Source organism: Choloepus didactylus, chromosome 9, assembly GCF_015220235.1.
Source record: "Choloepus didactylus isolate mChoDid1 chromosome 9, mChoDid1.pri, whole genome shotgun sequence".
NCBI lineage: Eukaryota > Metazoa > Chordata > Mammalia > Pilosa > Megalonychidae > Choloepus > Choloepus didactylus.
Window position 1 is genome coordinate 7,576,638 of NC_051315.1, and position 71,670 is coordinate 7,648,307.

General features: G+C 47.8%; 1 protein-coding gene across 1 annotated transcript; it reads right to left on the reverse strand.

The window, feature by feature from the left end:
* Positions 1–16,128: 16,128 nt before the first annotated feature.
* On the reverse strand, positions 16,129–54,377 carry GYPC (glycophorin C (Gerbich blood group)). Its single transcript, XM_037849913.1, has 3 exons — positions 54,186–54,377; positions 17,401–17,451; positions 16,129–16,772 (listed from the first exon to the last, which is right to left on the reverse strand). Exons 1-3 carry the CDS (start codon positions 54,220–54,222, stop codon positions 16,594–16,596), a joined length of 267 nt encoding a protein of 88 aa, XP_037705841.1. The 5' UTR covers positions 54,223–54,377; the 3' UTR covers positions 16,129–16,593.
* Positions 54,378–71,670: the final 17,293 nt, after the last annotated feature.

Below are 71,670 nucleotides of genomic sequence, written 5' to 3' on the forward strand. Positions count from 1 at the left end.
AAGCATCAAATTAGCATTCCATTCCATTTTGATTTGCAGTCTTTTATTATCTTTCAGTTATAAATATTTTCTAATTTCCATTATATTTTTTTCTTTGACTCATGAGTTATTCAGAATTTTGCCATTGAATTCACATACATGTAGAAATTATCTATATATATTTATCTACCTTAATTACATTTTGGTCAGAGAATATAGTGTGTAAGATATCAGGATATCAATCTTTGTAAGTAGTTGAGATTTTTTTTAGTGGGGAGGGTTATGTTTCAGCATGTGGACAATTTTTGTAAATATTTTATGTGCTTTTGAAGGGAATTTGTTCTTCTGTATTCTTGGAGGCTGTGATTCTCCACCCCCCCACCCCGACCTCTCTCTGGCTATCTAGCTATCTAGTTAATCTATCTATCTCTATATATATCCTCTATCTCCATTGTATCAAGATCATTGTGTTTTTCAAATCTTTAATATATCTTATTTTTTACCCAGAGATTTGTGTCAGTGTTTCCCAAAATATTTGTGGATTTGTCTATTCTATTTCTCCTTGCAGTTCTGTCCCTTTTTACTTCATATCGTTTGAGACCCTGTTTTTGGATGCATGTAAATATAAAACTGTTAGCTTTGGGGGAAATTACTACTTGCCTCATGTATTTTTTTCACTGTTTCACTTTACCTTTTCTGAGTCTATATATTTTAGACCTGTTCCTTGTAAACATTATCTGCTTTACTTTTCTGTTATAACAATCCTTTCTTTTCAATTGAGAATTTAGTAAATTTACCCTGATTGTATTTCTGATACGATTGGATTATCTCCAATAACTTACTTTGTACCTTCTGCCCATTCTTTTCTACATTTACTTTTTGTTTTCTTTTGACTTGAGTGAATATTTTTTCTCATTTCATTTTTGCCTCTAGTTCGGAATTTATCCTTTTTTTTTCTATTTTGTTTAACATACATGTTTAACTTACCAAAGTCAAAATTTAAACAATATCTTTGTCATCTTCACAAATAATACAAGACCCAAAGCATTTTAAATTTATTCCCTTTTCTAACTGTTGTTGATGTCAAATATTTTCATTTTAACCACATTTCTAACCTCATGAGACATTATTATTGCTGTTTCATAAGGACGATATTTTTTAGATTTACTATATATTTACTGCATTTTTTTGCTTAACATTTTTTTTTTTTTTCTTTCATATTGCATCTCAGACATTTCATCCAGGATTAATTTCCTCTCCTTGAATTATTTTACAATTTCCTTTAGAGAAGGTGTCTTGTTTGTCTGAAAATGTCTTTATTTCATCATGTTTTTGAAAGCTAGTTTTGATAAGGTAACAATTCTAGATTGATGGCATTCTCTCAGCACTTTGAAATATTCTTTCAGTGTCTTATGGCTTCTTTTGTTTGCTGCTGAGAATCAGACTAATTGCTTTTCTTTTTTGATTTCATCTAAATTTTCTCTTGTTACTTTTAATATATTCTCCTTGTCTTTGCTGTTAAACAATTTTACTATGATGTGTGCAGGTGTGGATTTCTTTTGTATTTATTCTGATTGGGCATCTTTGGGTTTCCTATATTCTGAAGATTGGTGTCTTTTGTTAATTCTGGAAAATCTCCAGCTATGTATCACTTCAAGTATTGCCTCTCTCCTTTCTCTCCCACCCTTCTGGAAATCTGATTGGATGTATATTAGACTTCCTTGCTCAGAACTCTGTATATCTTTCATCTCTTAATGTCTCTTTCCCTCTTTTTGCATCTATTTGCCCATTTATGAGTAATTTTCACTCAGTACTTTTTACTATTATTATTTCACAGTAATCCATTGTCTTCTGATTTCTTTTGCAGCTAAGAATTCATCTAATTGCCCAATTGTTATCCCTTTTGATGTAATCTCTCATTCCCCTTATTTTTCTGTGGTTTCACAGGGTACTTCTAATTGTGAACTTTATTTTACTCCTCCTTGGTGTGCAGAGGGCCTGCCTTTTCTGAACTCTGGGTCTCCCTTCCAGAAGAATATTTTTCCTTCCTGTTAGCCAGCCAGATCCTCTTCTGAGTCAGCAAGCCTGTGCTTCTTTGCTTTTCAATTCACTTTCTAACTTCGCAGACACATCTTTCTGTCTTTTGGGGATGGTTTTTCTCTTTTTGTACCTTCTCTCTAATTGCCATATGTTTAGAAAAGAGATGATGCATCTCATCAGTGAATTTACTTGGCTATCCTGATCGAAGCCACTACTTCTTTAATAAAAAAAACAATGGTATTAAAAATAAATGACCTGTATGTTGCTGCATGATCTTTGGGCCCAGTTTTGCTTTGTGACCCAGGATCATGTGTGGTGGGCATTATATGGTTGGTGGGTGCTAATGTATTATTAGGTGAGTGTTGGGCATTTGTGAGAAACCCAGCGTCTTAGTTTGCCATGCTGCTATGACAAATATCACACAATGGGTTTGGGCTTAAACAGCAAGAATTTATTGGCTCATGTTTTAGAGGTCAGAAGTTCCAAGTCAAGGCATTGACAAACCGTGCTTTCTCTTGGCATCGGTAGTGTCCTGGTGATGGTGTCGTCTCACAGGGGATGTCCTTGGATTCTTCCTGTGAGTTTTATCTGATTCATTGCATCCAAATTCCTCCTGTTTATAAAGGCCTCCAGTAATACAGATTAAGGCCCAGCCTGATTCAGTTGGGCCACACCTAAACAGTGTCTTAGAAGATCCTAGTCACAAATGAGTCCACATCCTAACTGATAATTCATCTTCAAAGTGGTCCTATTTACAAATGGCTTCACATCCATAGGAATGCAGATTATGATTAAGAATATGCCTTTTTGTTGGACTACAGAATTCTGTCACACCCAGGGATCATACTTGCATATTGTTAACTTCCCTTACAGTGATGATGTAATCTTCTAAATTAGGGATTTTAAAAAGTAGTGTGGATTTCCTTCATTTTTGCCTGTGCTGAGGGAGTATTCCCTGGAGCCCATCCCCTAGTCAGACAGTAGAAGTGCCATTTCTAAGTAGCAATTTTGATCTTGCCTCTCCCTGCTCAGAAGGCTCCAGTGAGTCCCACGGATTACAGAGCAAAATGGAAAGTTTGCAGCTCGACTCTGGATGCCAGTAGTGAGCAGCCACCTGTTCACTTCTCTAGGCTGGATTTCTGCCACCTTTCCTGACCATTCCAATCATCCACTTTCTCATAGGACGCTGGACGTTAACATCTATTCCTGCCTGCTCTCCCACCTCTATCTGAAATTCTCCATTTGTTCTTGGGTATCTCATGAATTCCTACTTCTCCTTCCAGACCTGCAGATAGAATTACTTTCTCCAAGAAACTTTGCCTGACCAGCCTTCTCTCTCCTTCCCTTTCCTTCTCCTCTGTGATGATTAGGTTCATGTGTCAACTTGGCCAGGTGATGGTGTCCAGGTGTCTGGTCAAGCAAGCACTGGCCTAACCATTACTAAAAGAACATTTGTGGCTGGTTAATAAACCAGAAGGCTGGTTTATTAAATCATCAGTCAATTGACTGCAGCTGTGACTGATCACATCAACGAAGGGTGTGTCTTCCACAATGAGAGAATACAATCAGCTGGATTTAATCCAATCAGTTGAAGACTTTTAAGCGAGGCAGTTAGAGGACCTTTGCTTCTCCTTCGGCTGACCAGTGAAGCGTTTCCTGAGGAGTTCATCAGAGTTGCCAGTTTGTTTCCTGAGGAGTTCATCAAACATCTTCATTGGAGTTGCCACTTTGCTGCCTGCCCTACGGAATCTGGACTTGTGCATCCCCATAGTTGTGTGAGACACTTTTATAAATCTTATATTTATAGATCTCTCTTGTTGATTCTGTTTCCCTAGAGAACCCTAACTAATACACCCTCCCTTCTCTCTTCTCCATCCCACCCTTTTATGGTTGTGCGTGGAGTGGTTCCATCTATCCTTGCACTTGACAAGCCATGTTGACATTTTCTGTAGACAGGTATCCCCTGCTGCTGCACCTGTCCCCTGACCTTTTTGAAGGCAGATACCCCTCTCTGCAGTGACAGGGTATAGTCCACTGCCCAGCATGTGGTGGAATCTCAGCTCATGTTTGTTGATTTGGAATGAAGGTGGCCTATAGGTGGTGCTCTGCCTTCTCAGGGACCTGAAGCCCTGCTCTGCCTTGGCCCGTGATGGAGCTCCAGGCATGACCCCTGGGCAGCCTTAGTGCTGTGCTATTTGCTGAGAACTGAGGGTCTGTTTCAATGTCAGAACTTTTCTGGAAGGAAGTATGTCCCCCTTCCCCTCCCCTCCCTGGCAAAGCAGGAAATCCTGAATGAACAGAGACCTTGTTGGGTGTCTCTGAGCTTGCACCTGCCCTAGCCTTTGGGGTTTGCTTGGGAAACCACTTCATATAGGGGTACTTGCTGAGCCAGGGTTGCAGAGGAGTGTACTCACCTTTCACCGGACAAGATTGGTACCTGGGAACCCTTTGAGCAGTTCTCCTGCAGACCCACACACCCCAGGATCCCAGATATTCAGTGTAGCTCTTCTGTTTCAGAAACAGCCATTTTTAAAACGTTGCATAGAGATTAAGCACATGGGTATAAACCTGGTTACAAATCCTGCTTCTGCCACTTTGCACTAGGCAAGCGGTATACATTTCTTAATGTGTCTGTTTCTCAGTGGACAGAAAATAATAGCACCAACTTTTAGGATTGTTGTAAGGATTGGACACCTTAACAGGTGATACCTGGTATATGGTAAATGCTCAATGAACTTAGCAATGTTAGCCATAGCTCATGCTAAAACATCATGCAACATTGGAGAAGCCCTTATCCATCCCTCCGAGAGAGGTGGGCTATCTGACCTCTTCCATGCCACCCAGCAGCTGGGGCTCTCTGGCTCTCTCCCATCCACATGCTATCAGTCCCAATTCCACCCAGCTTCTGAACACAGAGGGTATGTTTACAGAGCAGTCCTTAGGGTAATAATCACAATGATCTACTCTTTCTCTTTCTGACCTTCAAGATTACCCCGTCAGTCATAGGCAGACAGACTTTTCTAAAGGAATCCACATGGGGATTCACAGCCCCAGGGCTGTGGGTGGGGGTGAGGGTGGGGTATTTGCTAGTCCTCTCGTCTCAATGCTGGTCAGTGACTTTGAGCCAAGCACCACCCCTCCCCAAGGCTGCAAATCCCAAGGACCACACTGAATGCAGCTAGCACGTCTGTTCCTGGGTATGCCAATTTGAAACTGTTATGCACCCCAGAAAAGCCATGCTCTTTTAATCCAACCTTGTGGGGGCACACCTATTGTGGGTGGGACCTTTTGATTAGGTTGTTTCCATGGAGATGTGACCCCACCCACATGGTGGGTGGGACTTTTGATTAGATTATTGCCATGGAGATGTGAACCCACCCATTTAAGGTGGGTCCTTAATTAGTTTACTGGAGTCTTTAAGAGATCTCAGAGAGAGACAGATCAGAGCTAACACAGACCAAGACACTTAGAGAGAAAATGCTCAGTGACATTTTGGAGACAGCCATTGAAATCAGAACCAGGAGAGAAGCTAAGAGAGGAAATCCATAGTTTGCCCCAGAAAAGCCAAGAGAGGACCCCCAGACACTTAGAAAGAAATGCCCTGGGAGAAACAAACAAGGACATGTAGGAGCTGAGAGAGAGAAGCTAAGACAGAAGCCCAGAGACATTTTGGAGAAAGCAACAGAAGCCAGAAGCTAACCCCAGAAGCGGCCCAGCAGACCTGGCCATGTGCCTTCCCATGTGAGAGAGGAACCTAGGATGCCATTGGCCTTTCTTCAGTGAAGGTATCATCATGTTGATGACTTAAATGGGACACTTTTATGGACTTAGAACTGTAAGTTTGTAACCTAATAAACCCCCTTTATAAAAGCCAATCTATTTCTGATATTTTGCATTCCAGCAGCTTTAGCAAACTGGTCTTCTCTTAGAGTCATAGGAAAGGGAGAAGGAGTTATTTGCGTTTTCTTTTCAATGGAGAGCTTGAGCTTCTCCTAGAAACCAGTGGTGGGGGCAGCCTGGCAAGACCCAGTAACCTATGTCCTATTCTTTTCCCAACCCCAGTTCTCCAGTCTTGCCTCAGTTTGTGATATCTCTGTGCCTTAGTACCTTCCCATTATAATTAGTAGGATATGCTCCCAGGAGACTGGGGATCAAATCTTCAGTCAGTCCCTTTCTTTCCACCCCTGGCTGACCTATCACCTTGCAGCCCATTGTTGGATGCTGTGGATACTTCCACTGGGGCTAACCAATTCTTCCTCTTCCTGTGTTTTCCCAAATCTCTAACTTATTTACAATTTCCTGAGTCTACTCCTTCCAACTTATGCACATGGAAAGAAGTCCACATCTATGCTTTCTATATGCACGAGAGGAAACATCACATTCACAGGTGACTGCAAAGCTTGGGGAAGCTTGCTTGGCTCACTTGGGATGAAGTTTTGGATTCAACCCCCTGAATGCGAGGTGGGGCGGTTGAGGGAAATGCATTTTGTAAGCTCTGATTTAGAGAAAGCAGTTATTTTTCCCCAAAGTCTCTTTGCATATGCCACTGAGTCTCTGTTACGCTGGTTCAGTGGCCAAGCCCCTCCAAGCTTTGCTTTCCTCACCCTTATGCAGGCTTCTGTGGGATTGCAGAAGGTGATGCGGGGACATTCCTGGCACGAGGCTTGCACAAAGGACACACTGCCCTGTGGTCCTGCCCCTCCTCTCTGCCGAACTCAGTTGGGGACCTCACTCCTCCAAATACTATTCCCATGGGAGACAGCATAAGTGCACTGATAGCGGATGGAAAGCATTTTACAAACTTTGCTATGCGTTTTAGCATTATAGCTGCTTCCGATGAGGGACGGGTGAGATGGTTCAGGAGCTCGAGGAGCCCTGGGTCATTTGCTCCCAACCCAAGCACCGTCTACTAAAGTGTCCAGTCAGAACATGGCACATCCCCACTTCTCAGCAGAGGAGAGCCTCGCTGCCCTAGCAACTAAGACTCCCCCAGACCCCTAGTCTTCTCAGGACCAGCTACCGGGGTTGGTGGGGGCAGGTCTCTGGGAAGGGGCACCTGGGGCACCCCATCCAAAGCAATGAAGCACCAACCTCTGGGGGATGACATCTGCTCTGCATTTACGACAGTGCGAACTCTTGGTGGGCTCGTTGAATTTATACTGCTTTTTTTTTTTTTCTGATCATATATTTTTGGTAGAAGATTTGGAAAAGTACTTGAGAGGAAGAAAGTATTGGAAAACAATCACTCATCATCTATCTGCCTGGCCTTCTGCAGGCCAAATGGAGCAAAGGCGGAGGCATCCTGGTTTGCAGAATCTTAGGAGGATTTTTGGACCAGTGGAGGTAGCTAGCAGGGTGAGGGATCCCATAGAGAGGTCTAATCTTGGGGGTCAAAGAGGGAAGATGTGTGCTCTGAAGCTCTTTGCCTCAGCCTCCAAAGGGAAGGTGCTCAGAAAAGCTTTCTTTGTTCTAGTAGAAGCTTCTCTCAATGAGCTTAGCATCCTGAGGAGCAACTGTTAATGTGCAGGTGGGTTTCCCCAATCTTTACTGTGACTTTTTAACATATTTGAGTTTACACTAGATACATTGTGTATTTTAATGTTTTTCATTTAACATTAGGTCACAAGCATTTTCCCAGCTTATGAAAAATTCTTTGCCACCTCATTTTCTTTGCTGCAGAATATCTGGTCGTTAAGCCTGCATCATAATTCTCGTAACATTCCCCTAATGACAAATACTTAAACAGTTCTATATTTTCCCTTCTGTAAATGGAGCCATTATGAGCATTTTTAAAAACTGAAATCTTGGTCTGTATTTTAGCATATTTTCTCAGGATAGATTTCTAGAGGTTGAATTTCTGGATCAAAAAAGATGTGGACAGTTACAAGCGTCTTGGCACACGGCCAAATGCACTGCCAGAAAGGAAATTCCAGAGGCCACGCTCCCCAGGGTGGGACTGGCTTCGGGTAGGCTTCTTTTTAAATAATCTCTGTTTAATTAAATGATTAAAATGGTATATATATATATAAAATTTAGATATATGATTTGCATCTATCTATATGACTATATATCAATTTGTATTAATTTTTGTATTTCTTTAGTTAGTAGCACAGCTGCACATTTTTTCCTATTAGAATCATTTTTCAGCAGTGGGCAGGTGATTGATATGTGGGTGGAATAAACAACTTAGAGAACTTCCTTCTTCCTCCCCAGGGGGTAGCTGCAGTTAGCTGCCAGGAATTCCAAATGCAGCTTGGCTGTTTAAAATCTCCAGACTTCTTTTTTTGTTTTTAAATCAAACATGTCTGCCAGGCAGGGATGGGGGTGGGGGTGGAGGACCCTCATATAAATAGCCAAAAAAAAAAAAACTTTTTGATGGTTAATTCAACAGAATATTGAAAGAATGGAAAAATACTAGAGGTAAAATGCTCTCAGAGCCCCTCTGAGTCTGGATGCACTGGCTGGTTCTCACGGTTCCACGAGGCAGGGAGAAGAAATCCGGCTCAATGAGGAGAGGCTCCCACCCTGCCGCCTGTGACCTCCCGAGAACCAGCTAGTGCTCCCCAAGAGGAGACAATCAACGGCAAGTGCTGCAAGTTAATCTCAAGTGTCAGCCCCATTTGGCTGGCAGAGGTGTCTGGAAGGGGTCTGGGAGGATGGCGAAGCCCAGCGTGGCTGCAGTGGGAGAAGGTGGTGATTGCATGCAAGGCCTGCCAGGGACACAGAGAGTGGGGATAGGTCAGTTGGTGCCCAGTGTTTCCCAAGTGTCCAGTGTTGCCCAGGTGCCCAGGTGCTCAGTATTTATGACAGCCATGGAGATTGTCCCCTCTGGAGTCTCCAAGGCTCCCTTTCTTTGTTTCCCAGAGAAATGAGAATTTTGGCCACGAATACCCATGTTGCTTTGGGTGGACTTTTCTGGACATTCTGGCTATTTGGCCTGCCTTCAGTCATGGCCTCTGCACTGTACTGTTCCCACGTGGGGCAGGAGGGTGCAGTGAGAGGGTGTCAGAGCTGAGCATCCTGCAGTACTGAAAGGTTCACTTCCTGAGCCCTTCTCTCTCCCTTTCCCCTGCACCCCACCAATAGGCCCGGCACCCCATCCTGCTCTCCCTTCCCTGGGGCTCTGGCTGCCTTGATTTTCTCTGGGCATCACCATTCCCCACTCTGTTCTCCATGCTCCATGGAAGAGCATGCAGAAACAGAGGGCTTTGCAATCCTTCATCCTAAGGAATGAAACCTGGATTATGGAGTTTCTTGTTTAATTGGGGTTGAAAGTTTGGGTAGAGTGGCCTTCCCTGACCATCTCCAAAGCCACCTAAGGGCTGGCCTTAAGGACAGCCCTTCTGGATCCTTTGCTTCTCTTTCCACTTGGGTTTCTTTTGTCCCAGAGTATCTGCAATCGTTGACTATAGGCTGCTGCAGAAGTTGGCTCATTCCATGAAGACTTTAGTTACAAAGGCAGATGAGCGGGTTTCATCCACAAACCCTGGACGTACATGTTGGACCTTTCTCCTGGGGCTGTAGTGTTCTGTACATGTGGGGCCCCAGAGCCAAGGCAGTGTCAGGTGCAGTCACATGGTGCAGAAGAGGATTTTGCCTCCATCCTGAGAGATTTCTTAGGAGGTGCTTTTCCCTCTTCAGGTCTGAATAGCCTCTACGCTGCCTTCCTCCTGGACTACACCTTCCAATTCATCTTCAGCATCAGCGGCCAAAGCCATCTGCAAACCTGGCCACGTTTGCACCGCAGTCCCTCCTTAAGTGCCCCCCAAGGGCCCTCCACCACCTCCAAGGCAACACCCAGGCCCTACAGCCCAGTCTTGAGATCCCTTATTACCTGGTTCTTTGCCGTCTCCAGGTCCAGCCTCATCCTGGCCACCTCCCGGCGTGCACATGCTCCAGAAAAACAACACACTTGCAGGTTCTGAGCTTGTCTTGCTTTCTGTGCATTCCCCACCCTTCCCCTGTCTAATTCCTCCAGAAACTGGCTGTCTCAGTTTGCCAGGGCTGCTGTAAGAAAGCACTACACAAGAGTTGGGTTAAACAAGAGGAATTTATTGTCAGACAGTTTCAAAGGTCAGAAGTTCAAAACCGAGGTGCTGGCTGGGCTACTTGTCATCTGAAGTCCTAGGGCTGTGGTGACGGCTTGCTGGCAGGCCACGGCATTCTCCTGCTTGTAGCCTAACTCACTCTCTGCCTCCAGCCCACGACCATCTCTCTCTCCCTCTGTCCAAATTTCCTCTACTTGTAAGTACACCAGTCCTATTGGATTAGGACACACTGATCCAGTTTGGCTTCATCATAACTAATAATGTCTTCAATGATCCTGTTTCCAAATAGGGTCACACCAGCTGGACAGTGGGCTGGGGCCTGAACCTGTCTTTCTGGGGGATGTGGTTCAATCCATAACATGTCCTCTTCTCAGAATCCTTCCCTGACCTCCCTCCAGATCCCTTCTTCACCACAGATCCCCAATAAACTGAGGTATTAGAACACGTTTCCTATTGTGACGAGTGCTCTCTGGGGCAGTGCCTGGGCCTCATTCATGTACGTCTCAGGCTTTGTGCCTGCCACATCATATGAAATCAGAAAACACTTGTGGAATGAGTGCAGCAATGAACAAATGTGTGTCACTGCCTGGCTGCTGAGTCAGATGCTCACAATCATTTTGTCCTAATATCTCCACTTGTCATCTCAAGAAGATGATGTCTGATGGGCCACAGCTGTGAACTGAACGGTCCTTTCCCAGAGGAAGGCACAGCCTTGCCTGCCTTGGGCATCTCAGCAGGCCCATAGAATGCCTTATCTCAAGAGGGCTGAATATAGACGTTTCTCTTAAGTCTTTCTTGCCTTGAAAAGAAATAGAATAATAAGTTTGTTTGAAAAATAAAAGTCAGCCAATGTATTTGGTTAACAGTTGGAGACTGGGAGGTTTGTGATGTTGGCAAGAGAGAGATCTCTTGATCACAGGGTGACCTTAGAAATAGTTTAGCAAATTCCTCTGCACTTCTCTGCCAGGGCTCTGGATTTATGAATCCAGCCCTGAACTAAGGCATTCCCACCGTTGTATGCCTCTTTTTATCCAGTGATAGCAACCTAATAAAAACAACCAAACTGGCAAACCTGGCCCATCTCTCTCCTACCAGCAAAAGGGGATGGAGAAAAGCATTCTGCTTTAAACTCCCAGATGTACCTTAAGAAGCAGAAAATGCATTTATACTTGCTGGTGAGAAGGCTGAGATACTGTAAAGTATCCTACATGGCTAGAGTTTAGTTTAAGGGCTCATTCATTCAATAAGCACTTATCAAGCATGCAATGGGTAGTGGGCACTGTGCTAGGTAGTGCCTACCTCATTGGAAAACAATTGTGTATGGGCCTCAGGTGTTTCTCACATCTTGAGGGTAAGGCACTAACTGCCCTTTGTTCTGGACTATCTTTCTAAGGTTGTTTGCATGGCAGAGCAAAGGGCAGGCATGACTACTGCTCAGTATAAGAGGTTCTGGCTCCCTTAGCTCAGTACTCCTCTTTGTAACTCAACCCACTGTGTTTGCAGGCAACCATGGGAGACCATCCACCTTGCCCCAGGAGTCTTTGGCAGGGGGTGCAGAGAGACTGATGCAGATATGCTGATGCCCATGATGATCGCTGGGTGGTGAGTAACAGAGTCCTTTGTCTCTGACCCAGGAGTCTCGCGTCTCCTGCCAACATTGACAAAACTGTCCCAGGCTAATGTGTTTGCTTGAAAGTGGGGCAAAACCTCAGCCCCTTCACATTTCTTGACATATCTCTCCAAGCTTATTTCCTTGTTTACTTTAATCTTTAAAACACCCTAACACCCAAATACTTTTAGTTCTAATTTTGTTGATGAGAAGACTGAAGCATAGGAAAGTTAAGTAACTCTTCCTAAGTCTCTGAGTCAGTGCTAGAGGTGAGATTTTCGTCCAACTCTCTCTGATTCCAGAACCACTCTCTTTCCACACCATCGTGTTGACATGTTAAATTACAAGCGCTAAAATGCCCGTGGTTCTATTTGTGGCACTGGCCAGTTAAAATCATACCCGTTGCTAGGATGATACATAAACATCCAGGCGAGGAATGGAAAACAATTCAGCAGCCTTTCCTCCAAAGGAACATAAACAAGATAAAATCTTCAGGAGTTCCTTCCATTAAAAAAAAAAAGAGGAAGAAAAATTTTTCTGTAATATTTACATAACAGTTGGCTTGGAGCCCTGACCCATTGCCCTTCTGCTGAATGGATGAGCTCCATTTCCCACCAGGCAGGATGGGTTGAGTTATATGGAATCCAGACTAAACAACTGGGTAGCCGGGGTGATGGGTGTGCCCCAGGATGTGGAGGTGTCTCCAGCCCCTTGATTAGAGTTCAGAGCTTTACAAGCCTTTAGAAGCCCCCTCTACAATTTCCACAGTGTTTCTTCATCTTGTGTCTCATGTATTTGATTATTGCAGTGCCTTTGTGATAGAGATGGACCTGTCCCTTTGGTTGGTCCCCATTGCCCATGGGATAAAGGCCAGATTTCTAAGCATGGGACCCAAAACCCTGTATGGTCCAGCCCTAGCTCCTGTGACTCACTCAAGGCACCCTTCCTCTCTGAAGCCTTTCCTAAGCCCACTTCTTTGCCTAGGTAGAACCCATCCCTCCCTCCTAGGGCTCCACATTTACCTGCATCACTTCTTTCACAACATCTTTGCAGCCATTATACATTTACCTGCTTGTCATCTCCATGAGGCTGCAAACGCCTAAGGCAGGGACTGTTATATTCAGCTGTGTCATCCCCATGCTCACATAGGTGCTTAATAAATATTTGTGGGTTGTAACTATGAACTCAGACACGTACACAGAGATATTCTCACCTGATGGCGAATTTCATCATTGAATACTCTTAGGTTGGAGTTGAACACTTCTTGAAAGCACAAATCATCAAACAGGATTAGGCTGGGTGTTCTGGCATGATTTAATCTGGCTATTTTCCTTTTTGATAAAGTGACTTACATGGCAAGGTTCTTGGATGCTTGAAGTGTGGGTGAGCTAAGCAAAAGGGGATGGAGAAAAGCATTCTGCTTTAAACTCCCAGATGTACCTTAAGAAGCAGAAAATGCATTTGCATTTGCTGGCGAGAAGGCTGAGATACTGTATAGTATCCCACATGGCTAGAGTTTAGTGTAAGGTTCATTCATTCAACAAGCACTTATTAAGCAAGCAATGGGTGGTGTCTTTACCTTCCCAAGCATCAAGCCCATCTCCTCCCACCCCGTGGAGCTGCCTCTCATACCAGGGCTGCTTTCACCAGGGATGGGGATGCTGGTTGAGGATCCCAGGTCGTGACTGGCCAAGAGGGCTGGATGGTGGACTCTTGACCTGGGATGCTCTGATCCCAGCACTGATGAGTCATGGTGGCCCCTGCTGTGAACCTCCACCTGCTGGAGGCAGGAGCGTCCTCTCTCAGAAGGCTGGAGTCCACATGCTCTTTCTGCCATTGCAACCTGTGTGACCTGCAGCAAGACCTTCAACCCTTCCAAGCCTCCGTTTCCACTGGCCTAAAGGGAGGGTGAGGATATCCCCTGGCCAGGGTTACCATGAGGACTGAGGGGCCATGGGCAAAGAACCAGGACCCAGCACAGAGCGTGCTCTGCACATGGCTTCCCTTCCCTGCCCTCCTCTTCCAGCCCTTTCTTTCCTCACCCTTTCCTCTCTTAATACTCCCCTCTCTCCCTTTCCTCTCCTCTTCCCTTCTTCCTCCTTCCACAGTTTTCTGAGACTTTGTCATGCTCATAGTTGTGTCTATTTGCCCCAAACAACATTTGTTATGGGTATGCTACTTAATGACTCCAGTGCATTGTTGAGGAGGGCTCATGGGTGAAGAAGGCGTGCTCCTTGGCCTGAGAGGGAATTGTTTGTTTGCACATGGTGGTGTATCTGATGAGTGTGCACATGTATGCTTGTGTGTGTGCATGTGTGTGTATGTGTGTGTGCACACGTGCATCATTTCATCACATTGCGGAGCTCCTTGGCATGGCAGACGTGCCTCTGCAGTGAGCCCAGGAAAGTGTTTTTTCTGGGTACACCCTTGGCCTGACACAGACTGGGGGCAGGGAGGGCTCCCTGCTGACCCAGTGGAGCACATCAGCCCCACTGCCTTCCCAGTGTGTGTGAAGGGACAGCTCTCTGCTCAATGGCATCTGGACTGAGCCATATCGGAAGACCCAGTCCCATCACTTTCATGTCACCTGCTGCTGCTGCTGCTGTGTCCATCTGGAGCCCAGGGACTGGCGGGTGGGGACCAGGACAGTTTCCCAGGACACTGGGTAGGCAAGGAGGCCAGGATGGGGGAGGGGAGGGTCTGGGGAGCAGGAGGCCCATCTGCAGTATTTAGTACAGACGGAGCTCCGGGGGCCTCCGAATGGAGGTGACCCACATTCTTTCTCCACACGCAGGCACAAGCCCCAGGTCACCCAGCCAGCTTGGGCCCCTCCTGTCCCGGGGGGCTCTGTCAAAGCCAGGCATGTCTTTATGTGGGTTTTGGTCACTTTGGGGGACTGGGTGCCTCCTCTGAGGGACACTGATTTGTGCCAAGCCATAAGGCCACACAATCTCAGAAATGCTGAAGCAATCTCAGGGCCAGAAGGGATGTGGAAAGTCATCTGGTTCAGTGTTTCCTGCTGTATCCTGAGGAACGCTTGGTCCACATGTTTGCAACAGGTATTCTGTGAAGAAATGGAGTGTCTGGTCAAGCATGGGTTTTCTGGCCAAAGACATTTGGAAAATGCTTCAGACACACTAGAATAGTGAAGGCACTGAGAAGCCTGAAACTGGCTTAATGCAATCAATTTCCTAACTTATCTGCACATGGAAGACCTTTATCTTCGGTGGACCATTTATCATTATTTTGCCAAGCAGGTATTCTATAATCCACAGTGTGGCACAGATGGATAGGGGTTTTGCAGATGAGGATATGGGGGGCCAGCCAGGGTGGACCCCAAAGGGCAATGTCCACCTTCTGACTGGCGCCTTCCCTCTACCAGAGTCCAGCGAGTTCTCCCACTTCTCACCCCCATCTCAGTGCCTCGATTTCCATCTTCCTTGGCTGGTGGTCATTCCCAACTGAGCTTGGATCTTTTATCATCTCCTGGGAGAATAATGGGAACTTTTTGCTGACTCCCCGGTGGAGATGGAGCAGCCCCCAGAAACCTGAGCCTGAGGGAGTTCCTGGGGCTCCCCTGACACCCAGAGGTCCAGCCTTTAATCTCGGAGCTGCAAGTCTCTGAGCAATGGCTGAGCCATTGGGAGTCTTAGAAAGATTTGTGTGAAGGGGTTGGCTAATGGCTTCACCTTAGCTCTTTATTTTTGATTTTAAATTGTGGCTACTCCTCCAGAAGCATTTAGAAATGGTGGCAATGAGTAATTTTTGTTAAGCAATACAAATAGGCTCTCTATTCAACACTCATCATTGGCATGGATCTAGTTAACACTGAGCTCTTTATACATTTGTTCCTGCCATTGACTCAGTGATTTAGGCACCAGTAGAAGCATCATCATCATCATCATCATCATCATCATCATCATCATCATCATCATCATCATCATCATCATCATCATCATCATCTCTGTTTCAGAGATGAGAGCACTGAGGCCAGGGAGATCAAGCAAGTTGCCCAAGGTCCTGGAACCAGGAAAGGGTGGTGTCAGGACCCAAACCCAGGGAGTGTGGCCCTTGAGTTCCTGCTCGCCACCACTGGTACCTCCATCGATAACTGTTGTGATGGGTTTGTTTTGCTACTGTCAGTTTATAGCAGGAGGGATATGATTCACTCAGGTTTGCTGAACATGCCCATTTTATCCAACACTATGTGTTGGAAGATCAGCACTTCAACCAGTGCCTTGGCTGCCTGGACAGCCCATTTCTAGAAGGACATTTCATCCTTACATTTGTTTCATGAAGCTGGCAAAGCATGCTGGCACTGGAAGCCTGACTCCCCTTCCCAGCCCTGTCAATATTTAGAGAACACAAAATCTCACTGGTCAAAAGAAACCTCTGAGTGGCATTTTTTGCTTTCCCCAGACCACTGAAGTAATGCTGTTTGATTCTGAAGGCTCGGTTACAATTCAAATTTATTTCCAATCATTTGGAGCTGGACCAATGGGAGACAAAGGTACCTTTGCACTCCAGCACCTGCTGCTGCCCCCAAATGTCAAGAACTGACATTTGATGTCATCATCCCCAGTCGGCTAATCAGTGACTCACTCCCCTGAGTGCCCTGGTCTCCAGGCCTCCCACCCGCTCATGTCCAGCGAGGAGCCTCATGTTGGCAGTGGTAGCCAGGACTGCCTGGGCCCTCAGGGCCTGGCAGGGCACGAGAAAGTCCCATGTGGTCCCTGGGAGAGGCCCCGGTGGCAGCTCCAGCCTCTCAGGCGGGCGCCTGCTCTTCCAGGCTGCATCTTGGGCAGATGTGGGGGCTCCTGTGGGTGGCCTGGTGGTGCAGGTGCCGGTGGGGTGGTGGGTGCTGCACTTTCTCCCGAGGGCTTGGAGGAGGAGCTGGGGAGTTGAGGCCCAGCACTCTCAGATAAAGTACTCCTTCTTGCTGCTGTCAGCCTCCAGGGCCAGGGCCACGTCCACGGTCTCTGCAAACTCCGTGCCCTTGTCCTCGTTGGTGTAGTACGTGCCCTTGTGCCGGCACTGGTAGTGCAGCAGGACAAAGAGGAGGCAGATCAGGATGAGGGCTACGGCCGAGACCACGCCTGCAGGTGGGGAGAGAGCAGGGTCTGTCGGGCGCAGGCACCCCGGGCTCTGGGCTGGGGGTGGGGTCAGGACCCTCAGAGGTTCTGCCAAGGATAGGCACGCAGTGATAACAAATACCAGCAGCAAACACGCTGCTGCAGCCCTCCTCACCTCCTCTCTGCCAGGAGTATCCTCTCCCCTCCTCTGAGACTATCCACCCAAGATTACCCCTTATCTCCCTTTCTCTCTCCCCCTCTTCTCTCCATCCTTCCCTTCCTTTCTCCATCTCCCCCTCCTCCCTTCCTCACTCTCTCACTCCCTTTCTTCCTTCCTCCCTTCCCTCCCTGCTCTTCTTCCAGGAAATATTCTGCAGAGAGGCTAGAGCAGCCTCCCAGCGTGGACCCTTGCCAGCAGGCCCACACAGTCTACTGGGGCAGCACGGGGACTAGTACAGCGTGCACATGCTTTGCAAAGTGCAAGTATGTAGGCTTGCCCAGGACTGAGGGGGTTCCCAGGACCCAGAACTGTCAGTTTTAAAACCAGGACATCCCCAACTGAGGCAGGGAAGACACTGGCCAAAGGTCATGCATTCATCCTGGGCACTTCCTGCATCCTCCTTCCTAACACCCTCCGGCAGGCACAGCTCACCTGCAATGATGGCGATGTCTGTCACGGTGTAGGCTATCCCCGGGTCGGACTCTGTGGACAGAACAGAGTGGCCCGGGTGAGGACGGGGAGGCTCAGCTGCCTGCCACCCACTGTGTACATGGGGCTGGGGTGCAGTGTGGGCAGCTCTGACACCCAGCGGGGTGCAGGGCCAGTCCTCCAATGAGGTGTGGGCCACCCGGACTGCAGGCTCTGCTTGGCCACTGGCCGGGGCGGGGGGGGGGGGGCGCTGTGTGAACCCTGAATGATCATTGCAATACCCCGGAAGGTGTGGGCTGTGGGAGGAACACGTTCCCTGCTGCATCTGCGCCCATGCAGCACCTGAACTGGAAGATGCTCTCTCCCTACCCGGGTGAGTATGGGTGAATGCATTCTTGCTGCATTTACTGGTCAGAGCAGCATCTCTTGTAACAATAGTGAAAGCTCAAGTGGACAATGTAATTGCAAATTACCTCCCAGGTGTTGTGGCATGTGATTTGCCCGGCAACCCTGCAACAAGGCAGATGGAGTTATGCACCCATTGCATGAGTGGGGAGACTGAGGCTCTGGGCATGAGGGCCCAGTCACAAGCTCACCCAGAGCCGGGCCAGGACCAGCCCTCGCTCTCACCTCACCTCTGGGGGGCCCTTTCTCTCTGGTTTCTGCTGACCCCACCCTAGGACTTTGCATGGGCTCTCCTGCAGGCAGGGCCACCCAGGGCCATCATCCAGTCCATGGAGCGTGTTTTCCTGAAGTTCCACACTCTGGCCAGGGAGCGGGGACCCCAAGGGGAGCGGAACCTGCGCCCTGACCTCCAGCTGCTGCCCAAACATCCCCTCCCTCCTCTGACAGAGCAGAGAGAAGAAAGATTTACTAGACCGCGGAAACATCAGCATTAACATGGAAATCCCGTGTTCCCATGACCATGGTGACACACACTAAAACAGAGAAGGCTGCTTCTTAACAATCATTTCCGCTCAGAAAATCACTTTAATTATAGTGCTGTGAGGTCACTGTCCCCAGGGCAGCTGCCAGATGCCCCTTCCTGATAAGAAGCCTGGCTGTGGGGGCAAGATGGGCTGTGGGGGGCTGGAGGGGAGTAGGGGACAGGAATGCAGAGCAGCCAAACAGAGGCCAGGGGAGGAGAGCCAGGCTCGGGGCCAGGAGATGGGGGGAGGCTGGAAGCAGACAGTAGAGTCAGGAAAGAGTCACAGCAGCCCCCACCAGGAGTCAGGGACAGGGGAAAACGGTGTCGGGGCAGGGAGGGGAGCTCCAAAGGCTTCACAAAGGTAAGCCCTGAAGCAGGAGGAAGCAGAGGTTCAAGGGGACGCAGTAGCCTGAAATATGTGGGTAGAACAAGACTCTGCCTGTGGTTTAGTATTTAGCACACAGTAGGTGCTTATTTAAATATTTACGGGGAATGCACGCCTGCACCAATAAAGCCATGTATACAGGAACCAGTGGCTCCCGAGGCAGGTGTCCCTGCCCTCATTCAATCACCAAGATTGGGAAAGTACTTTTCCCAAGTCAGCACGGATGGCTACAGAATCTCAAATACCCAGAACAACCCCGAGGAACTTTCCAGAAGAAGACCAGTATTTCTCTGTTTGTCCAGGGCACCCCTGCTCTTCCCTCCCAGGTTAGAAGCGACTGGCGTCTCCTCTTCTTTGGAAAACAATTAGTGACTTCTTACTGGGGGCCAGGTACCCCTCTCAGCAGTTAACATGTTTTAACTTATTTGGTTGTGTTCCATGGATGCTATTCATATACCCATTTTATAGATTTGGTTGCTGAGTCCAATATAAGTTTTATGGTTTCCCCGTAAGTGTTACATTTTCCCTGGGTCATAAGGCAGTCTGGTTCCAGAGCACTTAACCCTTCGGGACACAGCTCAGCCGAAAACCTACTTAAGCTAGTTTAGTACCAGGTGAGGTGTTTGGCTCATTACCTCGGGGCGGATTTCTTGGCTTGAGTTTAGGGACCTTCTACCACGTTCGTATCTTGAGGAGCACTTGTGGCTGGGCCAGCCGGGCTGGGAAGGCAGGTGGGACCTGGGACCTCTAAGGGATTGCCCCCTGAGCCTCTAGCATGGGCTCCTCTGGAGCTTATGCCACCCAGGGGCACGTTGGACGGAAACACCCGCTTGGCTCAAACTGCTCTCTCCACGCCCCACCTTCCAAGTACACAGAGCTGAATTTGCACAGGTCCCCCAAGGTGACTGACTCCAGAGAAGGGATAAGTCAGCACAGCCAGAGCTGCCACCTACATCAGAACTGCACAGCGGAGGAAGCACGAGTCTGTCTGAGAAGGCAGGGGATGGGGTAAGCCAGCAGTTTTCAAAGTGGGTTCCCCAGACAGCAGCATCAGTGTCCCTGGGGAAATTGTCAGGAAAGTAAATTCTCAGGCCTCACCCCAGACCTGCTGTATCAGAAACCCTGGGGATGGGGGCCAGCAATCTGGGTGCTAATAAGCCCTCCAGGGGATTCCAATGGATGCTCAGGGTTGAGAACTGTTGGTGTAAGAGAAGGCTTTCCAGAGGATGGAGAATCAGGCTTGGCCTTTGAAGGATGAATAGGAGTTTTCAGCAAAGATGAGAGTATAAGTGTTCCAGGTAAGGGAGCTCAGTATCCACAGTGCCTCCACCTTCCCTAACTCTCACCTTTGTCCCCCTAGTTTCTTCTTGTCCATCAGGAACATGCAGGCTTCTGGAGCCTGGATTTTGACCTCCTGTCTCTGGAGATGGTGGATGAGAGAATCTTCTTTGGCTGTTTCCATTCAGCCAGCAGCAAGCTTATGGGGGTTTGGGGAAAGGCCAGCTGCACTCAGGCTTAAACTCTGCCCAGGAAGTTGATGGATTGGTCTGGGATTGGATTATGGAGCCTGGAATGAAAGTCTATCTCTTACAGTAGTTGATAGATGAGGATGCGGGTGGGATTAGCGTTGTTCTTGGTTCAGGAACTGGAACGGAGGTAGTCTGAGGCAGCCTTAGTGGTGGGTGGCAGAGAAAGGGGCTGCTTATGGCCAAGTTTGGGTCTGGGCATCAGAAATAGACAACTGTCTTGCCCCACAATTGGAAAGGCAGGAAGGCCTCAACATTTTACATGGAGACCCAAAGTACCCTATGGTTTTCCTTCACAGCTTCTGTCATGATTTTTGTCAAGTCTCCCACCAGAAGGTAATCTCCACCCCAGGGACCGTCCTGGTCTTGCTCACAGCTCTAGCCCCTGCATCTAGCTATGTGTCTGGCACTGATTAACAATTATTGCATGTTTGAAAGCTTAGAACCCAAGAATCAAACCACACCTTTCCCTGTCCACGTCACTGAGGCCGACAGCATTTGTTCAAATCCTGGCTTGATCGGCTGAAAGTGGCAAGATGTTGGCCTGGATGTGCACTGTTAATTGGCATTAGTTCTGCATGTGTAAAACTAGGATGACAATGCCCACCTTTTTGTAGGGGTTAGAAATGATACGTATACAAATATTTATTACATATAATGCAACAAATTTTCTCTATAGATTACATACAATAACCACAGGGTGCATAGCCCTTGACAGGTGCTTACTCAATTGTAGTCACTCTGCTGATTCTTACAATAGAAGCCATGGGGAGATTTGAAGAAATGGAAAATGAGTTTTTGACATCAGAAGTTAGTTTCCCTAGGAGACATGATTGTGACATAGGAGTTATGTAGGGCAGTGTTTGTCAAACAGCAAGTTACAACCCACTGGTGGGTCACAACGGCATGAGAGGCAGAGAGAAGCGGAGGGAGCAGGGAAAGGGGAGGGGAAGGGGGAACAGGTTGGAAAACATCAGCTTCTATCCTATGTAGTAAGAGTAAATATCCTTTGGTGGAACCTTTATTTCATTTATACACACACACCACAAGCACATGCATCTGAGTCACAATGTAAGAACTGCTTCTTATTTGGGGTTGCTCAAAAAATGTGGGGAGCCCATGTGTCCTGGTTTGGGTGTATTATGTCCCCTGAAATGCCATGTTCTTTGATGCAGTCTTGTGGGAGGAGACATATTAGTGTTGATTAGGTTGGAACCTTTGGATTAGGTTGTTTCTATGGAGATGTGACCCACCCAACTGTGGGAAATACCTGTGATTAGATTATGTTCATGGAGGTGTAGCCCTGCCCATTCAGTGTGGGTCTTAATTAAATCACCGGAGCCCTATAAGAGCTCAGACAGAAGGATCTCAGCACTGCAGCCAACAGAGACATTTTGGAGATGACCGTTGAAAACTGACGCTGACATTTTGGAGAACACCATTTTTAAACACAACCTGGGAGCAAGCAGATGTCAGCCACATGCCTTCCCAGCTAACAGGTTTTCTGGACGCCATTGACCTTCCTTTGGTGAAGGTATACTTGTGTTGATGCCTTAATTTGGACATTTTCACAGCCTTCAGACTGTAATTTTGTAACAATATACACCCCCTTTATAAAAGCCAATCCATTTCTGGTACTTTGCATACAGGCAGCATTAGCAAACCGAACAGGTAGGAAAAGGTTGAATGCATTGACTTTTTCTGGAGGATTTGCTGCTTCTGCTCCCTGAAAGAATGTATCATTCAGGCTCTGGGTCTCAGACTAGAAGTGCCTCCCTCCCCACCCAAAGTAAACTAATTGCTTATTAGCCACCTGTCCATCTGTCTCTCCTGTAAGGCAGCTGAGGTTAGCTGGGCAGTTAGCACTGACCCAGCCCCAGGCTTGAAGGGAAGAGAAGGATATGGTGTCTGTACCTAGAAGGTTATGCACTGGTTTGAAAGAGCAACGTATTTATGTGAAAAGTTAGACTGACACCCTCAATACAATAAAAGTGTCAAAATGAGCAAGGAAGACATGTCCGAGGGGTGAGAGGTCATTGAGAGGACTCAACTCCCAGGACTCCTGGATTCTACAGCAGCCAGGAGGCTCACGACCTGGTTTGCTTGTTCATTCCTGCAGCAAACATTCTCTAGCACCTACTACCTTTGGCCATGAACTCCATGCCTTCAAGGAGCTCACTGTGTAACAAAGACTTAAGTGCATCAGAGGGACCATTCAGAATGGGTAGCTCGGGGATGGAGGGGGCCATGGCACTTCCAGGGGAGGTGGTCCCTAAGGCTGGCCTCATGAGATGCTGGGTGGGGAAGTTCCCCCAGAGGGAACTGGGAGTGAGAGAGAATCAGGGACGTCAGCCCAGTGGGGCTTCGCAGCCAGGCCCTGGGGAGGAAGGTGGCTGGGTGGGAGGCTCCCGGGGCTTGCTCACCTCCTGACCACTTAAACTTGGGCTTAAGACAATGCTGCGGCCACCTAAAGGGAGCTGAGTTGGGGTGGTTTTAGCACCGCAGGAGACCCAGCTGTTTAACTCAAGTCCGCTTGGCATGGTTCTCTTTATCAAGCAGACTGATCTTTACATGGTGAGGAGAACCAAGTCATTAAGAAGGAATTGAAGCTGAAGGCAGACAAGAGTAGACCTCAGGGGACAGTGAGACAGCATCTCCTGCTGTGGCTGACGCCAGGGTCCAGGCTCCGGAAAGTTCCACCCCTGCCCCGAGGAGGGCTAGTTGGACCCAGGGTGCACCATCAGCTTCGGCTGGGCATGGCTGAGGGTCTGGGTGTGCAGCAGAATCTGAGGATGGAGCCAGCCTTCAGACCCTGCCTATGTGGCCCAGCGCCCCGCCGGACATCCCTCTCCTCTGTCTTGCTCTATCAAATTAGAACAAGGCAGTATCTTGGATGTGCAGTTTGTCTTTCCTCATTGCTTGTTCTGCAACTCCTGACACTCACTCAGAGCCAGCCCTTTCTCACAGCTCCGAGTCTACCAGGCTCCGTTGAGCTCACGAGTCCCTGGGCTCCATCTGCTCCCCGAGACCCCCTCACTCTCACTCTTCCGTAGAGGCTTTCTGGCCACTCAGACCCGCCCTGGCCCGCTCTCGTCTGAACTTGCACTCTGCCTCAGTGTCTGCTCACCCTACGCCGATTTGCTTGTTACCAGTTTTACATGTTTTCTGCTTGACCTCTCAATGGGTCACAGAGAAAGCATCCTTTCTAATGTATCCCATCCCCTGACCTGTGTGAACTGTGTACTAAATATCTCCTGACCTCTGACCTCTGACCCACAGGATAAAGGAATGCCCAACTCCCCGAGTGGACACACAGAGTTCCTGGCATAGAGCGAGGCTCCTATAAACACAGGTCCCTGAGGGAAAGGACACCCCTGTGTGTCTGCTGCTCCTACAGGAGCTCCCAGAAGCCAGCAGCTCTCTTCAGGATTTACTGAATTAGTGGAGAAAGAGTGAACAGACGAATATATTCATCATCTACTGACTAAGCACCAAACACAAGGTCTGGAGGCAGGAAAGGGTTAAACACCCACAGGGGCTTGTATCCTTCTCCACTGTCACCTTCCCATCCCCGGGCAAGTTTCCTCCCCTCTAGGAGCTTCCTTTCCTTCTCTGTAAAATAGAGACAGTAAAACTCTTTGCCTGAGAGGTGACTGGGTGACTAAGGCTTTGACCCTTACACCAGAATCACCTGGGGGGCTTGTTAAACAGTAGAGCATTGGCTCCACTCCCCAGAGTCTCCAATTAGACATGTCTGGATGGTGCCCGAGAACGTGCATCTCTAAAAGTTCCCAGGTGGTGGGGACGCACTTTGAGAACCACCAATCTTCTGACTATGGAAGTGTTTATAGACCATGCGGCACGGTTCCAAGGCTAACTATTATCACATGCTGCTCTGCCAGGGGTGATGCAGGCTTCAGGAAGTAATCAGTCAGCAGAATCGGGGGCCTGGTACCTTCTGATCAAATAAGAGGGCACAATGGCAGCACCCTGCCACAGTGCTGATTTAGCAACCTTTCTTCCAGAGCTGCCAGTGTAGCCAGAATTGGGTGCAGCTGAACACTCTCTATGGGTTTTTTTCACCTCTGCCCATTTCCCTGCTGGCCCCGTGGATGCAGCTGGGCATGGGGACAGGGGCCCCCGAGCCAGGGTCTGGTAGGTATGCGAGCCCTCCTGAGGGTGCACAACTGCTCGGCCTCATGCTTTGGGAGTCAAGCACGGGTTCTCAGCCGCCTCCCTGGAAGTCCATTTGTATTCTGAAAGACTGCAGTGAGGCAAATGGAAAGACAAACAGCTGCTGCTGATTTGTTCCAGGACGGCTGGGCTCTGCCCATGCAGCAGGGAAATGCTTCTCCAAAGCAAGGCGTGTGTCACCAAAATGGCAAAAGGAAATGGCTGTCTCTAGTTAGTCGAGGGACCAAGGAAGGCACCGTGTAAACCAATCAGTGTCTGCTTGGCTTCCGGACAGCAAGCTCCAGCAGAAGAGTTTGGAGCTCCGAAGCTCTTGGACATGGCTCATTCCCACCGGGTCCCCATCCAGATGCCTCAAGGGAGGAGAGTGGCAAAAGGCACGTGGTGGTCCTGGAGCGCCCTCCCGCCAGGCTCAGGGCTGGGCACACGGACTGCATGATGGAAGTGGCCCATCCTATGCCCATGGAGGGATCACACACAACACAGGCATCACCTCCCACCTGCCCAGGCATGGGACACACGGAATAATGAGCAGGGGCCATCCTGCCACAACACTCCCACCTGGGCCATCCTGGATGGTGACGTGGCTTCTCTAACTCAGTCTCTTCAGCAGCTACTTGGGGATGCTCCTACCTTATCAGAGCATCCTGAGTTAGTACAAATCTTGGAAGCACCTTGTGTAGCACCCAGCACGAGTTGGCTATTTCAATATTACTTGTTGCCATAAAGTTAAACAGCCTCAGTGTTTGAATCTGTTATGTCCTCCAGAAAAGCCATGCTCTTTTAATCCAATCTTGTGCGAGCTGACCTATTGTGGGTGGGACATTTTCATTAGATTATTTCCATGGAGATATGACTCAGCCCATTTTAGATGGGTCTTAATTAGGAGAGGATAAAAGGTAGAGACATTTTGAAGAGAGCTCAGAGATGCTTAGAGAGAAAACACCCAGAGACATTTTGGAGACAGCCGTTGAAACCAGAAATAAGCTAAGAGATAAAATCCAGTTTGTCCTGGAGAAGCTAAGAGAGGACCCCCAGGTGGTTAGAGAGAAATGCCCTGGGAGAACAAGCAAGGACACATAGGAGCTGAGAGAACTGAGCTAAGATAGAAGCCCAGAGACATTTTGGAGAAAGCAATGGAAACCAGAAGCGAAATCCTGGAGAGGCCCAGCAGACTCTGACCATGTGCCTTCCATGTGACAGAGAACCCCAGATACCATTGGCCTTTCTTTAGAGAAGGTATCATCCTATTGATGCCTTAACTGGGACATTTTCATGGCCTTAGAACTATAGATTTGTGAACTAATGGATCCCCATTGTAAAAGCCAATCCCTTTCTGGTATTTTGCATTCCAGCAGCTTTAACAAACCGAAACACTCAGTCAAAGTGGGATTCCTCCAAATGGACACCTTAAATGCTCCTGGATGCTATTTGAAAAATGTATCACCCAAAGAATCAGCAGAAGCACCTCTGGCAATTGAGCCTAGAGAAGTATTATGAAACAGAAGGAAACAAAAATTCACGCACAGGAAATTTCATTACAATGTGCTATAAAGTGGAAAATACGAGACAGCCAGCCGTCCAGATGTTCCATGTTAGGGAATTGGTGATGGAAGTTATGATTCATAGATATGCTAGAACAGTCCATGGTCATTATAATGATGCATATGGCTGGGAGGGACAGGAGGAAACGCCTGCGGTGGGAGGTTAGGTGAAAGGGACAGGACCCTGTAAATGCAAATAAGTTTAAGTATGCAAAAAGTCCTAGAAAAAGGAGCCAGAAGACATGCACTTAAAATGTTCCTGAAGTGGCTTCTGGGTGATGGGTTAGGGGATTATGGGTGGTATTGTTTTTTCCTAATATATCATTTTCTGTACTTTCCAAACCCTCTACAAAAAGCATGCATTACTTTCACAGCCAAGAAATGGGAGCAGGTCTTGAGAACTGGCTGTCATCTCTCAGAATGTTTGAAGCCTTGGACTGGGGAGCCATGAAGGTCTCTCGTGCCCACCCCTCCCTGCCTTGCCTCTTCGGGTGCCCTCCCAGTGTCTGCTGCCCCCTCTTCTGTGTCCACAACAAGCCGCTTTCAGGCCAGTGTTGGATGGTGGTGTAAGAAAGGGTTAAGTTTCGCTTTCACATAAAGGCAATGTGGAGTAGGGAAAATGGAAACTAAACAAGACCAGCTCAGATGGGCTCCACAGTTAAAGGGAAGGAGAGAGCCCCTGATGTAAGCCCAGAGATGGTGCTAGCTATAATCAAAAGTGGGAACTCTCAGTGGGAAATTTAAACTGGATGAGCTCTCTCAGATAGGCTGTACAATTCAAAATCTCAAAGCCGGGCTAGTTAGCTCTCTCGGACAGGCTGTAACCTCTGGAGCACCCAGCCAATGGGGAAACGGGAGGGACGTGCGTATTAGGTGTAGGATATAACTATCGCCATGTTCTTTTTTTTGGCGTGCCGGCCACATTTCTGGCTGTGTGTCTGTTCTTGCAAGATCATGAATAAATTTCTTTTCTCCTCCACAGGTGAGCGTTTTTAAGGCATAATGCTTGTTTCTAACAGTGGGACCCTGGGCCACTCTGTGAAAGGCCTTTCTGGGTCCTTCCTGCATACCTCCTTTGTCTAACCTGGTAAGGAGATCTTCAAGGGGGAGCATTTCCACTTCCAATCAAGAGATGCACAATGAGGAAGAGAGCTGGTGTGTTCCATGGCCTTAGCTCCTCTCACCCTTCCCAGAGCTGCAATTGTGGCTCGAGTCCAAATGACCTGACCAAGACCCTCGTTTCTGCAGCAGGAGGTGAGTCCTGGCTCTTTCCAAGAAGGGGTGGAGGTGCTTTTAGAATCACAAGTCTGCTGAGCCACAGACTTTGCTTCCCTGGAGATCCACCAGTGGTGGCTCCTTGGGATTGTCATCATGTCCTACTCAGAGGCAGGGGCTCTGAGCTGGATCGCTGGGAACCCCCATTTGAATGCCTCCTTAAAGACACCAGAGAGGTTCCTCCTCCTTTCTAGATGGGATGCAAGTCCTCCGGGCCAGCATTCTCTGAAGGGAGGCCTCAGCTGTCATCTGGTTTCCATCTCAATGTAGGAGAGGAGAGAAGCTGCTCCTGTGACCCCCCTTTGGGGATGCCCCTGGGGGTGATGACCCATCACCTCCTCTTACAGGGCTCAGAGGGGTAAAGGTTCCTGGACTGGTGGGGACACCTCTTATCATGGGTCCAGCGCTTCTCATTGGAATGTGGGGTACTTACAGCTTTGAGCCTGTCATTGAAATTCCTACATAAAATAGGCTCATGCCACATCTTGTACACACGTGTGCACACACACATGCACACACACAGCCTTCCCTGGCCCTGTCGGTGCCCACTCCCCTGGGCTGATGCATGGGCCTCCCTGGGCACAGCCCCCAGCCACCTTGGTGGAACTGTGACCGTCTCAGGGTTAATGACACTGGAATCCCAGCACGGGCTCAGGCAGTGAGCACCTGCAGGTGTTGGTGTGTGACAAGTGTGCATGATAGGAGGCTTTAATTCTGTAAGGAGCAGCTGGGTTTCTCTTCTGGGCTGTGAGGCCCAGAAGGGCAGATTGTGCCTGGGAAATGGGTTAGTGATATACCCGCTCCCCAACTTAATGTCAAGCCTGGGGGCTGAAGACCTGAGCTCTCTATTTCAGCAGAGAACAGAGGCCCGTGTTGGAAAGCCTTCACCCTGGGCTGACCCTGGCCAGCTGGCTGACTTTGAAGCACTATCTGAAGAGAAATTTCACCTCCTCCAGGCCCCCATGAAAGCAGCCACCCCCCACCAAGGTCTGGGTGCCAGCCTGAGAGCCGCCTTTGTTTGCTCTCCCACTCACATCCCCGGGGAAGGCAGAAGGCGCCTCTGAGGCCTCCCCTTCACCAGTGAGTGACCTCAAATGCATCGTCCAAAGCTCTAACATCTCTTCCCACTCAAAGCTCTCCTTTCCTGATGTGGATAATGAAGCCATTGCTACCATTTTTGTGAGCTTACTTTACACTCGCATGCATTGTTTATATTTTTCACAAGAATCAATGAAGTAGGGATGTCATACCATCTAGAGTTTGGCAGATGAGGAAACCAAGGGTCACAGAGGCTGTGTGACTTGCCCCAGGTCACACAGTCATTACTGGTGGAGGTGGGTTTGGAACCCAAATCTGTATGACTCCAAAGCTTGTTCCAGATTCCTCCCCTGAACAAAATGTTCCTTGAATGCCTGGTGTGCTCCAGGTCCTGTTCTAGAACCTGAGGACATAACAGTAAACCAAACAGGATGCCTGCCTTCAAGAAGCTTCCATTCTGCAGGAGGAAGCAGGTGATAGCTAGTTTTTAAAATGTGGAGTCGTAACATACGATCATGTGGTAATAAATGCTATAAAGAAAGTAAAGCAAGGAAAGGGGGAGTGCTTTTCAGAAAGGACGGTCAGAAGAAATGTGTGACGGTTATGTTCACGTGTCAACCTGGTCAGGTTATGGTGTCCAGTTGTTTGGTCAAGCAAACCCTGGCCTGATTGCTACTGTGAGGGTAGTTTGTAGATGGATTAACAACTATAGTCAGTTAATTGCATCTACAGCTGATTGCATCTACAACCAAAACAGGAAATTGCCCTCAGCAATGAGAGGAGTCCCCTCATCCAATTGATAGGAGCAAGAGGGAATGTGGTAGAAGCTGAAAGGACAGCAGGCTGCCCCGTGAAGGGCCTCGGGCTGCAGTAAGGAGCATGGGAAGCCATGCTGGGTCTCCACTGGCAACCTTGTGACCTGTTGATTTTCTAGGACATCACTCTGGCCACTGTACCAAGAATTGACTCAAGGGGGTAAGGATGGAGAGACTGTGACCAGGATCATGGCAAAGGCTGGTCTAGGGGGTAAGGAATGGTGAGAGGTGGTCTATATCCAGAACACAGGGCCATCAGGATTTGCTGAAAGATTAGAGTCCCAAGGACACAGAAGTGAATCCAGCACCCTCTGTGCATGTGAAAGTGTGCATGTAGGAGTGTGTGCATGTGTATGAGTGTGTACATGAGTGTGCATTAGGGGTGGTGTGTGATGTGTGGTATGTGTGTGTGCATGTGTGCGAGCATTGTGAGTGTGCATGTGTGTGCATGTATATGCACATACATGCATATGCATGGGTTTCTGTGAATGTGTGTATGCATATACAAGTGGGTACATACAGGTGCACATGCATGTGAGTGTGTTTGGTACATGCATGTGTGTGTGTACTCACACATGTGATCCAACCACAGACCCCCGTCCTCTGTGCAGCCTGCAATCACGGATGTGCCTTCCACAGCCCCCACTCTCCCACTGGGTAACACGTGCTAATCTTTACCACTTCTCCGGAGGACTTAATTCACTTAAAGTATCATATAATTGCATTTTCAGCATAATTAGGCACCTAATTATACGACTAAATGTCCTCGATCAGGCTGCATGTGTAAATAATGATGATTTAGTTAGCCATGCTTTGTTATTGGGTTTCCAGAAGGCTCATCAGTTAGCGAATGGGAGGCGGACAATGTTTTTCTCCTTCCTTCGCTGGCTTGATGGGCAGGAGCAGCAGAGCCGGCATCAGGAGGCAGTAGGAGGTGCCCGGGGCTGCTATCACCCTGGCATTTCAGTTAAAATCCTCAGATCAAGCCTCTCCGACGAGGGCAATGAGCACCCACATTCTAAAGACAGACAGTAACGCCTCCCCACAGGACATGCTAAGGGGAGGCCAGAGTGGTCCAGAGACGAGCAGGACCCACAGTTTATGGAGGTGCAATAATGGAAAAGGATTCTTTGATGGAGGAAAGCCAGAGCAGGAATCACGCCATTGCCGCCCCTCTGTTCCCTAGAGTTGCTTCTCTTCCACCCAAGCCAGAGAGGGGTCCCCAAGAGACCTACCCAGAGACCCACGACTGCTCTGCAACTGCCTTCTCACCACAGGGGCCTGATGGGTGCATCTACCTCAAATGTACGGGTGTGTGTATGTGTGTGTGTGTGTACATGAGTGTGCATCCTACGAGTGGTGTGCAATGTGTGGTCTGTGTGTGTGCATGTGCGTGAATGTGTGAGCACGTGAGTGTGCATGTCAGGAGTGGTGTGCAATGTGTGCTTTATATATGTGCATATGTGTGAGTGTGTGAGCATGTATGTGAGCGTGCACGTGTGTGCCACCTCGAAGGGCAGTGGTGAGGAAAAGGTATGTTACGAAGATGCTGGCACCAGCTTACCTGCATATGCTTTAGCTCTTATTGTTGGTGATACACTGCAAAGTTTTTTTTTATATGCCGTGGAATAGTGTTTTAAAAGGGTAGTAGGAAAGAGAGGTGCATTTTGATCTCTATATTGGGAGACTATCTCCTGGGGCATCAGTGATTCCAAGGGCAAAGGAACATCACACACTGCTCTTTCCCAAAACCATTTTGAAATGCTCCAATGGGGCAGCCTGATGCACAGAATCACGAGTGCAGCTTTTGGTGCCAGAAAGATATGGTGGTGAGCCCTGGTCCCCCTGAGTGCTACCTGCACTGGCCCCTCTCTGAACCTGAACTCACTCATCTGCACGAGGGATAAGTTCACTCAACAGCACAAGTTGCAAAGCACCTTGGCTGGCTCCCAGTTGGGTGGTGCCGGATGCATGAAAGCTCTTCCTGTTATCATTGCATGTTAAAGAATATCTCCATCACACATCTGGCCTTGGGAGACCAGATGTCTAGACCTGCAGGGAAGGCCATAAGGGCCCTGAGGAGGGAATGGGGCACAATGGGAGATAGAAGTGCTGATGGTGCAGGGGGTCTGTCCCTCTGGCTGAGTGGTGGGCAGGGAGTGCTTGTTTACCTTCTGGAATAGTTGGGCTTCCTGAGTGCTTCCCACTTTTAGCCCTCCATTGTCCTCCAAATCCTGTCCTCTGAGTGTCAAGCGGAAAGGGGCTTCAGAAAGTCACCACTTCAGCCCCTAATCTTGCAGTCTGCAGCAGAGCCAGGAAGCCACCTATCCGGCACTCCTGACCCCTGGCTCAGGTCCCCATGTTTTGTTTCCTCTGCAAACAGAACCACTGTACTGGGGAGAGGACAAACCAGTTCTCATCCCTGCTCCTGCCCTGCCACCCTCCCCGCATCCCATCCTTCCACTATTTTCTTAGCTAACGAAGATAATCCATCACACATCTCAACCCATCACTTGGCAAGCCCCCTGCCCTGTCTGCCCCACCCCACCCCTTCCAGGTCCTGAAGTTTATATTTCCCCAACATTAATCTTTTAAAAGCAAAGAGGCCATAAACACATAGAAAACTTTGCCTCCTGTCAGTTGAAATCTAGTGACACCAATTAACAGCTGTTTAAATTATACGTTTCTTTCATAGAAAGTGATAAATGCCTTGGAGACTGATCAAGGAAAGCCAAGAAACTTAGCTTTTGTTTCACTTGAGAATTTTGTAAGTGGTGCCATTTAATGGCCAATGGCTAACAACAGTGGGTGATTTGGCTCCTGCTGTTTTGGTGCTGCCCATATAAACCGAAGGCTCTGTGCATCACTTCTCATCAGAAGTGACTTCATAGCGCTTCAAAAGTTGGCTTGAAACCTAACACACAGTCTTGGGAGAAGAAGGGTAAGTACAAACACAATTTACTATTCTGTCAGACTGGTGTGCTAATTTCTTTGCTAAAGGCAAAAAGCCTTTTCTTAGGCAAACCAAGCAAAGGAATGAAAATAGAGTTACCAGAAGAGAAACTAGACAACTATTGGGTTAGATATGTTTGAGTGATCAGGATTAGGGACATTTAGAACAGTCAGATTGTCCTAAACAGCAGAGATTCCAAATAATTTTAATTTCTTTTGTATGGGTGTTTTCATATTGAAATGAATGAAGTTTTAATATTTTATACTTTCTGAGCAATTATTTTTGATTTTCATTTTGGGAAGTGTTGGGGCTATGCTTTAAGAAGAAGGAATGAAAAATATGAATGGTTAGATCCAGTACACATTGTTAGTTCATTTTCCTCCTTTCCTTCTCCTTGTCTTATTGCTTCTTCCACCATCACTACCACAATCAATATCATCAATGAACATTTATTTATTCACCTGCTTGGATGAGTAGTGGGCAATGAAGTGTCCTGAAGACCAGGTTAAGGAAGCTGGAGTTTCTTTGGTAGGTATTGAACAGCCACTGTGGGTAAGTGATCATAAAAAGGGGGGATTCTCTAGAAATTCTGAAGCAGTACAGGGGTAGTCTTCAGTTTGGAAGAGCATTTAGAAGTTACTGTGAAACAGCATGACACATAGAGAGGCCAAGAGTGGTGATGGTAGAGGATGCAGAGTGGGAGGGATGGGTGTGAGGTGGGGGTTGTGGGAAGGCAACCCTGACAATGCTGGGGGGCTCAGGGGTGTGAGAGTTTGTGATTCTAGCAGAAGTGTGATTAGAAGCTAAGGAAGAGGATGTCAGTGTGGCAGGAGAGGTAGGAGGATTATGAGTACTAATTTATGATTTTATATTTATAGCCATCCAGTTATTGAATCACTTCCACAATGACACTCTTTAAAGTGCATTAAAATTAAGACATTTCTCTTTCAAATTTACATTTAAAAATAGGTTTTAAACCACATGGGAGGCACCCATGAGACGGATGGAAAGGATGAGTTAAGAAGGGAATCTGGGAACACGTCTTTGAGGATGTTGTATTAAGCCTGGAGATGCCCTGTTCTCCCAGAAAGCTTTGCAACGGAGACCTGGCCTGGGAGAGCGGTGGCTGAGCCCACTCTTAGCAGGAACCTCGTGCTGGTGGTTCTGAGCCCTGGCTGCGCATTAGAATCACCTGGACATGTGGAAAACACCAGTGCCCAGGCCCCCTCCTCTTAGGGTTGCCAGACAAAATGTAGGATGCCAGCTACATCCAAATTTCAGATACACAATGAATAATTACTCTTAGCATGAGTCCATCCCAAATCTTGACTGCTGGCACCATAGACTGTCTAGTGCTACATCTGAACTCGCCAGACCTGCTGGGGCTTTCCAAACCTTGGGTTGTTTTCCCAAAGCCTGAAGGGAAGCATCGGGATCTCCCTGGCCTGAGCCTTTGAGAGCTAAAGGCAGAAGCTGGCTTGAAGGGCAGTTTTGAAGAAAGGCTGACTCTCTGCACTATCACCCCACCTGTGTCAACCCCACTGGTCCCGTGTGGCCCCCTCGCAGGGCACGTGGACCTCAGCATGTGTCCATCTCATACCTCCTGGCTTTTGCTCATGCTGCAACCTCTGCCAGGATCCACGTCCCGATCACCTGGTCTACCTGGCAAACATCTGTACATCAGCCCACACCGGTCCAAGGTCCACCCACAGACGGCAAGTCTCCTGTCTACCAAGAGTGACTGCTAGCTTCCGTGACCATGCTGCTCAAACGTGTCCAGTGAATCTGGAGGTGCAGGGAAGGCTGTGACATAGTCCCCTCTGCCCTGGCATCTTGCCAGGTGGCTGGCATGTAGCAGGTGTTCCTCCAATGCTTTGTGTGTGCAAGCTCCTTTTGCACACCCTGTGGAACGCAGCAGGGAAAGTCAGCCTGACTGAGCAGGTGCTTTGACAGCAGCGATTGCAGAGTGACCTACTTGAGCAGCTACTCAGTGCTGGGTGGTCAAGCCACATCTTGCATTCATCTCTCCACATTGCAAAGAACTTTTATTCATGCCACCCTTTGGCTCTAATGATTACCAAAGGACAACCTGATGGATTCCAGGGAAGAGATTTGAGGGAGCAGCCATTCTGGCGCCCTCCCAGCCTTGCCCCCCACCTCCCCCTGTTCTAGCTCCTTGGCATCCACCAGCCTTGCTGTCTGGGAAGGCACTATTCCTGTACACTCCAGGTGAACCCCAGGCCAAACTCACTCTCCATCGTTGGGGATTTAAGGCTGCAAGCTGCCTCCCCTTCCAGCGAGGACCCATGTTGATGGAGCCAGCTTGGCTCTACAGGGCTCCTTCTACTAGCACGTCTACTACGTGTTCTACCTGTGGGCTCCAGCCTCGCCCCTTGGTGCCCGTGCTATGGGCCTCCTTCCGGCACCTTCCAGTGAAGGTTCCAACTCCTGGGCTGGGTGCTCTGCTCTGCCCTGCCTGGAAGGCTGTTGTCTCTGCAGGCCCAGCTCAGATCTCTGTTCACATCCATCTGGATCAGCGTGGGGAGCCAGGCGCATGCCTCATGGGTCTTCTCCGAGCCAGTGCTCCACCTGCCTCGCTGCACACTCAGTATACTTCTTGCATCCAAAACCTACTTTCATGACACAACCACACACCCTATCACAAGAGCTCCCATTGCCTGAGAGCCTCTCACTAGCGGAAATGTCCAAACCACCATGCCAGCGGGTGTTTTCACCTGTTTCCCATACAAGAAGACTGAGGCCCAGATGTGCCACCCCCTCCATGAGCCCCTGGCCCTGCCTCCCAGCCCAGGGCAGAGCCCTGAGAGGGGACCCCAGCGTCCCTCATCTGCGGATCCCTGTGTGCTCTGGCCATGGCTGGGAGCTTGGAGTGCAGCTCTGGGGGGTGGGAAGAGATGATCAGCCCATTTTACAGACAGGACAATTAGGGCCAGAGAGGCCAAATCACTGGCAGAAGGCACAGCCGGCTAACGCCAGAAGCCCAATCTTGTCCTGCCCTCAATACAGGAAATTTAGTAGCGACTGAAGCTTAAAGGTAAAGGAATTCACTTCTGAAGGTAGAATTTGCTATCTTCAAACAGGGTGTGTGGTGGAGTGGGGGGTAGGGGAGTGGGGTGGTGGGAGGCCCTTTGGTTTCTTTGAAATCAGAGCGGGAGGCAGCCTGTGCTCGTGGGGCTGGCGAACATGGGTTCACGTCTGAACCTACTGCCTTACACCACAGACCCCTCCTCTCCAGGCTCAGTGTCTAATCTGTAAAATGGGTACAGCAGCCTCTGCCTATTTGGGTTATGACAGGCTCAATCCACCCACCCAATCCCGACAGGACTGTCTGTGGGAGGCTCAGACCTCATCCCCCATCACACCATTGTGCCCATGAGTTCCCACCAGGTGCTGTTACTGCAACCACTGGAGGCCAGTTTGGGTGTCTAAGAAAGTAAAGAAGGTGCCCGTTCTCCTGTCCTGCACACGTGCACCTGCCTCTGTTTCCCCAGGGGGCTGGGCCCCGAGCGGCTGGCTGGGGGGTGCTGGGGCGAGGCCCGCTTTATCAGTGCCAGGCCTGCTCAGGCCGGGGACACCAGATCCTCCTGCAGCTGCCAGATAAGAGGCTCAGCTCTGCTTTCTCCACGGCTGGGAGCCTTATCAGAGGCAGGCCTGGTAGGAAGGGGAGGGAAGGAGGCCTAGGGAAGAAAGAATGTCCTGGCCCTGTTGGACCCAGCAGCCGGACTGCCCGCCTGGGAGAACAAACTCTGCATCTTGCAGGTGCAGATGGGGGCGGGCTCTCACCTCCCACTTGGAGCTCGGAGATGGGGTCCGCAGTCTCCTCCCCGGGACAAGGCTCAAGCCTGCCTAACTGGGGATGAGCGGGGAGCCCTCACCATGCAGGAGGTGAAGCTCCAGAGACTTGATCTTGAATCAAGGAGGGGACCCTCTCAGGATGATGGGTGTGTTTGGGGAGGGCGGCAGGCAGGTCTGCAGTCTGCAGCCATCAGTCCCCTTAAAGCCGTAGCACATAAAGCACATGGCGCTGTCAGGACAGGGTCTGCCAGCTGGGCGTCAGGTTAGGGGGTCGGACACCCCTGGATTCCAGGTCTGGTTCTGCTCTTTCTAGTGGTGTGGTCTTGGGACAGTTACTTTACACCTTCCCAAGCCCAGCTATTCAGGAGAGCTCAGGATACGAGGATGTCTGGAGACCCCAGCTGGCTCTTCTGAGCCAGTGGACGGACGATCCCCCTCTGCCCCCAGGGGAAGCATGGGGACAGACCCGTGGCAGGTCTGACACCGTCCTCACCCCACTGCCCTCCATGGTACAGGCTGCAGGAAGGACAGACAGAGATAAGAAATGTGGATGGAACGCGTGAGCCAGCCCCCCCACAGACCATTAGGGGTGTCAGTCATTTATTAGCACCTCAGTTCCTGTGATGGGCTGATAATAGGTGAGGGGAGGAGACAGCCAGGGACCAGCCCAACTGTGCCCACATTTATGTGGCTTTAGGTCATCAACTCTCCCTGGAAAGTTCCTCAGATTAACAGAGGATGGTTCACAGGAGATCAGACAAAAAGAGCCCCGTAACCCTTCTCCCGGTTTTATGAGCCTGACCTTGACTGGCTCTTCCCCCTTTGGCTCCCATGACCTGGAGGCCCCGGAGACTCAGGTGGTGGACCCTGGGTTTGAGCTGTGTGACCCTCAGTGGCTGTCTTCACCTCTCTGGTTTCCAAGGAGGAGGGCAAGCTGAGTTTCTCTGCTGTGCTTTCATTTTGTCCTGGAAGGGTGAAGGAGGCCGAGCTCGGTGCTGGAGACTTCCTTCCCCAGGGGTGGGGGGCAGCTCAGAGCCCAGGCATGGGAGCCAGATACCACCCCTATTTGTACCCTTCTCACCAGTTCTCTTCTCTGCCAAGTTCAGGGCAAAGCTGTGGTGAGAAGGCAGCTGCTTTGTACTCTCCACTGTGCCGCCCGCCCCACCTCCCCAGGGCTTAAGTCGACCCAGAGCTGCAGGCTCCGTGAGGGGCTCCCACACTGCTCCCCAAGGGCCCTGCCTGCCTGTGGGCTGCAGGCTGTGGGGGTCCAGGCACCCCACACTCACCCTTCCCTGCAGAGCCCAGGCCTCGGGGCTGCAGAACAGCTTCACCCAGAAGATGCGCCAAGGCAATTTCAGAGTGGCTTCTGGGAGCCAGCCTCTGCGTCCATGGGTGTGTGTATGTGTGTGCTCGTGTGCATGTCAGCATCTTTCAGGACAGCTCAGAACAAACTGGACACTTGGCAAAGCCCCTCCTGCCACCCCCCCGCCCATTTCAGGGTCTCTAAAAGTTTCCCACCATCTTCTTCCTCCTTCCCAGCTCCTGCTCACACATCAGGGCCCACCCGGGGCCTTGCTCTAGCCCCTGCTGGAGTGTTAGTTGAGAATGCTGAAGGGCACCTTTCTCCAGATCATGAAAACTTGAGGACAGAATGCAGCTGGAGTTCCCGATGCTAGGCAGTGGGTGGGAAATGGTCCCATCATTTCTCCCCTACTTCACCTGTCTGACCTCATCTCCTAGCAGCCTGCCTCCTCCCCAGCCACACGGGCCTCCTGGATGTCCCATGGCCCAGCCAGGCATGCTCCTACCCCAGGGCCTTTGCATCTGTCACTCTCTCTGCTCCTTGAGCTTTCTCTCAGTCATCTGCACGTTCAGCTACCTTGCTTCCTTCAGGGCTTTCTCAAACATCCCTTCCCTAGTAGCATTATTTAAAACAATATCCCTTTACCCGTTGGCGAACCCTGTTCCATCTTGTCTTGATTGTTCTCAGCACTAGGCTCAATAAGACACTGAATATTCTACTCATGTACCCTGTGTATATCTGAACATGAGCCCCCGCTTTGGGACGACTGCCTGTTTGTTCACTGTGTATCCCCAGAGGGTGCCCCATGAACATTCTGGAGCCACAGGTTAGAATGGGCTCGGACCCCCCATTTTATAACTGTATGTGGACACACAGCAACCTCTGTCTCCATCTCCAAATTTGAAAAGTGGGGATGCTGGCCTCACGAGGGGCTTGGTAACACATCCTGCCTGTCGGATGAAGAGCATTTACATGGTACTTGACTCCCCTTTCCAGGGCTGATGCTGCTTCCCAGCAAGAAGGATGGGAAGGTTGCATGCAGGAATGCAGGAATGCAGAACTGTGGGCAGCCAGCTGGCTGACGTCTTCACCACAGCTCTCCAGCGAGAGCCCATGGGACCCATTGCTGGCCTGGCCTGGTTCTCTACCTCCCGCCCGATCCAGGAGAGGAATTTCTGCAGGGAAGTAGCAGAGCCAGAGGGCCTGTATTTACAGAGAGGGTGGGGGCATCTCAGGGGGAGATGAGAGAGCAAGAGAAAGGTGAAGATTACAAGGAAAGAGGACCCTCCCGGCAGCCCCCTCCTATTGTCCGGGTTTGCTGAGCCTGGCCTGGGGGGCCTCGCTGGCAGCTGCCTGGTTTCTGGCCTTGGCTGACATTTTCTCCCATGGCTTCTCTTGCATCCATGAGGCTGTGGGGTCCACAGAGAAAGGTGCAGTGAGTGACAGGGTGAAACGCAGGCCTAGAAGTTGCACTGCTACAGATACCCCCGTTAGTTTGTCAGGAGTTGGTGTACTTTTTCTATAAAGGGTTAGAGAGTCAATGTTTTAGGCTTTGTGGGCCATACAGCCTTGCTGCAACTACTCAGCTCAGCCCTCATAGCATGGAAACAGCCACGTACAGCACATAAATGAATGGGCGTGGCTGTGTGTCAATAAAACTTTATTTACAAAAGCAGGTATCAGGCTGGATTTGGCTCTTGGGCCATATCTGTCAGTCCCTTGTTTAAATCTATGTGTCTTTGAGTCTCTTTCTCCACTCTCAGGTTAATTATTTGCTGAGTGCTTGCCATGTGCCAGGCCTGGGCTGGAACCATTGCCTCCATCTTCTCATTTAAGTTGGGGAGAGAGCCTCTGAGTGGCCCCACGGCACCTTGAGCCCAGGTCCACCATGCTCAAAGCCTGTGCTTTTCATCCTGGGTAGAATGCATGCACACTCTTTCCTGCCTTGGCCATGCCCTACAGACCAGAGTCCTGATCACCACACAGATTCATTCCATCCTTGAACATCCCCAGGTATCTACTGGGAAAGCTGAGGCCAAACAGGGTGACATCCTTCTTCAAGGTGGCTCCCAACATCATCATCCTCACTGATTGGTCATGCAGCCAAGACAAATAGATGGAGAGGGACATGGGTGGCGTGAAGCTTCACAGGGGTCCTGCTTCCATTTCAACACCCCCCAGGGTCAGGGACCAGCTCTGCCGCCTGGACCGTGGCCTGGGCTTCTTTGACTTGCCTCTGCTAATCTTCTCTGGACGACTGCACTCGGTTGGTGAAGCCCAGCTGGAGAGGATTTCGCAGGGGTCCTGAGACTTGGGGGAGATGGGGTCCCAGAACCAGGACAAAAGGTCTAACAAAGTGACCAGAGCCTGGCTAAAATAAGTGCATGGACAGGGAAGGCTGGGAGGAGATGTGGGCAGCTTCCTGCTGCAGCGTGAGGGTTCCTGAAGGGGTTGTCTCAAATGCATCATGCCCTGGGCCAGCAGAGAAGGCCACCCACCCTGCACCTACACATAGGGAGCTTAAAGGAGAAGCATTGCAGCTCCTCCTAGGGCAGGAAACAAACAGTGAAAGACCAGCTTTTAAGTGCCCAGAACTCAAACCACTGTTCCCGCAGCCCCTGGACAGGGAGGGTAGGATGAGACCCAGTGACTCAGATAGATAATTGAGCCTCCAGGATGGTGCAGCCTCAGAAATGGCTTTTATCCAAAGCACCACCCTGGAAACAGAGGGAGAAAAGAACAGTGAGGAGCATTGGCGGAGACCAAAAGCCTGAAGGGAACAAAAGTCTCAGAATTTCCCATAAGTGGGAAACGGTGGTGAACAGGACAACAGGACTTTGAAGGAAAATGATGGATTTCATCTGCCTTTGCCTGCAGTGTCCTTAAAGACGTGTTTTGACTTCCTCAAGAATTGTCTGTTTTCTCAAAGAGTTACAAACATCACTGTGCTGCAACAAATTATTCAAAAATAGCTATGTTCTAAAAGGGCTTTCCAGAAATACTGTGATTCTTAAATAGGAAGTGACCTAGGGGTAATTACCAAAGCCTGTTAAAGAGCCCATTTGAACCAACTTGTTTCACTCCTCCTGTTAAAGAAAACAACTGAGTTTCTCCCATTGTACTCCCCACTTCCTACACATGGGAGAAGGGGTGTTTTGTAGTGGTTAAAAGATGAACTGGGGCACTTAATCCTCATTAATAGCCTCTTCAACAAATGGTGTTGGACAAATGGAAAATAACATGCGAAGGAATGAAACTGGGCCCTCACCTTACACCATACACAAAAATTAACTCAAAATGGATCAACAATCTTAATATGAGAACTAAAACCATGAAACTCTTAGAAGAAAATGTAGGGGGAAATCTTTAGGAACTTGTATTAGGCAATGGATTCTTAGATATGACACCAAAAGCATGTGCAATGATAGAAACATAGATAAACTGGACTTCAACAAAATTAAAAAAAATTTGTGCATCCAAAGACATTATCAAGAAAGTCAAAAGACAACCTACAGAATGGAAGGAAATAGCTGCAAATCATGTATCAGATAAGAGTTTACTATCTAGAATATATAAGGAACTCCTACAGCTCAATAAGAAAAACACAAACAGCCCAGTTAATAAATGGGCAAAGGGTTGAATACACATTTCTCCAAAGGAAATGCACAAATTAGTAAGCACATGAAAAGATATTCAACATCATTGGTCATTAGGTAAATGCAAATAAAAACCACAATGAGATACCACTTCACACCCACTAGGATGGTTAATAATAATAAGATAACAACAACAACAGAAAATAAATGTTGGCAAAGATGTGGAGAATTTGGAACTCTTAGCCATTAGTAGGATTGGAAGATGGTGCAGCTGCTGTGGAAAGCAGTATGGCGGTTCTTCCAAGACTTGAACATAGAATTGCCGTACGAGTCAGCAATCTTATACCCAAAAGAATTACAATCAGGGACTCAAACCAATACTTGGGCACTCATGTTCATAGCAGCATTACTCACTGTTGCCAAAAGGTGGGAACAACCCAAGAGCCCATCAGCAGATGAATGGATAAACAATGGGTATTTAAAGACCACGGAATTCAGTCATAAAAAGGAATGCCATTCTGACACATGGTACAACACGGAAGAACCTTGGAAAACATTATGCTAGGTGAAAGAAACCAGATAGAAAAGGACAAGTGTTGTAGTATTCTACTTATATGAAATATCTAGAATAAGCAAATTCATAGAGATAGAAAGTAGATTAGAATTTACCAGGGTTTACCAGGGGCTACAGGGAGGGGGAAGGGGGAGTTGTTGTTCAGAGTTTCTATTTTGGGTGATGAAAATGTTTCAGTAATGCATGGTGGTGATGATAGCATAACAATATGAATCTAATTAAAGCCACTCAATTGTACACTTAAAAATGCTTAAAATGTGACATATTATACCTATGTTACTACAGTAGTAATTTAAAAAAAAAGATGCACCAGGAGTGAGCCCACCTGGGTGGGTCCTGCCACTTACTAGAATGTTCCATCGGGCATGTGATTTTCCTTGCTGTATCTGTTTCTGCATCCTAAATATGGGGGTACTATCCATAGCAAGATAGTGGCTAAAGCTGAAAGATACATGCTAACAGTTGCTCAACGCTTATGACTGACCAAACAACCCCCATACATTTGGACTATTTTTTTTCTATTTTACATACTTGCAACTTGTCTTTACTTAAGTCATTCCCAAAGGTTAGATCATTGATCAGTGATGACTTGTCTCTTCAAGCACAAGATTTTAATTCAGGCAAAGAGAACTGTATTTAGCTGAATAGGAATTCGTTATAACTTAATATCAGTAAGAAAAGTGCTTTGTTAGGTTACATTATGAACTCTAGAAAAATAATGTTCTTAATTTTAATGCATTCCTACAGCTGTGAACCCATTGTAAGTAGACGTTTTGAAGATGTTATTTTTAGTTAAGGTGGGCCCCAACAGTAATCTTCCCTTTTATAGAGAGAAAGCCACAAGAAAGTAAGAAGCTGGAATCCAGATGAGAAAGAGAGGACACCGCCAAGTGCATTTCCACGTGACAGACAAGCCAAGGAACCCATGGATCGCCGGCAGTCAGCTCTAGAATGCCACAGTCTTCTGGGAGAAAGCACCGCTTTGCTAATGCTTCAATTTGGGACTTCTCCTAGCCTCAAAACTGTGAGCCAAATAACTTTCCTGGTGTTTATTCCAACCCATTGCTTGGTATTTGTTTTAGCAGCCAGGAAATTAAGAGAAGGACCAATTTACATTGGTAAATGGGATGACTATATGACTTGAAGTTTTTCTTTAAATACCTAAATATTTATTTAGCTTTTTTAGTGACTACTTTGGCACTTCGATCTGAAGCCTGAATTCATGTGATAAGAAATTCTAATTCTGAGGATTGGATGTTTCTCTCCTATCTGTCATGGTATGTGCATTGCTGCCCCAAGGAGCCTGATAATATCTGAGAGCAGGGATCACATTTGAGACTTTCTTTGTCTCCTCCCCAATCCCTAGGACAGATGACACATGAAAACACAGTAACTGTACACATATGGAATTCTGTAAACATTTTGTTGATGAATTGATTTCTTAATAGAATTTTTCCATCCAGTTTCTTTTCTAAGTATTCAGATTTTCTTCATGGAGACTGAGCTTAGGATTCCCTGAGTTCAATAAAATCTTTTCTCATGGAATTTATGGGTAAAGTGATAAACAGCTGTATCTACATTGCATTCTAGCTATGGGATGACATACAACTGCTGTGAGGGCATTTTATGGCTTCCACTGGGGAACCCTCTCAGATGAAAGCCCCAAAGTATCATCATTGACAGCAAATAGTGACGTCTCTGTTAACTGCTCCAGAAGGCACCAGGCAGGAGTTTGTAAATTTGTTTACATGGAGCCCTGGATGTCCAGCCATGTCCTGGGAGTGAGCCATCACCAGGGGGCATTGGGCACAAACGGACAATTTTACTGGACTCCACTAGAGCAGATGAGCTTTGATCTCTTTTATATTTCTAGACTTTACCTATGAATTAATTTTGTAAAAATGCCCCTGCTGCGAACACATAATCCACATTTAAAAAATAATTGCCATGGAGTTGTGTGGCCATGATGCCATATTTTGTGCATTTCAAGGTGGGGGTGTGGGATGTTCAGGGACATGCGGCCCCTTGTTCCAAAGGGGACTTGAGTGGTCACATGAGCCTGAGCCGGTTGCAGCGAGCCTGGTGCTGCGGCCAGGGGGTCTGAAAGCGGCTTCACCTTGCTTTGTTCTCAGATGGGCTTATGTGGCATCCGTAATTAGGCTAAATGCATCTCCTTGAGTGTCCTAAGGCACCTTGCACGAGGTAGGCACTTGCTGAATTAAAAGCAAAGTGCATCACGTTGGAGGGTGAATGGTGGGGTCCCAGGCTGGATTTACTCAAACTGGATGGAAGGCCAAAGGCTCGTGGCTCTGGCTGTCTGCTACCCAAGGAGTCTCAGTAGACTTGGGCAGGGCTGCTAATGAAGAGGGTGGGTGTGGGGGTCAAATCTGGAAGGAATTCAGCTACTGGTGCATTATTGTGTTCCTCATAGAACCTGCCAGAGGGAAAGAGCTTCCATTGTCTTTCGTAATAGACTTGAGAATTGTTCATGGGGGCAGGTATTGGTAGAGGTGGGGGGGGGGCAGGTGGGACTGGGAGAGGCAACATTGAATTCAAAACAAAAATAACCAAACTAACTTGCTGAGTTCTCCAAACCTCCATGTCCTGGTCAACCACACGGGGTTAATGACCTCAGACAGAAGACGGTGGAGAGAAGCAGAGAATGTTGGTGGCAGTTTGGGCGTAATGCAAAAATTCCATATGAGGCAAAGAAATGGGAACAGTGCCCAAAGTGGACTGGAGGAGAAAAAAATTTCATCAGTATAGGAAACTTGATGCCAAAGGCCAAAAGACGCTGTGGGAACTAGTTCTGATCTTTGCTTCCTGTTATCTCTGGGAAGTCATTAGGAACCATGGACCACATGTCTGTCTGTCCTGCTCAGACCAAACCAATCTTGAGAAAGCTCCCGTCAGCCTTAGGCCTGGGGTGAACCCACTTGTTGCAGAGGAATGTGAGGAGGTGGTGTGTGCATGCATATGTGTGTGCATACGTGTGCATGTGTGTGCATGTTTGTTGTGTGCGTGTACACATGTGCATGTGTTTGTGTGCTTTTGCGCAAGTGTCCATGTGCTTGTGTGCATGTGGGCATGCGTTTGTGCAAATGGGTACATGCATGTGTTTGTGTGTGCATGTGCACATGTGCATGGGTTCATGTGCTCCTGTGTGCATGTGTCAGTATGCTTATGTGCATGTGTTTGAGTGTGCAAATGGGTATGTGCATGTGTGCATTCACATGTGCATGTGTTTGTGTGCACATGAGTGCACACACATGCATGTGTCTGTGCATGGGGAGGAGAGGGATGAGGGAAGCTTCCGGAGAATGAAGGGCCAGCATTCCAACATCTTCCTTTTGGTGACCCTCCTGTCCCAGCATCAGCTCCCTCCCTCCCTCCCCACAGGAGGCCGTGATAGATGAGTTCCTGCAGCATGCTCACAGACAAGGAGTTAGAGACCTGCGCTGCAGTCCTGCTCTATCTACTACAGCCTGGCTCGGGGAGTTCTTACCAGTCCTCTAACCTCTCTGAGCTTCACTTTGCTTATCCATCCAAGAGGGAGGGTAGTGACTCTCCAACGAAAATAGGAAATGGATTTGAAGGTGCTACAGAGAATAAAAATAGTGCACCACAGAACATAGTCATGGGATGACCTTGGTCCTAGGCTTGTCATGCTTTAATGGGAGACAAAGTGGCCTATGGGGGAGGCATTCCAGGGGTATTAGTCTCTGCTCAGCGTCCTTGCTGTGACCCGAGAGGCAGTGGTCCCTGCTTCCCCAGGTCGTGGGGCCTGCACATGGGCTGGATGCCACCAGGAACACAGTCTTTGCAGCCGCTGGGCCCGCCTGCTGGGAGCTGGCGGAGGAGGGCAGAGGGAGCACTCTTGTCCCCAGGGCAGGGGAGGTGGGGCCCAAGAAGGGCCTCAGAGTGAGTGACCTCAGAGCTGTGACCTCGGGGCTCCCTGGGATCACGTGCAGCCCCCTCCCAGCTTACCACCTGGCTGAAGGGAGGTAACTGGAAGATGCACAGAGAGACCTGAGGGACGTAACCTCTCCAAATGCCAGCACCCATTTCTTTACACTGGAATCAACAACATCTACATCCTGTAATGTCTTTGGGGTTCCATGGGGCAGCCTGTCCCCAAGCAGCCGAGGTGGGAGTGGGACAGAGAAAGGCTCACCAGGAGCTCCTCCCCTCCCACCCTTTGGCCCAGTGCAAAGACCAGGACCAGGGTTTGGCTTCCATCCACGTTTATCCAGAACAATCACTGCACCCCCAGCAGCTCTCAAGCCCCCTTAGCCCCTCGTTGGGTGGACTCTTGTGCCTCCATCCTTATCTCATGCCACAGCTCCCTCAGAACTGGCTTCTGGGCATCACCCGCTGTCCCAGAAGCATCTCATCCAACGTCACCCTCTGCCCCAGAGAAAGTCCTATGCGCTGCCTCACACTTGTAAGTAGAATTTCTGCAATGCACATGGATCGCTTCTATACCAATGAAACAGGGCAAAGAAAGACTGCTTTGTAAACTTTTAAGTGAGGAGCAGCCCTATTCCATGGCTTAGAAAGCTGAGACAGAAAGAGAGGGTCAGAGAGAGGGAGCAAGAGAAAGAAAAGGAGAGAGAGAGAGAGAGAGAGAGGGAGGGAGACAGTGCCCTATTCTGGAGTCCTGGCTAGCTCTGAAACACCTAGTTCTGACCAGTGAATCTCTGCAGTGCCCGGGCAAAGGGCAGGCACAGAGAGTAGCTGTTGGCACTGCCCAGCCAGCCCAGCAGTGAAAAACTTTGACATGGGACAGACAAGCAGAGGGTCAGAGCCTGGAGTCAGAGGGCAGAGGCGGAGGGCAGAGGCGGGGCGGGGAAGTGGCTGTCTTGGACCCCACAGCCACCTGCTGGCCACCCGGGTAGGACAAGGGCTGCTGTGTGACTTGTCTTTGTGGGCCCCTTCCTCCATAAAAAAATTAAAAATTCTATTTTATGACTGTGTTGGTATAAAGACGAGTGTAATCTGTGACCTTACCGGCTTGTTTTCTTTTCCCTTCTGATTTTAAAAGAAACGGAAACAATTCCCTGGGTCCCTAGAAGCACTGGGGGCCCAGGCACTGTCTCTACCATGTGTAAGGGAGGAACTGGCCCTGGCTGAACCCCGCATGGGAATACCGGCACTGCCTGCAAGACGGGGAGCTGAGGGGGCTGCTGTGTGCTCCCCGAGCGGCTGGGCCTCCCTCGCTCCACTCTCCAGTTTCAGGACAGTCACATGCAAGCTGGAGATAAAAATATCTCCTGCAGGGCTGCTGGCAAGTGAAATGAGATAACTCAGCCAAGTGCAGCCACCATCTCTGCTTGGAGTTGGGAATAAGATTATCACCAGAGGAGATGGGTCAGGAGAATTTCTAGAATTGATGGAAAAGAAAAAGAAATTTTAATTTTTTTTTTTTTTTAAATAGGAGGGTCAGGAATTCCAGAAATAGCTGAAATTAGTTTTATGGAGTTGAGAACTGTTGTTGATGCTGAAGGAGGGGGATGGAAAAGACAAATCAATCCCAGGCCATGGCCAAAGGGAGCAAGGCCGGGCCTCCATTGTGGGACTCCAGGGGGGCATTTGCAGACTGAAAAGGGTACAAAGGGCTGTGAAGGACACTTACGGGTTAACTGCGTCTCCAAAAAGACATGTCCAAGGCTGAACTCCCATAATTGTGACATTGTTTAGAAATAGGGCCTTTGAAGATGTTATTAGTTAAGAAGAGACCAGACTGGGTTAGGGTGGATGCTATTCTGAGATGACCGGACTCCTCAGAAGAAAAGGAGAAGAGACAGACAGACAGACAGGCAGAGGGGAGAACGCCATGGACTGCCAGCAAGCTGCTGCCAGAAGCCAAGAGAGTTGCATGGGACGGGCTCTCCCCTAGACTTCAGAGGAAGCCCCATCCTGCCAACACCTTGGTCTTGTACTCCTTGCCTCCAGAGCTGAGGGAGAATAAATTTCTGTTATTTCAAGCTACCCCATTTGCAGGGCTTTGTTATTGCCACCCTAAGTTGCTAAGATAGCCACCCACTCAGGAGAGCTGGAAGCCAGAGCTTTGATGCGCATCTGGGATTGTCCCAGCTCTGGATCTGGACAAAGGGAGCATGCAGGAAAATAAAAAGTCACTAGAAAAAGAAAACCTTGGAACAGTTGAGCAGTGATTATGGAGTCAGTGATGGAAGGTGGGTGTGTCAGGGCTGGGTGAGGAGGAGGATCCAAAGTTGCACACAAATTTGGGAGTATGAGGATCATTGGAGGGCTCAGTGGGCAGAGGGAGGTGGGCTTGGAGGCCCCCACAAGCTGCCAAAAGGCAGAGCTTTACCCATGATTGGGAGACGGAGTGGGTGAACCCGGGAACCAACAGCCAATGGCCCTCTCTGTTTATGTGGAACTTTGCCTACACTGGCTAGATCTTCACACTGATCCATCATCCATCCATCCATCCATCCATCCATCCATCCATCCATCCTTCCATCCATCTACCCACCCACCTATCCATCCATCCATCCATCCTTCCATCCATCCATCTACCCATCCATCTGAATATTTGTCCATCCATCCCTCCCTCCCTCCATCCACCCACCATCCAGAGTGTTTCCAAAGAGCCCACTCTCTCCAGTGCTACTAAGTGGGTACCGTGGAAAACAAGACCGCTGAGACCCCCGCAGTTAAGGGGCTGGTGTTTGGATGCAGTGAGGAGAGCAGGGATGACACCCCAGGTAGCACATCAGCACAGTGAGCTTCAGAGGGGCAAGCGTTGGCTCAGCATCCCAGGGCCCACGCATGTGCTGGGTGCTGGGGCTGCATCTGCCCCCAGTGGAGCCCTCCACCATACCTTACTGACCCTTAGATGAAGCCATGAGAGAGCCAGAGTGATAGGGCAGAAGTCACAGCTTGGAAGTGAGCAGCTCACTAGCGCTGTGGATAAGGAGGCTCCCTGCGGGTCAGAGGGCCTGGCCCTGAGCCTTGGGGACCAGAGTAGACTGTGCTGTCCTTGGGGACCACGTTTGGTGGGAAATGAGCAAACAGAGACAGGCTAGGGAAAAGGGACAGAGGTGGGGAGTGAGCTAGCATTTGCTAAGGACACATCCAATAAGTGGCAGCTATTAAACACAATTATTAACAAGTACCTAGTGCTATGCAAGGAACTTTTCTATTTAATCCTCAGAAAAAAACCCTGGGGTGGAAATTATCATCATCCCCATTTACCAAACCAGAACCAGCTACAGAATTTGTGGGTCCCAGGGAAAAATGAAAACGCAGGGCCACTTATCCAGAAATTATTGAATGTTTTAAGATGGTGACAGCAGAGCACGAGAAGCAAGTGAGCACGAGGCCCTGTGTGAGTCACCCCTGAAGAGCAAGGCCACAGCTAATTCCAAGTGGCTCCAGATTCAAGCCCAAATCCTCCCCACCCCAAACCAGGCGCTCTCCCCTTGTTCTTGTTAGCAAATCGCTGCAAAGCCTATTGAGGCTAAATGGCTTAAGAAAGATGCAGAAGGGGAGTCTGACCTTGAAGCCTCTCTCACTGCTAAAGGATGTTAGGAAGGTTTCTGCGAGGGGGTTCAGCCAGGCTCTCCAGAGAAGGTGGCATTTCACTGCGGGTGGGCATCGCAGACTGAGGCTTAGCGCCCAAGGCAAGCTGGCATGATTGTTCGGTCTGGATCTGCTCAGGCAAACTGTAACTTCCTTCCCTTTCAGACCGCTGAGAAGACATCTGCCCAGCGGCTGCTGATGAAGCAGGAAGGTTCCCTGTTTCTGAGCCCAGGGAGGGGGAATGGCAGAGGGGCCCTGGGCAGCGGCCAGCCCCGTCCTGGAGCCCCCACTAACAGGGCACATCCACGTGGAAGGAAGGGGACTGGGGGGCTCTGGCTGTGCCCTCCTGCAGGTTGTGTGTCTGCATCACACCATCCCAGCAAAAGGGGGTAAGGGCTCATCTTGGGGTGTGCTAGGGCTCAAGGAGGCCTGAGGCAGGTTCCTCCAGGGCTTTCCTTCCCTGGGAGACTGGAAAGGGGCTGGGGTGTGCCTGCTGGGCCCACAGTACACTGGTAATAAGAGAAGGGATCATGGCTGTAACTGTGGAAGGGGTTGGCTGGAGAAGCAGAAAGAAGAGAGAGTACACTAAGGGGCGGTAAAGGGTTGCTAACGGGAGGCGGTGAGAGGGGAGACTCCACTGCAGGCCCAAGACCTCAGGCCGGGCTGGCACTTGCCTCTCCCCCTGGATCACCCAGAGAGAGGGAGGGAGGGAGAGAGAAAAACAGCGAGAGAGGAGGGGGTAGTGGGAAGTGGAGGGGAAGTGAGGAGGGAGAGTTGCAGAGGAGAAGAGAGAGAGTAGGACTCAGTGCTGCGGTGGGAGGAACTAGGCCGTGTCAGCCGCATTCTGGTAGCTGGATTTGGTTTGACTTTCTGTCTGTTCCAACGTATTATTTACTGACTTCTGAGTCCCAGGCCAAGTTCTAGACCTGGAGCTATTGAGTATCTAACTTTAAAAAGTCCTTTTGGCATTTGAAAGGGACTAAATGCTGGGAGCACAGACCTTTGGGTGGTCTGGGCTGGTCACCCATTTGTTTGAAAATGGCGCCCTGAGCACCTGTCTGTACCAGGCCCCAAATGGGAGTGGGGGGACAAGTGGTGCCACGGAGCCCCATGGGAGGTTGGTTCAGGGAGGGCCTGAGGAGGTGGGGATGCCCAAATGGGGTCTTGACAGACCAGCAGGTATGTGCCATAGATGGAGCAAGGGTGGGGGACCCCAAAATCCTGGGGGGCCTGCAGCCTGCAGTTGGGAGGGCTGGGGTTGGAGAGGCTGACAGGTAGGGCTGGGTCTAGACATGAGGGGTACATGAAGCAGTACCTTACAGGGGGGCAGCCTGAGGGGCTGTTAGAGGCAGGATTGGCAGGAAACCAATCAAGAGGGGCTGATGGCGGCCATGGCAGACCTGCCGGTGGGGGCCTAGCTGTGCATTGAGGTTTCCGAGCCTCTCTGCAGCATGCAGTCCCGTGTGTGCAGAGCTGTAGTGTGAAATCCCAGCACCCTACGCCCACGGAGAGCAGGTGGGCAGGCAGGGTGCCCACCTGGCACAGGTACCCACAGGCCCACGGCTGATGCCCTGCTCGGGTCTTCCTTGGCAGGCTCTGCTGGCTGAGTGTCCACAGCCCAGCTTTGCCCACAGAACCCGGGAGCCCCAGCAGCTGTTATCCCCCTGAGCCTCCAACTGTGCGGCCATAAAATAGGTAAAATACTCCTCATCCCAGGCTCTGAGGGGCGACCCCTGTAAGGCCTTCACCCCAGGGCTTGGCAGATAACAGGCACTTGTGTCGTTGTGGGGTTATTATCAAAAGTCACAGCACAGCCGTTGGCAAGGGAGGCCCCGAAACCAGCAGCGTCCGCAGCCAGGCTTGCTTTGATGAGCTCTTTTCAACAACTACTGCCACCAAAATACCTATGGCCGAGCTGCCACCTCCCTGTGCTCCTGTTCGCCAGGAGGACAAGAAGCAGCTGGGCCATTCCCACCTACAGGTGAGGAGACTGAGGCTCCGGGGTACTCTGCAACTTGCCCAAAGCCGAGAAATGTTGGGTCACGCCCACGTCCAACTCCAAAGCCTCTAGCCCCCAGCCAGCCTCTAACACACCCGGTGACAAGGACAGCCCATCTAACTGCTGGGGCATGTGCCCTCAGTGAGGGGCTGGGACCTGAGAGGAGATGGGCACATCCAAGAACAAGAAATGCAGCGTCTCATGGAGGTGACAATACGCTCAGCTCGTTCTGCCTCCCCTGCGGGTACAGAGGCACAGCTAGAAGTGACAGCATCCCTCACCTGTCTGCCAGGCTGGGATAAAAACTCTGATCTGGTATGAGTGAGGATGGAGAGAAATGGGGCTTTCACAAGCTCCTGGAGGGGGAGAAATGAGTGCAAACTTTTAAGGGGACATTTTCTCTGTATCTGCTGACACTTTGGATGCACAGACACTTTGTGCCAGATGTTCAACTCATAGGGGAATTTATCCTCAAGGTGTTCCAACACATACGTGTAAAATCCCACTTGCAAGAATGGTGATTGAAGCATTGGATTTGGTTAGAATAATAATAATCAAAAGACTACACACAACCTAAATGCCCATTATCAGAGGAACTGGTTAAATAACATAACCAGTTCATTCACACTTTCACACAATTCACACTCTGCAACCCCGAGAATGCATGTCTATATGTGCTGATAGGTATATATTATCTTTAAGATATATTCTTATATATAAAAAAAGCAAAATGAAGTAGATTATATAAATTTCATTATATAAAATAAAAAGTAACTGTATATTCATATGATACTTCTGGAAAGATATTCCTAAATCAACAAAGGAAAGAGTTTTACTCTTTTCTAGTCTTAACTCTTCATTCATTGTTTGAAAAAAAAACTTTTTTTTCATTTTTTTGGGCATGTTCTTGTTGGGCCCATTGTATTCACATAGCCACTGGAAGGGTAACAAAAGGTCATTTAATATGTATCTGCTCCCCAAAGAGGCAAACGGACTTGACTGTCCCACCCCCTGCGGTGGGCGAGCAGCTTCTGCCCACGTGATTTGGATGGAGTTATGCGTCCTCATTGCAAACACAGACTGCGTCTTACCCCAGAGCCCTCTCTTTGCCCGGATGCTTCGCAGGGCCCCAGAAATGACTGCCTGACCAGGGCCCCCTTGGGAAGCTCCAGCTGCTGACTCTGCCAATGCCCCATGACTCCCAAAGCCACCGATACCCGGAGGGATTGAGCAATGGTGGAGATGGCATTTCATCTACAGCTTAATGCAATCCTTTTCGCTCCTGCCAGAGACAGCGCGTTCCCTACAGAGCTGCCAAACCTTGCCACCTCCTCACAGGGCCATGACCCCCTTCCATCCAAGGGCAAGGCGATGGGACTGCAATAACTGTGGGCTGGGCAGGACTGGCCCGGCGGGAGAAGGCCCTCTCGACTCCGAACTCTGTGGGTGTGACGACAAGCAGAGATGCAAACGGAGACAGGATATAGACACATCCTGCTTGAGTGAGCAGTGAGAAATAGGGCCCCACAGATCCCCTCCGGCAGAGCTGCTGCCATTAGATCAAGCCTGAAGGGTAATCTGGAATGGTGTGCAAGGAAAGGCTGCATCCTGGCCAGCACTGGCTGGAAATCTGAATCCTGAAGCACCACTGGTGGTGGCTGGGGCGTGGGGCTGGAGCTGGCAAAGGCTGCGTGGAGAACCGCTCCAGGCCTGCCTTTCCCCAGGGCAGGGGCAGGAGTAAGGGCAGTGGCTCATGACCCACTAACCAGCCCATCCTCCACACATTCACATCTCAGTCATGTTCACACATTCACACTCACACACAAGTGCTCATCACACACGCTTGTGTTCCTTACATACACACTTGAGCTCACCACACACTGTCATTACCCAAACTCACCTACTCATACTCACACGCACCCATATACACTCGTGCACACATATGCACACGCACACTCACATAAACACTCACACTCTCACATACACATTCACACACATTCAAGTCTAAGACACACACACACAAGTGTAAACACACGCATCAGCTCGGGGAGCCACAGTCTCAGGAAAATGAATATAAAACCCGAGTGTTTACCAAGTGCTTAGTCTCTGCCAAGTGGTTCGAAACACTTAAGTGTCACAAGTCAAAGAGGACACCATTGTAATTGTCATTTTGCAGATGACAAAACGGGCTAAGACAGGTTTCAGGTGCTTGGTGAACAAGGGGCACAGAGGATCCCAAGGCAGGCAGTCCCCTGCTCCCACCCACCACCAATGTCCACCCAGACCCACCCAAGCACACCCTGCACCCCACCCCCCCACCCAACCCCCACAGGCACGTATATACACCACTACAGCCCTACAAACCTGAGCCACCCTTGTCCGTGCCCAGCCTCGGCCTCGGCCCTGACGCCTCACGGCCACTTGGAGTTTAAAAACTTACAAAAGAACCACTGTCTCCAATATCCATATCATTATCATATTAATAATTTAACCTGCTCACATTAGAGGCTGAGCTTATCTCCTGTCTGACAGACTGATTGAACCTAGCCAGGAAGAGCAGAGGTGGGGAGAAGAAGGATGGACATTCATTTCAAAAAATAAAGTAAAATTTTAGTTTGGGCAAAAGCCCAACCACCGAGGGGGTGGGGGTGGGAGGAGAGGCCCAGGGTGTTTGGGAAAACCCTGGCAAAGAAGCTCTTCATACATGACCTCCTGGCCGGCATGAAGACATGCGCGGGCTTTAAACAGAAAGGGATCCCAAGTTCCTAAAGATCAAGGTCCTCAGATCCCCTGGCTTCTGGTGTCTGTCCCTCCAGCAGAATTGGCGGAGCTGACTTAGAGGTTATTTAGAGTCCTATAAATAAAGGCATTCCCGCCGGGGCAGCAGAGAAAACATCTTGTGACTTTCACTCTGTCGCTTCCTCCCAGGGGCTGCGTTTTCATTCTCTTAGGCAAAAAAGTTCTTGCCACAGATACTTAGCGCCCTCAGCTCAAAAGGAACCAGCGAGAAGCCGCACTCACGCACTCACTCGGGCAGCCCTCTCCCTGGGGCCAGGATCCGGGGCGCGGGACGGGGACCCCCCCCACTCTCAAGCCCGCCCCCCAAAACCCCGATCCTCGGACACAGGGCCACCGGGGGCGCCCCGAAACCTGCGGGCCCCTCCTCCAGCAGACCAGGGCGGCCGCCGGACCCCCGAGGTCCGCGCGCCCCGGCCCTGCGCCCCGGCCCATCGCGCCTCCGGGGAACCCCGAGGAACCGCCGACCCCTCCCGACGGCGCGGACCCGGTACTCACGGTCGCGGGGCGGCGCCGTGATGTCGGGGCTGGTCATGGCCAACCGGTCCCGGGGCCCCAGCGGAGACCGCAGCGAGGGTCCCGCGTGCCCACCGCGCGCCCACCGCGCGCCCGGCCTTCCACACCGGAGGAAAGAAGCGGCACGTGCGTCCCTCTCCGCCGCGGCAGGCCCAGGGGAGGGGCCGGTCCGCAGATAGGCAGGCAGAGGTTATTTATTATTTAATTTTTCGGCGGACTTGGCTGCTGGGGGTTTCCACCCTTTTTTTTTTTTTTTTTTTTTGACACACTCCCCCGCCCACTCCTGAACTCGCCTCTGCTCCAAACTTTTTCCGGCGCAGAAATCACATTTTTTCTAAGTACATTTGTGTTTCCAACTGCAACTCCCAGATACAGAGGTCGCGGGAGAAAATTCCACCCCCCTCGCGTGGGCTGGAAAACGCCCAGATGGAACATGAGTGGTGGCTCTGGGCCAGGCCCGGTCAGGGATGGTCACACAACAGGGACGGGACTGTGTTTGAATCGTGGCTGAATGCAGGGGGCCAAACTTGACAGCTGTGGGACCTCTCTGAGTGCAGACAGCTCCAAGGGGGGGAAGAAAGCTTGCCCTGCTGGCCGCCAGGGTTTTACATGTCCCCGTGGGGGACAGGAGAAGCATGTTTATTACAAGCTACAATCATTCCTATAAGAGCTTTAACAGTTTGTGTTGTTGTAATGCCTATATAGCCACGTTGGATAATAGTAACCTCTATATTCAGATTCATTATATATGTAACGACTTCAATGATTTGAAATGCAGCTGGAGAGCTGGAAGGAAGCAGAAAGAGCTCCAGAAACCAAAGAACAAGTTGCCAAGTCCTTGCACCTCACTTATTTATAGGCGCTCCTAGGGGCTCATTTGGAACCCAGGGATGTTTAGATATAATCAGAAGAGGCTTGCTTATTTAATTTCTCAGGCTAGGACGGATAAAAAGCACCAAAATGTAACAAGAATTTCTTGTGGAAAGGAAGCCAAAAAATTAATTAAGCAACTAACTTAAAAGTATAAAGCCCTACAGACTCTAAAGGTCAGATATAAGCACCAAGTAGTGTTTATTATACACTAAAGGAAGCTCTGATCAGGAGGTGGAGAAGCTCCTTTTTCTTGGAGGGTGGGGCCCCACCCTGAGCTAAAGAGGAGCCAAGGCTTTGGTGATAGAGGGATCTGAGTCCTGAGTCCTTACTTGACTGCCTGTGAGCTGGGTGACCTTCAGCTCAGTCTTCTCATTCATAAAATTGGAGCAATCTGCAAGTTAGAATGTTGTGAGTAATAAATTAGATCATTTGTAATTCATTAGATACTTACCAGGCCCCACTCAGCACTCAGGAGTTATCTGGAGTTACCATCTCTCCCGGCTGGCAGGCACATTTTTGTTTATGGTAAAGACCCCAGGCCATCCAGAGGAGAAGGTAGAGCATTTTTAATTTTAATATTTAGCATTTAAAATTTTAATAGTGAGAAGTAACTTAGCAGGGAAACATTTGCTGTTTTTTAGAAAATTTAACTATGCAAGTGTCTAAATTTTATTTTAAAGTAAGTACTATTTTAAAAAGGTAAACTAATTTTATGAAAAATCTCATTATGTGGTATATGAGTTTAGGAATCACAGAACAGTTGCCAAGTCCTTGCATCTCATTTATAGGAGAACCTCAGACAGGCTCACTTAGAACCAACTGACATTTAGAAATGGATTATATTTGTGTGTCTTCATGTGTTGGATAATTTTTAATGAAATAGGAAGAACTCAGCTATATCTTGTAACAATAAAACAGTTCTTATCTCATTTAATTCCCATAAATATTTTCAAGTTGGGTATTACCAAAAAGTCCTTTTAAAAAGGTGAAAAGATTGAGGTTCACAGCAAGTGCTGGAACCTGTTCAAGGCCACTGCACCCAGGATTGAGAATGAGCTCTGTGGCCTCACCTGGGTGGGAAACGCTTCTGAGCTCCCCAGGGGTGAGAGTCAGTAACTGGGTCTGGGAAAGGAATTTCCTTTTCCCTCCCAGCGCTGTACAGGGCAGGGCGGGCACTGCGCCTGGAATGGGGGCTCTCTGCCCCCATCTGCCACCCCAGACCAACACACTCAGGGCTGATCCCTCTTCTTGGGAGGGGGCTTGCAGCCCCCTTGCTAAGATTCCCATTCCCCAGGTGTGAGTCCTAATAGGCAGAGATGGGTAGATTTTACTTCTACCTTTTAACTTTTTTAAATTAAAAGTTTTGCCCTTTATCAAAGCAACTGATGTTTGGTGTAAAAATTTTTAGAGAGAGGAGGAAACAAAACAAAACAAAACAAACCCAAACCCTATTTTTCACAATTTCTAGTATATGAAGGTATGTTTACTTCTAGTCCTTTTTTATGCATCTATTGATATTTCTTTTATACTGTTGAGATTGTACTGAATATGCCATTTTTGAGTGCTGAGTTTTTCACTTCCAAAATTATGTCACAAACGTTTTCCCATACAAAAGTATAAAATCTAATTAGTTTTACTTACAAGATTGTTTCCTTTTCTTTGCTAGTTAAATAGACACTGTGATAAACCATGTGAACATCACAAATCTTTATCTGGATTTTTTTTTTTTTTTTTTTTTTGCTTATATTCCAGCAAGTGATGTTACTAAATCAAAGGCTAGGAATTTGTTTAAGGCTTTTGATATAACCATGAGTTGTGCCCATCACAATTTACACTCTCCCCAAGTGAGAGTAACAGGCTTATCTCAGAGCCTTTTGACAGTATCAAGCATTAGCTTTTAATTCATTGTTAATTTTGCAGATACATATATACATGTGTAAATATATATATGTATATATAGCATTTGACTTTGCATTTTCTTGATTAGCAGTGAGGTCAAGTATACTTTCAAATGCTTATTTACAATTTGCGTTTCTTTTAGGGGAAATTTTTGTTCACTCTGTTTCCTCATTTTTGAGGGGCGACTGATTTTCTTATTGATTTCCTTGGTGTCTTGACACAAAAGTTCCTACCACCTTTTCATGTATAGCACCACTGTTTTCTCCTTGGAACCTTTTCTGGTTCTCTCCCATTAGCACAGAAACATAGTTTGGCTTATCTGATTGGTGGCTTTTAAGAAAACAAACTGTGGTTATGCAGATTTTAAGAGGGGTGGAGAGAAGCTGTCACAAGTGGGCCAAGTGGGGTGGGTAGGAAAGAGAGAGAAACAAGCACACACTCGACGGGGAACAGAGACATCTAGGCTGTGTGAGTCACATCAGATCCACAGTTACAGCCCTGGGCGCCCCAACTTCACAGCAGCACCTCAAGTATCCTAGGGCACACCTTTAAGCATCCAGAATGTCCCCCGGAAGCTTCCTAACCGCTCCCCTGACAGAAAAAGGAACAGCATAGAAACCACAGCGAAGGAAAAACAGGTGGTCTGTGGCTGGTTGCAGCAATGCATATGCAAATCTTATCCCTTGGTGTCAGTCTAGGAGCCCACCTGGTATGGACTAGGGTGGAGAGAAGTAGAGGTGCTCCAGACTTGGGGGGAGGGGGAACGGGGAAGAGAGGGGAGAGCTCAGAGAAATGCCAGAGAAGGGGGGGCCTGAGCAGAGAAGAGAGTCAGTAAAAAGGAAGACAATTATAATAATATCCTTACATCAATTATAACAAAAGGACAATACTGATGCAAAGGGGTGCTAACAGGGCCCTCTGAATTTTCTGCAGGAGTTTTCTGTAAAAACCTACAACTTCTCTAATTAAGAAAAACAAAAAACAAAAAACAAAAAAAAAACAGGAAGAAACAGCCTGTAGTTCAGGCTGGCTGGCTCAGTGTATAATTGTCTGTATAAATACATCCCAACAGACAAGGGATTCTACAGAGTGACAATTTCTGGAGCCCTTGGAGTGTGCCAGGCAGAACACAGGGCTGGGTCCTGCCACATATGGTTATCGATCCTTGTCGCAGTGTTCTTGCAGGGTGGGTGGAGCTCTCTTTGTTTTTCCTTCGGTTTTTCCCTCTTCTTCCCAGCTGCATTTCAGATGATTGGAGTCTTTGTACATATGGACTCTGAATATAGGAAGTGCTGAAAACCAAGGAGGTGAGGTGAGGGGGCTGGAATTTGAATCCCAGTGCTGCTGTGTAGGGATGGTGCCATCACCAGCCCAGTTTCTGCTTTTCTGCCTGCCTCCATCTCCACCAGCCCCACCCCACCCACCCTTCTGTCCCTCGTGGACTCCTGGCTTTCCTGCACCCTTGGTAACTGAGACACAGGGAAAAGAGGCACGAGCTGCCCAAGGAGTTTTGGGTGGTTTCCATCAGAAAGTAGGGAAATGAACATCTTTCAGCAGTTATCGAGTTAATACCAACTCTCACAAAAGCCTTGATTTGAGTCACAGCCCTTTCCCTTTGGGTATAAGTTGTTGGTGGGAAACTGAGCTAAAGGGCTGCCTCTCCAGCTGCAGCCAGCTGAATGCTTAAGCCCTTTTAGTGAAGGAAGCGGCTTCCTCCTTAGGCTTTTTGTTGTGGCTTTTTTTCTCGTTGGCCAACGTGTGGGAGGAATCTGGGGTAGGTAGCTTTGTGACAAAGAAAGGGGAACGGTGATTATGTTTGCAGAATGTTTTGCTATGAACTTTACATAGTTCATCTCAGTTTCACTCCCAGAACGATCTTGTGAGCAAGGGAAGAACCGGGTTTGGGATCTGATGGGCAGAACTGCTCACTCCTGACCTGCCACTTGTCACTTTGCTAAGGGATTTGGAATTTCTCATAAGCACAGTGAGGATTGCAAATCCTACACCTGAGGGTCCCAAGGCGCCCCTTGGAAGATTGCACAATCATGGGTGATAAATAAAGATGGAGACCGTATAGCACTGCAGAAAAAATGTCTATAAAAAATATCATGTGAAAGAAACCTGCACAGATACAGGTGTGCTGGGCTCACAAATAGGGGTGACTGTGTTCACCTGCACATGGGAAGGGTCGTGCCAAGGCCCTGGGGACACACGGGATGATTATTTATTTATTCATCTCATCTACAGTTCCTTTAAGTTTGAAACAATAGACTAAGCATGCTTTGTATGTTCTCCCTTTTGCTAGTCTGTTAAAATTATACTAAAGGAGTGATGTAAGAAGTAAACTCACAAAATAGAGAGGTTATGAGGGGTTCCTTCAGAATGTGGGAGATTTCAAGCATCCTTGGACAAGGGGTAGATGTGGAAGCATGTCGGGGGTTTAAAACCAGGGCTGTGGAGCCCCAGGAGGAGGCTCTAAGGGAGGGACAAGTTGGAGGTGAGGTTGGAAGTGGGAAGGAAACCAAGAGGACTGGTGAGAGGCCCATTTGGGGGCAACTGCGCAGTCACCTCCTCTCCCACTTCCCCACCTTTGTGTACAGAATGCCAAGCAGTCCATGGGTGTTTGTCCCCGGAGAATAAAAGGGTGGATGTCTCTAAAGAAATTAAGGGACTGTGTAAGAGAGTCAAGGCTCTCAGTGTAGGAAGAGAGGCCCCTTTCGGTAAAACCTTCCCTTTTCTGGGATTTGGGGGTCTGTAGCATGCCAGGCAGCTCCCCTTCCACTCACCCTGCAGCAAAGACCTTGTAATCCACAAACACAGATCTCCCAGCCCAGATCTCAGGAAACGGATGGATTACGGCAATTAAAGAGGAAACCCTTAAGGATCTTTAAGAATAATTAGCCTGCTCCTTCATTTTAAAACACTGATAGTTAGCTAACTGTATATGACAACCATGTCATATACAAAAACCAGAATATGGAAGAAAAAGGCCAAGCTAATAAATAGAAGAAACTAACCTCAGTGAAAGAAAAAAAAAAGAGGATAGAAAAGTACTTAAAGAAAACAAAGCACAACTCTAATATATGCAGAGATTTTAAAATAATAAAATAAGAATAGTACCTATGAAAAATGAAAAGCAAATAACAAGAAAACATAAATATACAATATAATAGTTATAAAAAATTACAATATAATTAAAATTAGCAATATAGTAGTGGAAGTAAAAATGTAATTAAAGAGTTGAATGTTAAAGCTAAAGAAATTTTCCTATGTGTAAGCAACCCAAGTGTCCATCAATAGATAAATAGATAAACAAAATGTGATATACACACAATCAATGGGATATCATTCAGCCATGAAAGAAATGAAGTTCTGATACATGTGACAACATGGATGAACTTTGAAAACCTCATGTTGAGTGAAATGAGGCAGACATAAAGGGAAGATACAGTGTGATTCCCCTTATATGAAATACTTAGGATATGAAAATTCATAGAGACAGAAAATCAGATTATACATCACCAGGGACAGGAGGGGAGTGGGAAATGAGGAGTTATTTCTTAATGGGTACAGAGTTTCTGTTTGGAGTGATGGTAAGTTTTGATAAATAGATAGTGGTGGTGGTAGCAAAACATTGTGAATTTAATTAGCACCATTGATTTGTATGCTTGAAAATGTTTAAAATGGGAAAATTTGAATTGTATATATTACCACAATAAAAAGTTATTAAAAATGGGAATTCTCCTAGATTAAGAGCAATACAAGAGAAAATAAGAGAGAAGAGATGAGGTCCAACTAATAGGAATTTCTCAAAGAGGGAAGAGAGAAAATGGAAGGGACAGAATTACATATGTATACATGAAGAAGACATAGAAGAAATATTTCAGAGCTAAAGAAGAACACAGGTTTTCAGAATGAAACGGCTGAATTTTGAAATACATTTACCTATATGTTATATGGTTCCAGAAAAATAAGGTTTTTTTTAAAGCTTTCAGAGAGAGAGAGGAGAGAGAGAGAGAGAGAGAGAGAGAGAGAGAGAGAGAGAGAGAGAGAGAGAGAGAGAGAAAGGGGGAGAGGAAGACTTTTACGAAATAGTAAAAATCAAACTAGCATCAGAACTCACCTCTGTAATACAGCATGGTCGAAGACAACAGAATAGTGCTTTCAAAGTTCTGGAGGTGAGGTGGGGTTGGGATGACTTTGAACCTTTAAGCTTATACCTGGCTAAAGTACCAGCTGACTGTGGGAAAACAACAAAGCCATCTTTGGAATGTAAAGATTCAAAATGTTTACTTCCTTCATGAAGAAAGCTGTTGGGAATGAAATCCGTAAAAACAAGGGAGAACACCAGGGAAGAGGGAGCCCTGGGTTCCAAGCCACAGTGGGTGTGCCCTGGAGGGCAGATGGGGGGATCCCAGGGCAAATGGGGGCAGGCCTGGGACAACGGCGGATGCTTTAGTTTAGTACCTGAGTTTGGCGGACTTCAGGACGTATAACACTATAGAAAAAATAAAAGAGGTCTGTATAGACTAGACCAGATGACTGAGGGGCTGGATACACCCCAGAATAGGGTGAGAAGGCACACATTGCTTCTCCATGAGGAAAAAGTAAATTGGCTAAAAACCCAGGAAAAACAGAGAGCTGGACAAGTCATAGTCTGCACGTGGAGCTGACTAAAAGATGGCACCTGGTATCATTTCAGGCCACTGATGGAATGTGAGAAAAAGTCATTCATTTCATCACAAGCCTGGGGACATTTCCCTTTGAGAAACTCTGGGGGCAAGGTATCGGACCCCAAGAAGAGCAGATGAGCCCCCTCACGCCACTTGGCTCTGCAGTGGAAATAGCTACCTATGTATCACAGCACAGTCGTCACTGTTAACTGGTGTGCAGTGTTTAGAATCAACCTATATACTAACATGCAGAAGACAATTGCGGTCACGGAATAGAATGCAACTTTTGACACCTTGACCCTAGAGAAGTGCAGGTCTGGGTGACAGGTGGGTGGGAAGGAGGGATGGAGGTGTGGGAAGGAGCAGAGGGAAGGGGCAGGTGCTGACAATCTTATTTTATGCAGATGGGATTGAGATGGAGATGGCATTTGATGAAACAAGGAGGTTTGCTCTAAGCGAGTTGGTGAAAGGTACACAGGCCATCAGCCAAGAGAAGAGTCAACTGTAATAAAAGCATCCCATATCTGGAGACAGCAGGAGAAGGGAAATGGTGCTAATGTGCTCCCATTTTTCTGGGAGCTTGCGTCAGTTGGGATCCTGGGAGGAAAAGGCAACCCTCTCTCAAGGGATGAAAGTACAGGAGGGCTCTCCACTGAGGACTCAAGGGATGGGGGGTGCGCAGAGATTTTAGAGCTGGGCAAGGGTGGGGCCTTGTGTGAAGGATCTTCAGATGTTACTCTACAGAAGCAGAACATTTCAGAGAGTGCAAGGCTGGGAGGGAGCAGGGTGGGCTGTGGGGAGATCACCCCACTTCTCGCTCCTCCTATTTGCTTCTGGGCCCTTCTTGGAACTAAGCCAGCTGGAAGCCATGGGGCAAGAAGCTTTGTCCATGAAAGCCTTACAGATCCAGTCCCTCCCTCCATACAGAGCACAGGGAGAAGGGATCTAGGGTGGGGGTAAATGAAAAGTAACCAGCATAGGAAGTCAATAGACATTGTCAAGCATCAAAAAACTGGGATAATAAGCATATTATCTAGAAAAATGAAGTGACCAAATAGAGACCTCAAGTCAGAAATAGTGAAAAGAGCTTTTGGGAGGAGGGCCGTGGGTGGGGGAGATGGTTGCTTTTGAATCAAAAGCCCTCTGTACTATTTGAATTACTTTTCCTTCTTAATTTTTGAAGAAAATTGTAAACCACAGGAAAAGCATAAAATACCAAAAAGACCTCAGCTGGCTGAGAAAATGGGCTTTATTTAGCAAGATGAAATTTAGCAGCGATTAACTTAAGTCCCTAACCTTGTTTCAAAAAAAAAAAAAAAAAAAAAGTATGTGAACCGTATCAACGAGACATCCTTTATAGTCCAGTCTTCCAGCCTCCACTCTGCTCAGAGAATGACTTAAGGAGGGTGTATGGGGGTGGGAGGGTAAGCTCTGTGGTCTCTTGGAAGGACTGAGCCAGACTGATTGCGCTCTCCACCCCACCCCACCCCCAGCTCCAGCCCAGGTTCTTGATGGAAGTGATAACCTACCTTCTCCCCAAACACTGTTCACCTTAATCCCCTGTGTATCTGCTTGAGTCACCACCTGACATTCCAAGTTTCCCACACACTTCATCCCACCCAGCTCTTACATTCCCTAAAGGAAGTCTATCAACTGTTCCTTCTGACTCTCCAAACCCTCCCACTAGGTGCTCCAGAGCTCATGGTCATACCAGCACATTTCTTGACACCCTGTACTTTAACGTTTAATCAAATGTTACTTTCATGTTTTTGCTCAGAGCCTGGCTTTCCCCAAGAACAGTGTTTCCTATTCAGCCTCCCAAGTAGGGACATTTTGTTGTTGTTTGTGTTTGTTTTTCTCACCCTAAATACCACTGGGAGCAATGGAGGATCCAGAGTCCTTACTACTCCCCATTACCACCTATAAACTTTTACTCATTCCTGTCCTTGCAAAAGCCTTGGATACTTGAAAATCTGTGAGATTGTGATTCTTGCTTCCCTAAAGCCTCTTTGCAACCAGCTAATGACTCTCCAGTCATTCTCCATGGTTTCCTGAAGATGTTATTGCATGGTCCCATGTTATTCTCTCCAGCGCTACTTCTATCATAATTCCTGGTGACTTCAGAATCCACAGGGAAAATAGTAGCACTAGTTTGGCTTCTCAGACTATTGCACTCAGTTCCTTGGCCTGTGTGCCAGTTTGGATGTATTATGTCCCCCCAAACACCATGTTCTTTAATGCAATCTTGTGGGGACAGACATGTTCGTGTTGATTAGGTTGGAAATATTGGATTAGATTGTTTCCATGAAGATGTGACCCACCCAACTGTGGATAATACCTTTGATTAGATTATTTCCATGGAAGTGTGGCCCTGCCCATTCAGCATGGGTCTTGATTAGTTTACTGGAGCCCTATGAAAGCGCAGATGGAAGGAGCTCAGTGCAGCTGCAGCTTAGAAAGACATTTTGGAAACAGACATTGAAAGCAGACTTTTGCTAATGCTTTGAAGATACTAGCCTGGAGTTTGCCCCAAGAAGCAAAGCCTAGAGACATTTTGGAGAATGCAATTTTGACATGCAACCTGGGAGCAGGCAAACGCCAGCTCCATGCCCTCTGAGCTAACAGAGGTTTTCTGGAGGCCAATGGCCTTTCTCCAATGAAGGTATACTCGTGTTTATGCCTTGCTTTGGATATTTTTATTGCTGTAAAACTGCAACTTTATAGCCAAGTAAACCCCCTTTATAAAAGCCAATCAATTTCTGGTATTTTGCATTCCGGCAGCATTAGCAAACCAGAACAGATTTTGGTACCAGAGAAGTGGGGTGCTGCTGAGTTCGCAAATACCAAACATGTTGGAATGGCTTTTTAAATGGATAAGGGGAAGATTTTGGAAGAATTTTTAGGAGCTTGATAGAAAAGGCTGAGACGACTTTGGAGAGACTGTTGGTAGAAATATGGACTCTAAAGATAGCTCTGATGAGGCCTTGGACAGAAATGTTGAATCTGTCGTTGCAAACTGGAAGAAAGATGATCCTTGTTTTAAACTGGCAGAGAATTTGGCAAAATTGAGTCCTTGTGTCAGATGGAAGGCAGAATTTGAAAGTGATGAGTTGGGATACTTAGCTGAGGAGATCTCTGGACTACGTGTGGAGGATATAGCCTGCGAGAGCAGAGTGATAAGCTGAGAAATGAACTCTTGGGTACAAAGAAACCAGAAATTGATAGTTTGGAAGATTCTGGGCTTCCAGAAAGTGAGACCCCAGAGGATGGTGCCCGACATGAGGATTTAACCAAACACGGAAACTGACCACCATTTCAGTACAAGCCAGGAATGGAGATGGAGTTATCCAGAAAGGATTTGTGGAAAGTCCTATTCTCTGATCGTTTTGACCCCTGTAAACCACACGCCAAGCCTACAAAACTTTTGTGAGATCTGTATAGACAGAACAACTGCTGATCTGGACTGGAGGGGATGGAGAAGGAACAAATTGAAGGAAAAATTTCTTCAAGGACAGAACCAGGGAGATTGAGGTCTGGAGTCAAGAGGTCTTGGTCAGGGAGAGCACAGCAACCCATACATATGGAAAGGGTGAGTTTGCCCTGGAGGCAGAGTGTGGGCCTTCCACCCAGATGCTCAGGAAGAATGCTGTCTCCTCCCCAGGCCCCAGAAAGGGTGGAGCACATTCCCCAGGAATTGGGGAGCACCTGGCCATCACCCCACTGTTCTGAAGAGATAGAAGAGGGGGTGCCGCCACGATGTTTGAGGAGGGTGGGACCAAGAAGGTGGTCTCCCCAATGTGTGGATATGTCAGAGCACTCACCCTAGCATTTGGAGAGAAAAGGGCTGCTGCATGAATTTGTAGAAAGGGTTGGGACACCTGCTCTCTCAAGCCCCAAGGATACAGCATCGTTCTATAAACAACTTTCTGACTTTGAAATCTGATGGAGTTTGCCCTGCTGGTTTCCAGAATTGTTTAGGTCCAGTGACCCATGTTTATCTTTCAGTTTCTCCCTATGGCAATGGGAATGTTTATCCTATGACTGTCCCTCCTTTGTATATTGGCAGCAGATAACTTGTTCTGAGTTTCACAGGTCCACAGCTAGAGGGGAAGTTTGCCTTAGGATAGACCATGCCTGCAACTGATTTTGATGGGATCTTGTACTTAGCTATTGTTACTGAAATGATTTAAGCTTTTCTGATATTGTGTGGGGATGAATGTGTTTTGTATATGGAAAGATCGTGTCATTTTGGGGTTAGGGGTGGAATATGCCAGCTTGGATGTATTATGTCCCCCCAAACTCCGTGTTCTTTAATGTAATCTTGTGGGGGCAGACATATTAGTGTTGATTAGGTTGGCGTCTTTGAATTCGGTTGTTTCCATGAAGATGTGACCCACCCAACTGTGGGTAATACCTTTGATTAGATTATTTCCAAGGAGGTGTGGCCCCGCCCATTCAGCATGGGTCTTGGTTAGTTTACTGGAGCACTATAAGAGCTTAGAAGGAAAAAGCTCAGGGTAGCTGCAGCTTAGACATTTTGGAGACAGCCATTGAAAGCAGACTTTTGCTGATGTTTTGGAGATAACTAGCCAAGAGTTTGCCCCAAGAAGCTAAGCCTAGAGACGTTTTGGAGAACACCATTTTGAAACACAATCTGGGAGCAAGCAGGCACCAGCCCCGTGCCTTCCAAGCTAACTGGGTTTTCTAGACACCAATGGCCTATCTCCAATGAAGGTATACTCATGTTTATGCCTTGCTTTCGACACTCTTATGGCTGTAGAACTGTAATTTTGTAACCAAATAAACCCCCTTTATAAAAGCCAATCCATTTCTGGTATTTTACATAATGGCAGCATTAGCAAACCAGAACAGCCTGCTTACCACCAACTTTTTGAAGTCTCCAATCCGTTGAACCTACTGGTTTTTTGTTGCCCACCCCACCTCCTACCCACACTTCCTTCTTGCCCAGATGAGATACTGGGATCCAGCATTAGATCCACCTCCTCCTTGCCCATTGGTAACCTTGCCCTTCTCTCCTTATGATGCATCATCTTGATAGCCTGATTAAACCCAAATTCACCTCCTGCCCTGCAGTTTTATCCTGGCAGTCCAATATGTGCTGACTGGTCTCACATTAAATTTATAAGCACAAAACTTCCAGCTCTACCAGGCAATATTTGCCTGGTCAGTTTGATTTCCATCTCTGAGAATGCTATTGCACATCTTTTTGTCTTTAATCAGAACTCTAAAGCTCTCCCCACTTCTCACTTTCAACTGATGATCCCACATATTCTTACTCTCAAAATAGAATCAATTCCAATAGACCCGTATCATCTCCCCACCAACAAACTTATGATTCTGTGGGCTTGGAAAGACAGCCCTGCTCTGTCATCAGTTGTCTGTTCTCAGATGCTTTGTATTTCATCTCTTCTCACTTTCTTAAGGATTTTGCCTTCTCCTTTCTGGATCATTTGAATCAATACACAAATCTCCACCATCTTGCACTTAAACCCTTCCTATATTCCACTTTAGCCACCAATCCATTTCTCTGTTTCATCTCCCATTCTTTCTCTTTTAGCTATGTTTTTTGTACATTGCAAAGCATTACACAATACAAAAGTGCAAAAACAAAAGTGTACAGTTCAATGAATTATCACAGAATGAGCACTCATTGTGTATGACCCCGATCATGAACTAGAACATGTCCAGCATCTCATAAGCATCCTATGCCTCCTCCTCAATGACTACCTCCCTTTTTCCCATACAAATTTAGCTAAGCTACTACACTGACTTTATTGAATTGATTTTTTTGTTTTCCTTTTTAGTTCAGCCACCTAAGCAAAAATATGGTTTTGTTTGATTTTTTTAACATTACATAACTGGAATCATATAGTATATAGTCATTGGAGCCTGGCTTTTTTCACTCAACTTACGTCTGTGGGATTAATGCATTTTGTTGTCTTTAGCTGTAGTTCATTCATTTGCATTGTTTTTTGGTATCCCAATATATGAATGCATTAGAATTAACTTGATCCATTCTACTGCCAGTGGAAATTTGGATTATTTCCAGTGTGGAACAATTAAAAACAATGCTGCTCCAATCTGCTAATATTTGTGCATGTGTCCTGTTGTCCAGCAGTATGTCTCTCTGTTGGATATATTCTGTAGGGGTGGAGTGGCTGGGTTAAAGTGTCTGTATTCAACTTGAGTAGATAATGTCCAACTGTTTTCCAAAGAGCCTATTTCCACTGCCACCAACAGTGTATAGAGTTCCTAATATGCTACATCCTGTCAACATTTGGTATTTTGAGCCTTTTAAATTTAAGTATTCTGCTTGGTGTGTAGGAGTATCTTCTTGTGGTCTTAGTTGGCATTTATCGATGAACAATGAGACTAAACACCCTAGGAAACTGGAAAGGGCTTGAGGGCAACTAGATATACTGGTAGAACTGAGCTTGTCTTTGGCAGGAAATACTTGACAACACTGAACTAGTTATTTTATTCTTTGATCCTCAGGTTTCTCATATGGAATGTGGGCATCACAACTCTTAACTTACAGATTTGTGGTAAGGATTAGAAATTATAGTAGGTATGCACTAAATTGTGACTCTTTTCTTACTGTCTTTACTAAGTGGGTAATGAAGATACCAAAGCAGAGAAAACAGGCAGAGCTCCAGGGGCCTGTGAGGAAGCAGCAGGAACCTTGGGGGTTAAGTGCTGAGTGGTTCCCTGGGATAGCTTGTGTTATTATTATCTAACAAATATTTTCTTTCCCTTTTCCCAGCATGAGCAATGTGAACCGGGCTGCCCTATGGATATTGGGCTTGGCCATGAGAGTTGCTTTGGCCAATGGAATGTGAGTGGACATGACCTCCGCCACATCTCAGCAGAGGCTTGGAATGTGCTTGCATGGTTTGGCTTGGCCCCTGTCCTCTGGCCCTCCAGCATGAAGAAAGCATGCCAGGGTAGCCATTGCTTCTTCAGCCTGGGCCGCACTCCTGGAAGCCTCAATGGCTCCCACTGGGCCATTGTGATGCCGTGATAGGGGTCGTTCAGCTGGGTGTGACTGCATGTAGAATTGCTGGCAGTGATGACATTCTGAAATATATCAGGATTTCATCATGCATGGTAACAATAAAAAAAAAAACATGAAATAGATTTTGTTTTCAGATAAGAGTAAATATGATAGTGGACAGATAGTCTGAAATTCAGCTTTGAAGCTATTAGTGCTCGTCTTCCCAGAAAAATGAAACAATAGGTATAAAACTGTCTTTATGCTCTGGAAAGAGAAAAAGCAGTTAAAGGTAACAGCACCATTGTAATTAGAGTTTTCTCTGTACTGGTGAATTCATCCCACAAAACTGGAATCTTGAAGGATGGAAATAAGCGGGACTAAAACATGGAAATATATGCAGAACAGTAAATCTAGGCATCATCTCATGCAACTTTCTCATCTACTTATAGCAAGGAACATTAGATAGGAGGTATTCAGTCCCACCCTGGAACCCCATTTCCTCACCCATATACCTAATACATCCATCTGTCTATCCATGGATCCAGCCACTTGTTTATTCAATAGCCACTCACTGATTGCCTAGTTGAGTTAGATCCTGTGCTAGGCATGGAGGGTCCAGAAATGAATTGCATGTAGAGTTGCTATTCCGGTTTGCTAACGCTGCCAGAATGCAAAATACCAGAAATGGATTGGCTTTTATAAAGGGGTTTTATTTGGTTACAAAGTTACACTCTTAAGGCCATAAAGTGTCCAAGATAAGGCATCAACAAAGGGTACCTTCACTGAAGGATGGCCAGTCTGTTAGCTGGGAAGTCATGTGGCTGGCATCTGCTTGTTCCCAGGTTGCATTTCAAAATGGTGTTTCCCAAAATATCAGTGTAAGCTTCCAACAGCCTGTCTGTCTCAGCTGCAGCTCTGAGGTTCTTCTGTTTGTAAGCCCCTTTATTAGACTCCAGTGAACTAATCAAGGCCCATGCTGAATGCACGGGGTCACACCTCCATGGAAACATTCAATCAGAGGTCACACCCTAACCAAAGGTGTCACTCCCAGTTGGGTGGGTCACATCTCTATGGAAACAACCTAATCCCTATATCCCACGAGATTGGATTAAAAGATCACGGGTTTTTCTTGGGGGACATAATATATCCAAACCGGCACAGTTGCCATCAAGAAGAGTAATGTCGAGCTGAGGACATACACACCTCACAGGAAATTCCCATACCATGGTGTAGATGCTGCCCAGATGATCCCACAATGCTGTCTAGAGACTTGGAAGTGGAGACAGGGTCTTATGCTTCTTCACTAAACCCCACAGTAGTTGGTTCAGAGGGTGACACAGAGGAGGTGTCTGTGGAGTAGATAAATCTTCCCCCGTGGCTATCAAATTTATCAGCTTCACTAGCTCAGCTCTGAGGCTTTCCCCATCTGGTTCCATCTCATAGTGTCTTGACCCACCTGGGTACCACTTCCTGATCTTTTTCCACCCTTCCTGGGCTCCTGAACCATACCTGGTCTTCACTGTTGAGCCATTAAAAAAAAAAAATCCTCCACTTCCTAGTGTTTTAGGCAAAAGCAACCACCGTTTACCATTCCAGCTTTAGCTTACGGCCTCAACAGCCATTCAGAATGCCATACATCCATTGCTTCTATGTCATGGAGAGAATTGCGTGGGTTAATGAATGTGAAATGCTGAGAGCAGTGTCCGGCAAGCAGGGGGCTCTCAACAAATGTGGATATTATTATTAGCTAAAATATTTTGTATACTTTTAGGAAAATTTCTGAAAGACAGAATCTTAAAAAAAAGTATTGTTGAATCAAAATGTAAATAAATTTGAAATACAGTGAGTTAGCTGCCAACTAGCAATTTTCACTCATACAGTCATAGACAAAATATTAAAAAAATCTGTTTGAGGTTACTGGAGAACTACTAAGGCAGGGAAGACATGAAAGGCTAGGATTCCATTGAAAGGAGACACAAAGTGAGGTGGACTTGGCATTGGGCACCAGTTTTTTCTAGATGCATTTGATGATATACAAGTGGTGATACTGAAAGCTGAAAGCTGAGAAGAGTTTGCAACTGTTTTAACAAGGCTAAATGGGGTTTAGGGCCCATCAAGGAGGAGAACCCCTCTTGTCAATGCTGTAGCTTTAAGGTGGGGCTTCTTAAGGGATATTTTCTAGGAGAAGAGGTAAACCAGAAGTAGAAAAACTTCAAAAAGACCCAATTTAAAATCAGTCTGATTTCTTTTTGGACTGTTGTGATCTGGTTTACCATAACTATCTGAAGACAAAGGGCAAGCATCAGAATCAAACTCAGATATAGCAGAGAATTTGGTATTATTAGGCTGGGGATTTAAAATAATTATGAACAACATGCTAAGGGCTCTAATGGAAAAAAGCAGACAACATGCAAGAACAGATAGATAATGTAAACAGAGAGGAGGAAATGCTAAGAAAGAATCAAAAGTAAATGCTGGAAATCAGAAACCCTGTGATAAAACTGAAGTATGCCTTTGGTGATCTCCTCAGTAGACTGGACATGGCCCAAGAAAGAATTAGTGCACTTGAAGATAGGTCAGTGGAAACTTCCTAACATGAAGAGCAAAGAGAAAAAAGCGAAGGGGCTGAAAAATGAAACAGAAGATCTAAGAACTATGTTACATAAAATGTGTGAGATAAGCATAATGGGAATATTGATAGGAGAAGAAAGAGAGAATGATGTAGAAGTATTAGAAGTAGTAATGACTGTGAATGTCCCAAAATTATTGACCAACACTGAATCAGAGGAAGATCAGAGAATAACAAACACTGAACAGGCATATTATCATCAAACTGCAGAAAATTGAAGACAAAGAGTAAATCTTGAAAGATTCCAGAGAAAAAGACCCCTTACCTAGAATAACATCATAGGAATTACATAGGGCTTCTCTTTAGAAGCTATGCAAACAAGAAGACAGGAAGTGGAATATTTAAAGTGCTGAAAGAAAAATTCACCAACCTAGTATT

Coding starts and splice junctions, on each gene's coding strand:
- GYPC (XM_037849913.1), bottom strand. CDS start 54,222: ATGACCAGCCCCGACATCACGGCGCCGCCCCGCGACC. Junction 17,452..54,185: donor CACGGCGCCGCCCCGCGACC/GTGAGTACCGGG, acceptor TTCTGTCCACAG/AGTCCGACCCGGGGATAGCC. Junction 16,773..17,400: donor AGACATCGCCATCATTGCAG/GTGAGCTGTGCC, acceptor CCCCACCTGCAG/GCGTGGTCTCGGCCGTAGCC.